The sequence below is a fragment of the Coregonus lavaretus genome (genome assembly GCF_964263955.1).
Source record: "Coregonus lavaretus genome assembly, chromosome: 33".
Lineage (NCBI taxonomy): Eukaryota > Metazoa > Chordata > Actinopteri > Salmoniformes > Salmonidae > Coregonus > Coregonus lavaretus.
In genome coordinates this window covers 20,475,131-20,547,219 of record NC_140020.1, presented here as the reverse complement: position 1 = coordinate 20,547,219, position 72,089 = coordinate 20,475,131, and the positions used below count along the sequence as shown (strand labels likewise).

The following is a 72,089-nucleotide window of genomic DNA, read 5'->3' as shown; positions in this document are numbered from 1 at the left end:
TTTTCCCTATAAACAATGGCTTGACTTACTTTTGATATTACCCTAATAAAGTTCAGAAAATGTTGTGAAGGTGTGGTGTGGCTATTATTAAGCTTTAGCTCCTGCAGGTCTATGATTTGAAGGCAGTGCGCCCGGCGCTCCAACTGACTCTGACAGTTGAACTTGAGGTGAGGCAGAATGTTTTATACCTACCAGAGTTACTCCTATAATCTAACAATATAATGCTTATCTTTACACAAAATGTTCTGATCGAAAATGTAGGAATTAGCCTCGTTCTGTACGCCTGTATCTGTATAGCAGACCCAGTAGCCATCTGACTTAATAAAGAAATGCATGTCAGTGTTATAGCATGCTGCCGGCATCTCTCTTTCTATCTCTCTGGAGCTAGGCCTAAGCTTCTCTTGCTTTGTGTATATTATATATATATGCGCATCAGGGCAATGCATGGATAGGCCCTGATGCATTTAGTGCTCAAATCTTTTCCAAAAGCTGAACCGCGAGGTGGACATATTTTTTTTAGGAAAGTAACCCCTCCTCATTTGGCCAGTATCCCTCGTTTATTTGATGGCGCTGGCTGCGCCTGGTCGGATCTGAATGCATGTCTGGTAAATTTCTCAAATGTCTGGGCAACTAAAATCTTCCCGGTCACATTGTCCGGCACAACATTTTCCTAATGGAAACTCTGAAATGAACATATTGTTTTTATGCAGATTGTACAATATTCACATGAAAATCTGTCGCTAATTGGATTGAAACCCCTTAAGACTCTGGCAAGTGCGCTTGTCCAGTGTCCCTTTGATTATGCCTGCACATCATGGTTCACCAGCAGCCCCAAACATCTAAAGAATAAGCTACAGACCAGCCAAACAAGCTTGTAAGAATTGTACTTAAACTCCCCCCTCATACTCATCTGGAGGTCAAGCATTTTTTCGTCTGTATCTGTATAATGTGTCTGACAAATAAAATCAATAAATTAATCAATCCATACTGTGCAGCAGCAATTTGATGAATGGAAAGAGACATCTGTTACAAAACACCAAAAAGTTGAATGACATTCAGAGATTGTCAAGACAAGCCTTAGATACTGTGTAAGCCTACAAAGGAGGGAGAATTTTCTGTTTGTATTTTCTGTTTGTCGTGATTTACACCCTTTATTTATTGTGGTGCTGAAAACGCAAACAATGATATTGTAGTCGGTATGCTTTGTTTATTGGTTGTGTGGTGCATTGGCACAGAAACCTGTTGGTGGAAAATTAGTGGCATATATTTTATATCATTATAAATATGCCATCAAAATGTTGAAAATTTGATTTCCACCTAGCTGATCATTGTCTGCAGCCGGCTCTGATCGTAGTGTAATGAAACAGGCAGGGAGAGTGAGCTCATCTGTGGTGGTCGGGGAACCCTCAACCTTCTGGCCCGTAGCCTTGAGTGGCATCGACTATCCCACAAAAGCATGTTGAAGTGGCAAAGTCGATATCCACGTTTATAAGCATGTTATAATACAGGTTCGCTATAGATTGTTAAATGTGCTTGTAATTATTTTTGAATTAATTTCATGAGGGGTGAGGGTGTGCAATTTATTTTACAATACAAGCGGATGGTCATGTGAAAATATTTGTAATGTTGGGGAGGGGGGATAAAAAAGTTTTTATGACACCTTGAATTGGACCTTGCGTTTTCTTTACATAAAGTGTATGTACAGTACCTGTCAAAAGTTTGGACACACTTACTCATTCCAGGGTTTTTCTTTATTTTTACTATTTTCTACATTGTAGAATAATAGTGAAGACATCAAAACTATGAAATAACACATATGGAATTATGTAGTAACCAAAAAAGAGTTAAACAAATCAAAATATATTTTATATTTGAGATTCTTCAAATAGCCACCCTTTGCCTTGATGACAGCTTTGCACACTCTTGGCATTCTCTCAACCAGCTTCATGAGGTAGTCACCTGGAATGCATTTCAATTAACAGGTGTGCCTTGTTAAAAGTTAATTTGTGGAATTTCTTTCCTTCTTAATGCGTTTGAGCTAATCAGTTGTGTTGTGACAACGTAGGGGTGGTATACAGAAGATAGCCCTATTTGGTAAATGATCAAGTCCATATTATGGCAAGAACAGCTCAAATAAGCAAAGAGAAACGACAGTCCATCATTACTATAAGACATGAAGGTCAGTCAATACGGAACATTTCAAGAATTTTGAACGTTTCTTCAAGTGCAGTGGCAAAAACCATCAAGCACTATGATGAAACTGTCTCTCATGAGGACCGCCACAGGAAAGAAGACCCAGAGTTACCTCTGCTGCAGAGGATAAGTTCATTAGAGTTACCAGCCTTAGAAATTGCAGCCCAAACAAGTGCTTCACAGAGTTCAAGTAACAGACACATCTCAACATCAACTATTCAGAGGAGACTGCGTGAATCAGGCCTTCATGGTCGAATTGCTGCAAAGTGTCACACCCGGGCTCTGGGACTCTATATGTTGCCAGGGTGTGGTCATTCTATGTGTTGTATTTCTATGTTTGGGAGTTCTAGTTTGTATTTCTATGTTGGCCAGAGTGGCTCCCAATCAGAGGCAACGAGTGTCAGCTGTGGCTGGTTGTCTCTGATTGGGAGCCATATTTAAACTGTCTGTTTTTCCTTTTATGTTTGTGGGATCTTGTTCTAGTTAGGTTTGTGTTGGACCGTTGACTGTCACGTTATCGTTTTTTCTTGTTTTCGTTCGTTCTTCACTAATAAAGAAGTATGTTCGCAACTAACGCTGCGCATTGGTCTACTCCATACGACGATCGTGACAGAAGATCCCACCATACCAGGACCAAGCAGCGTGTCCAGGAGCAGGCAGCCTGGACGTGGGTGCAGATCTTGGACGGGCAGGGGTCCTGGACCTGGGAGGAAATCCTGGCCGGGATGGATCGCCGGCCATGGAGTGAGACGGTAGAAGCGCGACGGAGAGAGGAGCAACGGCGTAATCAGTGTCGGCGTCGGACGGACGAGAGGCAACCCCAAAAAAAATTTAGGGGGGGGCACAGGGCATGGACGACGGGGCTGACGGAGGCAGAAAAGGGCGAATTCAGAAGGCCACCAGGTTACGGGGGCCACTGGTCAAAGTAGGGAAGGAAGGTGTAGAGGCACGGCGAGAGGTACTGGGGTGTGTTACCAGTCCGGTCCGGCCCGTTCCAGATCCCGGGGTAGAGCCAGTGATGTGTGTCCCCAGTACGGTCCGGCCTGTTCCGGCCCCTCGCACCAAGTGTACGGTGCGCGTCGCCAGCCCGGCCCGGCCTGTTCCTGCCCCTCGCACCAAGCCTACGGTGTGCGTCGCCAGCCCGGCCCGGCCTGTTCCTGCCCCTCGCACCAAGCCTACAGTGTGCGTCGCCAGCCCGGCCCGGCCTGTTCCTGCCCCTCGCACCAAGCCTACGGTGTGCGTCGCCAGCCCGGCCCGGCCTGTTCCTGCCCCTCGCACCAAGCCTACGGTGTGCGTCGCCAGCCCGGCCCGGCCTGTTCCTGCTACTCGCACCAAGCCTACGGTGCGCGTCGCCAGCCCGGCCCGGCCTGTTCCTGCTACTCGCACCAAGCCTACGGTGCACGTCGCCAGCCCGGCCCGGCCTGTTCCTGCCCCTCGCACCAAGCCTACGGTGCGCATCGCCAGCCCGGCACGGCCTGTTCCTGCCACTCGCACCAAGCCTACGGTGCGCGTCGCCAGCCCGGCCCGGCCTGTTCCTGCTACTCGCACCAAGCCAGGGGTGCGAGACGTCAGCCTGGTAAGGCCCGTTGCTGCTCCACGCACCAAGCCTACGGTGCGCGTCGTCAGCCTGGTCCAGCCCGTTCCTGCTACTCGCACCAAGCCAGGGGTGCGAGTCGTCAGCCTGGTCCAGCCCGTTCCTGCTACTCGCACCAAGCCAGGGGTGCGAGTCGTCAGCCTGGTAAAGCCCGTTGCTGCTCCACGCACCAAGCCAGGGGTGCGAGTCGTCAGCCCGGTAAAGCCCGTTCCGGCTCCACGCACCAAGCCAGGGGTGCGAGTCGTCAGCCCGGTAAGGCCCGTTCCGGCTCCACGCACAAAGCCAGGGGTGCGCATCGTCAGCCCGGTCCGGCCCGTTGCTGCTCCACGCACCAAGCCAGGGGTGCGAGTCGTCAGTCCGGTGAGGCCCATTCCGGCTCCACGCACCAAGCCAGGGGTGCGCATCGTCAGCCCGGTCCGGCCCGTTGCTGCTCCACGCACCAAGCCAGGGGTGCGAGTCGTCAGCCTGGTAAGGCCCGTTCCTGCTCTACGCACCAAGCCAGGGGTGCGTATCGTCAGCCCGGTCCGGTCCGTTCCTGCTCCACGCACCAAGCCAGGGGTGCGTATCGTCAGCCCGGTCCGGCCCGTTGCTGCTCCACGCACCAAGCCAGGGGTGCGCATCGTCAGCCCGGTCCGGTCCGTTTCTGCCTCACGCACCAAGCCAGGGGTGCGCGTAGTCAGTCCGGCACAACCCGTGCCTGGGTCACCGGTGCCTAATCAGGTACCGGTCAGCTGCTCCACAGCGGAGCTGAAGCTATCCGCTCCTACTATGTCCAGTTCAGCTCCAGCCAGCGGGGCCAGATCGGACCAGGGGCGCTATGGGGGGATGATTGGAGGGTGGTGGGCAAGCCCAGAGCCAGAACCGCCGCCGAGGAGGAATGCCCACCCAGCCCTCCCCTGTTTGGTTCTAGTTGAGGCGCGGTCGCAGTCCGCGCCTTTAGGGGGGGGTACTGTCACACCCGGGCTCTGGGACTCTATATGTTGAGCCAGGGTGTGGTCATTCTATGTGTTGTATTTCTATGTTTGGGAGTTCTAGTTTGTATTTCTATGTTGGCCAGAGTGGCTCCCAATCAGAGGCAACGAGTGTCAGCTGTGGCTGGTTGTCTCTGATTGTTCTTCATTATTCTTCACTAATAAAGAAGTATGTTCGCAACTAACGCTGCGCATTGGTCTACTCCATACGACGATCGTGACACAAAGACACCACTACTAAAGGACACCAATAATAAGAAGAGACTTGCTTGGGCCAAGAAACACGAGCAATGGACATTAGACCAGTGGAAATCTGTACTTTGGTCTGATGAGTCCAAATTTGAGATTTTTGGTTCCAACCGCCGTGTCTTTGTGAGACGCAGAGTAGGTGAACGGATGATCTCTGCATGCATGGTTCCCACAGTGAAGCGTGGAGGAGGAGGTGTGATGGTGTGGGGGTGCTTTGCTGGTGATATTGTCTGTGATTTATTTAGAATTCAAGGCACACTTAACCAGCATAGCATCTGGGATGTGCTTAGTGGGACTATCATTTGTTTTTCAACAGGACACCTCCAGGCTGTGTAAGGGCTATTTGACCAAGAAGGAGAGTGATAGAGTGCTGCATCAGATGACCTGGCCTCCACAATCACCCGACTTCAACCCAATTGAGATGGTTTGGGATGAGTTGGACCGCAGAGTGAGGGAAAAGCAGCCAACAAGTGCTCAGCATATGTGGGAACTCCTTCAAGACTGTTGGAAAAGCATTCCAGGTGAAGCTGGTTGAGAGAATGCCAAGAGTGTGCAAAGCTGTCATCAAGGCAAAGGGCGGCTACTTTGAAGAATCTCAAATATAAAATATATTTTTATTTGTTTAACACTTTTTTGGTTACTACATGATTCCATATGTGTTATTTCATAGTTTTGATGTCTTCACTATTATTCTACAATGTAGAAAATAGTAAAAATAAAGAAAAACCCTGGAATGAGTAGGTGTGTCCAAACTTTTGACTGGTACTGTATATATCATATTTCTAAGTGCCTAACGGATTTTGCTCTCTAAGGCAGTTACGAACTGTCACTGTTTGACCTCACACCTCTTGCATAAGACAACAACGCATGTTACATCTGTTATGTAGTCTACTCCTATATGATGAAGTATGGCCAACACCATGTGGCCAAGTCAGATTCCTTGTTTTAAGTATCCTGAACAAAAATGTAAACGCGACATGCAACAATTTCAACAATTTTACTGAGTTACATTTCATATAAGGAAATCAGTCAATTGAAATAAATTAATTAGGCCCTAATCTATGGATTTCACATGACTGGGCAGGGGCGCAGCCATAGGCCCACCCACTTAGGAGCCAGGCCCACCCTCTGGGGAGTTAGGCCCAGCCAATCAGAATGAGTTTTTCCCCACAAAAGGGCTTTATTACAGACACAAATACTCCTTAGTTTCATCAGCTGTCCAGGTGGCTGGTCTCAGAATATTCCACAGGTGATGAAGCCGGATGTGGAGGTCCTGGGCTGGCATGGTTACACGTGGTCTGTGGTTATGAGGCCGGTTGGACTTACTGCCAAATTCTCTTAAATGACGTTATGTTAGAGAAATTAACATTAAATTATCTGGCAACAGCTCTGGTGGACATTCCTGCAGTCAGCATGCCAATTGCACGCTCCCTCAAAACTTGAGACATCTGTGGCATTGTGTTGTGTGACAAAACTGCACATTTAGAGTGGCCTTTTGTCCCCAGCATAAGGTGCGCCTGTGTAATGATCATGCTCTTTAATCAGCTTCTTGATATGCCACACCTGTCAGGTGGATGAATTATCTTGGCAAAAGAACAGGGATATAAACAAATTTGTGTACAAAATATGAGAGAACATTTCAGGGATGTTTTATTTCAGCTCATGAAACCAACACTTTACATCTTGCGTTTATATTTTTGTTCAGTGTATATTCTCCTGACTTTCCTTTCACTTTCCCTGCATTTGACTTCCTCTCTGATCATATGGGACTTGCTGGGAACCCTTTGAACTCCACTGTTAAAAATACCCAAGAACTCACTCACTTACTGGAAATATGTAAACGAGATGGATTGAGAGAGAGGTAAAGAGGGGGCAGAGGGAGAGAGAGGGGGAGGGAGAGTGAGAAGGATGTAGCAAGCTAGAGACATAGAAGCATATTTCCCATTTGCTGAGGGACATGAAGCCTTGGTCCTCTTCCCAGTTCTTCTAAATGAGGAAGCGGGGAGGGTGGGGGGGTGATGTGGGGGGGACATCCCTAAAGTTCATCAGGGGTCGCATAGATGTGTGCTGCCTCTCTGTGGCACGCTTTCCACAGCTGGCCCAGGTGAAAGGTCAAAATGCTAAGCGTGGACTGGCCGATGATTCATAGAGTGACTCTCTGTAATGACTGAATGAATCTGCTGTGCTTGGCATCTAAGACTCTGTAAGGGGAGCAGAGATGGAACAGAAACTACCCAGCTAGCACCTAACGTTCTGAGAACCATATGTTTCTTAGAGCATGGTTGTCCTATGGTTATTTTGCATACAACCTTCCCACAACTTTCTGGGAATAGTGCAGGATAGTTGCTTAGCTTTGGAACATTCTCAGCACATTTAAGGTACTTGACAAAAATATATATTTTTTTTCTTGGTATTTCATTACTTTAACAGAATGTTTCCTAAAAGTTCAAACATGGTTACATTTATTTTGGTTATGTTCTAGGAACATTCTACAACTGGTTTGACATTGTGAATGTTCTCAAATAGTTCAGAGAATGTTAAGAAACAATGTTCTTCTGTGGGAATTTCAGTACTTCAGCATAACGTTTCCTACAGGTTTCATCATGGTTCTATTAAAGTCATGTTCTCACATGGCTCAGAGAACATCAAGAAAACTTTCTATAAAAACCACGAACATTTCAGAAAACGTTCTCACAATGTTATTTAAAAAACATATTCATTCCGTTTTCAGCACCAACAAAACTCTCTCTATCCTCAATCTTGTTAAGTGTGTTCAGGTGTGTTGGCCCCGCCCACTAATTGGCCTGATCTTAATGAGCGCTTGTTTCCTTTGAAATGGGGTCTGTTTGAATAGACTAAAATGAACAGCTTTGCATGCTTAAAAAAACATGGCACGCTAGCTCCATCCTGGTGGCGCAGTGGACTAATTCCATGGATAGAAAACAAAAGATTATAGGTTTGAAATCACTGATACCATGTCACATTATTCATGTGTTTGCATGAATAGTGCCTAAGGAAATGAATTTCCATGTGTCCTATCTTTGCTTGGAGTTCAAAAAAGTTAACCCGAATTAAGCTAGCAGTTTCCATCCACAGTTTTTATGCGAGTAAAGTCATATCGTATATATATTTTTTAAATCACGACAGCTGTGATGGAAACAGGAAGTTTCGGTACAATTTTATAAATGCCGACAGACCATTTGTTTGTTCTACATGGTGGGATATTTTTTTGTCTGTAAAATTAATTATGCGAGAAATTATTATATCGAAGTAAACTTAGAGTGGCGCGATGATATGGTGTTTGGTCCTCCCACTATGACTCGGGAAACCATGCAGTTTATTAGGCTACAGATAAAATAAATTATGATGAACTTCACCGGGTGATGAAAATGCACGGTGATCTTGATGCTCCTTTCCAATAAATATTGATGGTCTTATTCTGGTGACATAATGATCGATGCTTGACTGCCGTTTGATAAATAAACACAATAATCTCATCATGTACACTAGCCGACCCAGTCCTACCCACACACCCTACCCACACTGTATCTGTGAGCTGTTGGCTAGAGCGCACGTCCCAAGACCAGAGTAGGCACATTTGCTATTTAACACAACAGTTTTTGTGACAAAACTATCAGTAGAGTTGAAAATGTGATGGAGACACATTGAACTTTAGATTTTTTATTCGGTACATGTACACTTAAGCGAAAAAGTACATTTGGTGTGCACTACGTCATCACGCACTGAATTTTTATAAGCAACAAGTCTGTTTGGTGGAAACACTAATGTGAAAATGTGCATATTTTCTTTATGCGGAATGTAGAATATGCGCATAGAAATTGGATGGAAACCTAGCTAGTATTATTAAAAGTCTTATTGAAACATTCAGTGAAAGTTAAGGAAGTTATTAAAGTTATTAAAACACCTCCAAATAACCTATAATTCCCGTTCTCAGGGCGTTAATAAAGCCTCCCAGGAAATCTTTCAATGAACCAGATTAAAACGTTCTCAGAACCTCCCTGAAACCTACAAATAAATGTTCCCAAAACAGGCAAAATGTTCACTTCTGTTCTCAGAACGTTTTTAAAATGTTTTGCCGGTCAGGAAACGTGCGGCTTCGTTCCCACAACCAATGTGAATCCAAAAACGTAAGTTCCCACAACTTCCAAGGAAACAAATGTGCTAGCTGGGTACTGTACCAGATTGTCCAAAACTGGAACAGGACGTGTGAAGATTACCCTCTCTCAAAGTTCATTACATACAGTACTGACGTGAAGAGAGAGGCTATAGAAATTGACAGAGAACAGTAAAGGGGAAAAAATGTAAAGAAAAACCCTCAGTCATTCATGCTTGTAGGCGCATGTACACCTTGGCACAGACACGAGTTCAAATATGTACACACACACCCACACACCTCGTCTCTCCTGGTCTTGCTCTGTGAATGTTATCAGGGCTGTAGCTGAAGGTTAATAAAATAAAATAATTTTAATGTATATAAGATGACTGGAGGGAGTGGTAGATAGTTCACTCAAACCTTTCATTCTCAATTTCACAGACATACCAAGGGCTTACCATCACACACACAACCACTGATAATGAGTGACTGTTCACTTCTCAGCCCCAAGTGAAAAGAGAGAGAAAAAATAAGAGAGAAAATGTTTAATTTAGTTTTAGGTGAAACAGAAGATGGCAGTAAGCCATGAGACATTCCCGCTCTCTGTAATAGAAGCCTTATCAGTCTTGATATGATACATTCAATATAATATCTCGTATGAGAGAAAATATGCTTGACGTACAGTACGTGACCTAAAGTAAACATTGTAACCCAATACACAGTTACTAATGGTTATAATGACTTTCATCTAGCCTGCTGTATCTCCAACACGTTGGACAGAGTACAGAAAAAGCTGTGTTACAGAATATCAGTTATTTTCCTTCTGACGGGAAACATGCTCTCTTTAATCTCGATGGGAGTGCGCAAAGTCTGTAATAGAATCAACAGGTTATGACAGAGAAGAGCAGGTACACTATACAGTTGAAGTCGGAAGTTTACATACACCTTAGCCAAATACATTTAAACTCTGTTTTTCACAATTCCTGACATTTAATCCTAGTAAAAATTCCCTGTCTTAGGTCAGTTAGGATCACCACTTTATTTAAAGAATGTAAAATGTCAGAATAATAGTAGAGAGAATGATTTATTTCAGCTTTTATTTCTTTCATCACATTTCCAGTGGGTCAGAAGTTTACATACACTCAATTAGTATTTGGTAGCATTGCCTTTAAATTGTTTAACTTGGGTCAGACGTTTTGGGTAGCCTTCCACAAGCTTCCCACAATAAGTTGGGTGAATTCTGGCCCATTCCTCCTGACAGAGCTGGTGTAATTGAGTCAGGTTTGTAGGCCTCCATGCTCGCACACGCTTTTTCAGTTCTGCCCACACATTTTCTATAGGATTGAGGTCAGGGCTTTGTGATGGCCACTCCAATACCTTGACTTTGTTGTCCTTAAGCCATTTTTCGCACAACTTTGTAAGTATGCTTGGGGTCATTGTCCATTTGGAAGACCCATTTGCTACCAAGCTTTAACTTCCTGACTGATGTCTTGAGATGTTGCTTCAATATATCCACATAATTTTCCTTCCTCATGATGCCATTCATTTTGTGAAGTGCACCAGTCCCTCCTGCAGCAAAGCACCCACACAGCATGATGCTGCCACTCCCGTGCTTCACGGTTGGGATGGTGTTCTTCGGCTTGCAAGCAGTCCCCTTTTTCCTTCAAACATAACGATGGTCTTTATGGCCAAACAGTTCCATTTTTGTTTAATCAGACCAGAGGACATTTCTCAAAAAAGTACGATCTTTGTCCCCATGTGCAGTTGCAAACCGTAGTCTGGCTTTTTTATGGCGGTTTTGGAGCAGTGGCTTCTTCCTTGCTGAGCGGCCTTTCAGGTTATGTCGATATAGGACTCGTTTTACTGTGGATATAGATACTTTTGTACCTGTTTCCTCCAGCATCTTCACAAGGTCCTTTGCTGTTGTTCTGGGATTGATTTGCACTTTTCGCACCAAAGTATGTTCATCTCTAGGAGACAGAACGCGTCTCCTTCCTGAGCGGTATGACGGCTGCATGGTCCCATGGTGTTTATACCTGCGTGCTATTGTTTGTACAGATGAACGTAGTACCTTCAGGCGTTTGGAAATTGCTCCCAAGGATGAACCAGACTTGTGGAGGTCTACAATATTTTTTTCTGAGGTCTTGGCTGATTTCTTTTGATTTTCCTATGATGTCAAGCAAAGAGGCACTGAGTTTGAAGGTAGGCCTTGAAATACAGTGGGGAAAAAAAGTATTTAGTCAGCCACCAATTGTGCAAGTTCTCCCACTTAAAAAGATGAGAGAGGCCTGTAATTTTCATCATAGGTACACGTCAACTATGACAGACGAATTGAGGAAAAAAATCCAGAAAAATCACATTGTAGGATTTTTAATGAATTTATTTGCAAATTATGGTGGAAAATAAGTATTTGGTCACCTACAAACAAGCAAGATTTCTGGCTCTCACAGACTTGTATCTTCTTCTTTAAGAGGCTCCTCTGTCCTCCACTCGTTACCTGTATTAATGGCACCTGTTTGAACTTGTTATCAGTATAAAAGACACCTGTCCACAACCTCAAACAGTCACACTCCAAACTCCACTATGGCCAAGACCAAAGAGCTGTCAAAGGACACCAGAAACAAAATTGTAGACCTGCACCAGGCTGGGAAGACTGAATCTGCAATAGGTAAGCAGCTTGGTTTGAAGAAATCAACTGTGGGAGCAATTATTAGGAAATGGAAGACATACAAGACCACTGATAATCTCCCTCGATCTGGGGCTCCACGCAAGATCTCACCCCGTGGGGTCAAAATGATCACAAGAACGGTGAGCAAAAATCCCAGAACCACACGGGGGGACCTAGTGAATGACCTGCAGAGAGCTGGGACCAAATTAACAAAGCCTACCATCAGTAACACACTACGCCGCCAGGGACTCAAATCCTGCAGTGCCAGACGTGTCCCCCTGCTTAAGCCAATACATGTCCAGGCCCATCTGAAGTTTGCTAGAGTGCATTTGGATGATCCAGAAGAGGATTGGGAGAATGTCATATGGTCAGATGAAACCAAAATATTACTTTTTGGTGAAAACTCAACTCGTCGTGTTTGGAGGACAAAGAATGCTGAGTTGCATCCAAAGAACACCATACCTACTGTGAAGCATGGGGGTGGAAACATCATGCTTTGGGGCTGTTTTTCTGCAAAGGGACCAGGACGACTGATCCGTGTAAAGGAAAGAATGAATGGGGCCATGTATCGTGAGATTTTGAGTGAAAACCTCCTTCCATCAGCAAGGGCATTGAAGATGAAACGTGGCTGGGTCTTTCAGCATGACAATGATCCCAAACACACCGCCCAGGCAACGAAGGAGTGGCTTCGTAAGAAGCATTTCAAGGTCCTGGAGTGGCCTAGCCAGTCTCCAGATCTCAACCCCATAGAAAATCTTTGGAGGGAGTTGAAAGTCTGTGTTGCCCAGCGACAGCCCCAAAACATCACTGCTCTAGAGGAGATCTGCATGGAGGAATGGGCCAAAATACCAGCAACAGTGTGTGAAAACCTTGTGAAGACTTACAGAAAACGTTTGACCTGTGTCATTGCCAACAAAGGGTATATAACAAAGTATTGAGAAACTTTTGTTATTGACCAAATACTTATTTCCCACCATAATTTGCAAATAAATTCATTAAAAATCCTACAATGTGATTTTCTGGATTTTTTTTCTCATTTTGTCTGTCATAGTTGACGTGTACCTATGATGAAAATTACAGGCCTCTCTCATCTTTTTAAGTGGGAGAACTTGCACAATTGGTGGCTGACTAAATACTTTTTTTCCCCACTGTACATCCACAGGTACACCTCCAATTGACTCAAATGATGTCAATTAGCCTATCAGAAGCTTCTAAAGCCATGACATCTATTTTCTGGAATTTTCCAAGCTGTTTAAAGGCACAGTCAACTTAGTGTATGTAAACTTCTGACCCACTGGAATTGTGATACAGTGAATTATAAGTGAAATAATCTGTCTGTAAACAATTGTTGGAAAACGTACTTGTGTCATGCACAAAGCAGATGTCCTAACCGACTTGCCAAAACTATTTGTTAACAAGAAATTTGTGGAGTGGTTGAAAAACAAGTTTTAATGACTCCAACTTAAGCGTATGTAAACTTCCAACTTCAACTGTATCTACAAAAGTATGTGGACACCCCTTCAAATTAGTGGATTTGGCTATTTCAGCCACACCCGTTGCTGACAGGTGTATAAAATCGAGCACACAGCCATGCAATCTCCATAGACAAACATTGGCAGTAGAATGGCCTTACTGAAGAGCTCAGTGACTTTCAACTTCGCACCGTCATAGGATGCCACATTTCCAGCAAGTCAGTTCGTCAAATTTCTGCCCTGCTAGAGCTGCCCCGCTCAACTGTAAGTGCTGTTATTGTGAAGTGGAAACGTCTAGGAGCAACAACGGCTCAGCTGCGAAATGGCAGGCCACACAAGCTCACAGAACGGGACTGCCGAGTGCTGAAGCACATAGCGCGTAAAAATCGTCTGTCCTCGGTTGCAACACTCACTACCGAGTTCCAAACTGCCTCTGGAAGCAATGTCAGCACAAGAACAGTTCGTTGGGAGCTTCATGAAATGGGTTTCCATGGCCAAGCAGCCGCACACAAGCCTAAGACCACCATGCGCAATGCCAAGCATCGGCTGGAGTGGTGTAAAGCTCACCGCCATTGGACTTTGGAGCAGTGGAAACGCATTTTCTGGAGTGATGAATCATTCTTCACCATCTGGCAGTCCGACGGACAAATAAGGGTTTGGCGTATGTCAGGAGAACGCTACCTGCCCGAATGCATAGTGCCAACTGTTATGTTTGGTGGAGGAGGAATAATGGTCTGGGAATGTTTTTCATGGTTCGGGCTAGGCCCCTTAGTTCCATTGAAGGGAAATCTTAACGCTACAGCATACAATTATATTCTAGACAATTCTGTGCTTCCAACTTTGTAGCAACAGTTTAGGGAAGGCCGTTTCCTGTTTCAGCATGACAATGCCCCCGTGCACAAAGCGAGGTCCATACAGAAATGGTTTGTCGAGATAGGTGTGGAAGAATTTGACTGGCATGCACAGAGCCCTGACCTCAACCCAATCGAACACCTTTGGGATTCATTGGAATGCCGACTGCAAGCCAGGCCTAATTGCCCAAAATCCGTGCCCAACCTCACTAATGCCCAACCACATATCTTGAGGCTGCATTTATTGTAGCTGGGGATTTTAACAAAGCAAATTTGAGGACTAGCCTGCCAAAGTTCTATCAACATATCGACTGTAGTACTCACGCTGCTAAAACACTCGACCACTGTTATTCAAACTTCCGGGATGCTTACAAGGCCCTCCCCCGCCCTCCTTTTGGAAAATCTGACCACGACTCCATTTTGCTTCTCCCTTCCTATAGGCAGAAAGTCAAACAGGAAGTGCTAAGGACTATCCAACGCTGGTCTGACCAATCGGAATGCATGCTTCAGGATTGTTTTGATCATGCGGACTGGGATATGTTCCGGGTAGCTTGCGAAAATAATTTTGATGAATATACTGATACGGTAACTGAGTTTATCAGGAAGTGTATAGGACATGTCGTACCCACTGTGACTATTAAAACCTACCCTAACCAGAAACCGTAGATAGATGGCAGCGTTCTGAAAGCGCGAACCACCGTATTTAACCATGGCAAGTTGATTAGGAATATGGAGGAATACAAACAGTGTAGTTATTCACTACACAAGACAATCAAACAAGCAAAACGTCAGTATAGAGACAAAGTGGAGTCGCAATTCAACGGCTCAGACACAAGACGTATCTGGCAGGGTCTACAGACAATCACAGACTACAAAAGGAAAACCAGCCACGTCGCCGAGACCGACATCTTGCTTCCAGACAAGCTAAATACCTTCTTCGCCCGCTTTGAAGATAACACAGTGCCACCGACGCGGCCCGCTACCAAGGACTGTGGGCTCTCCTTCTCCGTGGCCGACGTGAGTAAAACGTTTAAACGTGTTAACCCTCGCAAGGCTGCCGGCCCAGACGGCATCCCTTGCTGCGTCCTCAGAGCATGCGCAGACCAGCTGGCTGGTGTGTTTACGGGCATATTCAATCTCTCCCTATCCCAGTCTGCTGTCCCCACATGCTTCAAGATGGCCACCATTGTTCCTGTACCTAAGAAAGCAAAGGTAACTGAACTAAACGACTATTGCCCAGTAGCACTCACCTCTGTCATCATGAAGTGCTTTAAGAGACTAGTCAAGGATCATTTTTACATTTACATTTAAGTCATTTAGCAGACGCTCTTATCCAGAGCGACTTACAAATTGGTGCATTCAATTTAGGATAGCCAGTGGGACAACCACATCTTGATCACAGTAAGTACACTTCTTCATACAAGCAGCTGTGAGCAAAGTCAGTGCAATCAGGGACAACTACATCTCGATCACAATAAGTGCATTTCTTTAAACAAGTCAGTGCTAGCAGGTGAAATAAGTCAGGTGTTAGTTTAGACAAAATACAGTGGTAGTAAAGGGGGGGTAGAATGATTACTATTATACTATTCCAGGTATTACTTAAATAGGTAGGGTTTCAAGTGTCTCCAGAAGGTGGTCAGTGACTCCAGTGTCCTGGCGTCGTGGGGGAGCTTGTTCCACCATTGGGGTGCCAGAGCAGCGAATAGCTTTGACTGGGCTGAGCGGGAACTGGTCTGTAGTTGTTGACATCGGAGGGATCGAGTGTAGGTTTTTTGAGGAGGGGTGCAACTCTCGCCTTCTTGAAGACGGAAGGGACATAGCCAGAGGTCAAGGATGAGTTGATGAGCGAGGTGAGGTAAGGGAGAAGGGTCTACGGAAATGGTCTGGAGAAGGGAGGAGGGGATAGAGTCAAGCGGGCAGGTTGTTGGGCGGCCTGCCGTCAAAAGTCGCAAGATTTCATCTGGAGAGAGAGGGGAGAAAGAAGTCAAAGCATAGGGAGGGCAGTGTGAGCAGGACCAGCGGTGTCATTTGACTTAATAAATGAGGATCGGATATCGTTAACCTTTTTTCAAAATGGTTGACGAAGTCATCCACAGAGAGGGAGGAGGGAGGGGCGGAGGAGGAGGATTCAGCAGGGAGGAGAAGGTGGCAAAGAGCTTCCTAGGGTTAGAGGCTTGAAATTTAGAGTGGTAGAAAGTGGCTTTAGTAGCAGAAACAGAGGAAGAAAAAGTAGAGAGGAAGGAGTGAAAAGATGACAGGTCCGCAGGGAGTCTAGTTTTCCTCCATTTCCGCTCGGCTGCCCGGAGCCCTGTTCTGTGAGCTTGCAATGAGTCGTCAAGCCACGGAGCAGGAGGGGAGGACCGAGCCGGCCGGGAGGATAGGGGACATAGAGGGTCAAAAGATGCAGAAAGGGAGGAGAGGAGGGTAGAGGAGCCAGAATCAGGAGATTGGAGGGAGAAGGATTTAGCAGAGGGAAGAGATGATAGGATGGAAGAGGAGAGAGTAGCGGGAGAGAGAGAGTGAAGGTTGCGACGGCGCATTACCATCTGAGTAGGGGCAGAGTGAGTAGTGTTGGAGGAGAGCGAGAGAGAAAAGGATACAAAGTAGTGGTCGGAGACTTGGAGGGGAGTTGCAGTGAGATTAGTAGAAGAACAGCATCTAGTAAAGGTGAGGTCAAGCGTATTGCCTTCCTTGTGAGTAGGGGGGACAGTGAGAGGGTGAGGTCAAAAGAGGAAAGGAGTGGAAAGAAGGAGGCAGAGAGAAATTAGTTGAAGGCAGACGTCGGCAGGTTAAAGTCACCCAGAACTGTGAGGGGTGAGCCATCCTCAGGAAAGGAACTTATCAAGGCATCAAGCTCATTGATTAACTCTCCAAGGGAACCTGGAGGGCAATAAATGACAAGGATGTTAAGCTTGAATGGGCTAGTGACTGTGACAGCATGGAATTCAAATGAGGAGATAGACAGATGGGTCAGGGGGAAAAGAGAGAATGTCCACTTGGGAGAGATGAGGATTCCTGTGCCACCGCCGGAGTAGCAGTGTTTTCTGTGGTAATCCATGTTTCCGTCAGCGCCAAGAAGTCGAGAGACTGGAGGGTAGCATAGGCTGAGATGAACTCTGCCTTGTTGGCCACAGAACGGCAGTTCCAGAGGCTGCCGGAGACCTGGAACTCCACGTGGGTAGTGCGCGCAGGGACCACCAGATTAGAGTGGTAGCAGCCACGCAGTGTGAAGCGTTTGTATGGCCTGTGCAGAGAGGAGAGAACAGGGATAGACAGACACATAGTTGACAGGCTACATAAAAGGCTACAATGCAAAAGAGATCGGGATGAAATTAACTAAACATCTGGGGAAGCGAGAGAGCGGGGCCTCCTTCGACTAACTCCCGCAGAACAACTTGGCAGAACTGTCTTTGTTTCAGGGACAGTCTTCGTTCTGGGGACAGCTGCTGCAGACAGCTGCTGCTGAACAAAGAGGTTGTGCTAATAACACTAAGCTAATTGCCTAGCACAATTGTAGCCACTCCCCCTCCTATTGAGTTGTAATCTGCAGAGAACAAAAGAAGCAGACTGGGTAGCTTACTAACTATGACAGACAGACAGAACCAACATAGTTTACAAGTTAAAACAATTCTACTTACAGAATCAAGCAGGATCCTTCCAAGACTATTAGTTGACACACACACAGCACAAAGACCAAACTGCAGGAGGAGAAGGGAGGGAACATCTGGACTGGTGGGATTCAGTCCTGCAGAATCAGCAACATACATAGAGTAAAGCATCCACACATTCATATCACCTCTATCTTACCTGCCACCCTAGACCCACTTCAATTTGCTTACCGCCCCAATAGATCCACAGACGATGCAATCGCCATCACTCTGCACACTGCCTTGTCCCATCTGGACAAGAGGAATACCTATGTAAGAATGCTGTTCATTGACTATAGCTCAGCATTCAACACCATAGTACCCTGCAAGCTCATCATTAAGCTTGAGGCCCTGGGTCTGAACCCAACCCTGTGCAACTGTGTCCTGGACTTCCTGACGGGCCGCCCCCAGGTGGTGAAGGTAGGAAACAACACCTCCACTTTGCTGATCCTCAACACTGGGGCCTCACAAGGGTGCGTGCTCAGCCACCTCCTGTACTCCCTGTTCACCCATGACTACATGGCCAAGCATGCCTCCAACTCAATCATCAAGTTTGCAGACGACACAACAGTAGTCGGCTTGATTACCAACAATGACGAGACAGCCTACAGGGAGGAGGTGAGGGCTCTGGGAGTGTCGTGCCAGGAAAATAACCTCTCAATCAACGTCAACAAAACAAAGGAGATGATCGTGGACTTCAGGAAACAGCAGAGGATGCACCCCCCCTAGCCACATTGACGGGACCGCAGTGGAGAAGGTGAAATGCTTCAAGTTCGTTGGTGTAAACATCACTAACAAACTGAAATGGACCACCCACACAGACAGTGTGGTGAAGAAGGCGCACATAGTCTCTTCAATCTCAGGAGGCTAAAGAAATTTGGCTTGGCACCTAAAACCCTCACAAACTTTTACAGATGCACAATTGAGAGCATCCTGTCGGGCTGTATCACCGCCTGGTACGGCAACTGCACCGCCCGCAACCGCAAGGCTCTCCAGAGGGTGGTGCGGTCTGCCCAACGCATTACCGTGGGCAAACTACCCGCCCTCCAGGACACCTACAGCACCCGATGTCACAGGAAGGCCAAAAAGATCATCAAGGACATCAACCACCCGAGCAACTGCCTGTTCACCCCGCTATCATCCAGAAGGCGAGGTCAGTACAGGTGCATCAAAGCTGGGACTGAGAGACTGAAAAACAGCTTCTATCTCAAGGCCATCAGACTGTTAACCTCTACGGGATCGGTTGCGCTAACGTGCGCTAATGTGATTAGGATGACTGTTGTAAGTAACAGCAAACTTTCCAGGACATAGACATGTCTTATATGGGCAGAAAGCTTACATTCTTGTTAAGTTATTACAGTGAAAAAAATAACATGCTATTGTTTGAGGAGAGCGCACAACAACAAAACAGGTATCACGGCAACTGGTTTGATACATTCACCTCTGAAGGTAAATAATATACTTACATTCAGTAATCTTGCTCTGATTTGTCATCCTAAGCGTCCCAGAGATAAAATGTAGGATAATTTAGTTTGATAAAATAAATTGTTATATTCAAATGTAGGAACTGGGTTCTACAGTTTGAACCCCTGCTGTCTCTGTCTCCACACCCACCCCGCCTGGCCATCTAGATGTGTGAAAGTTAGTGTATAAGCTAATGATCCATCATGTATGACATTCCTGGGAGTGTGTAAACTTACATTTTGTATTACCATATCGTTTTTGTATGTTCTCTATAGTTATGTATTTGAAAATGTATAAATTGACCAATTCGGCACATTTGGGCAGACTATATACACTGCTCAAAAAAATAAAGGGAACACTAAAATAACACATCCTAGATCTGAATGAATGAAATAATCTTATTAAATACTTTTTTCTTTACATAGTTGAATGTGCTGACAACAAAATCACACAAATATTATCAATGGAAATCAAATGTATCAACCCATGGAGGTCTGGATTTGGAGTCACCCTCAAAATTAAAGTGGAAAACCACACTACAGGCTGATCCAACTTTGATGTAATGTCTTTAAAACAAGTCAAAATGAGGCTCAGTAGTGTGTGTGGCCTCCACGTGCCTGTATGACCTCCCTACAACGCCTGGGCATGCTCCTGATGAGGTGGCGGATGGTCTCCTAAGGGATCTCCTCCCAGACCTGGACTAAAGCATCCGCCAACGGGAACGGGCGGTCCATAGCATCAATGCCTTCCTCTTGCAGGAACTGCTGACACACTCCAGCCACATGAGGTCTAGCATTGTCTTGCATTAGGAGGAACCCAGGGCCAACCGCACCAGCATATGGTCTCACAAGGGGTCTGAGGATTTCATCTCGGTACCTAATGGCAGTCAGGCTACCTCTGGCGAGCACATGGAGGGCTGTGCGGCCCCCCAAAGAAATGCCACCCCACACCATGACTGACCCACCGCCAAACCGGTCATGCTGGAGGATGTTGCAGGCAGCAGAACGTTCTCCACGGCGTCTCCAGACTCTGTTACATCTGTCACATGTGCTCAGTGTGAACCTGCTTTCATCTGTGAAGAGCACAGGGTGCCAGTGGCAAATTTGCCAATCTTGGTGTTCTCTGGCAAATGCCAAATGTCCTGCACGGTGTTGGGCTGTAAGCACAACCCCCACCTGTGGACGTCGGGCCCTCATACCACCCTCATGGAGTCTGTTTCTGACCGTTTGAGCAGACACATGCACATTTGTGGCCTGCTGGAGGTCATTTTGCAGGGCTCTGGCAGTGCTCCTCCTTGCACAAAGGCTGAGGTAGCAGTCCTGCTGCTAGGTTGTTGCCCTCCTACGGCCTCCTCCACATCTCCTGATGTACTGGCCTGTCTCCTGGTAGCGCCTCCATGCTCTGGACACTACGCTGACAGACACAGCAGACCTTCTTGCCACAGCTCGCATTGATGTGCCATCCTGGATGAGCTGCACTACCTGAGCCACTTGTGTGGGTTGTAGACTCCGTCTCATGCTACCACTAGAGTGAAAGCACCGCCAGCATTCAAAAGTGACCACAACATCAGCCAGGAAGCATAGGAACTGAGAAGTGGTCTGTGGTCACCACCTGCAAAACCAGTCCTTTATTGGGGGTGTCTTGCTAATTGCCTATAATTTCCACCTGTTGTCTATTCCATTTGCACAACAGCATGTGAAATGTATTGTCAATCAGTGTTGCTTCCTAAGTGGACAGTTTGATTTCACAGAAGTGTGATTGACTTGGCGTTAAATTTTGTTTAAGTGTTCCCTTTATTTTTTTGAGCAGTGTATAAAATAGTCCAGTATTGCAATGCTTCACTGGATCAATCTGAAACTTTGCACACACAATTGAGCCTAAACTGCAATATTATATTGTGGCCTTTCTCTTGCATTTCAAAGATGATGGAACAAAAAACATAATAGAAAACGCATGTTTTTTGGTTTGTATTATCTTTTACCAGATCTAATGTGTTATATTCTCCTACATTAATTTCACATTTCCACAAACTTCAAAGTGTTTCCTTTCAAATGGTACCAAGAATATGCATATCCTTGCTTCAGGTCCTGAGCTACAGGCAATTAGATTTGGGTATGTCATTTTAGGCTAAAATTGAAAAAAAATTGTATTGGGTATATGTTGTGAAATTGTTAGATATTACTTACTGTTGGAGCTAGAAGCACAAGCATTTCACTACACCCACAATAACATATTCTAAACACCTGTATGTAAAATTTGATTTGATTTGATTTGTTCTTGTGGCTGAATGGAAGCAAATCCCTGCAACAATGTTCCAACATCTAGTAGAAAGCCTTCCCAGAAGAGTGGAGGCTGTTATAGCAGCAAAGGGGGGGACCAACTCCATATTAACGCCCATGATTTTGGAATGAGATGTTCGATGAGCAGTTGTCCACATACTTTTGTTCATGTAGTGTGTGTTGTGAGAGGTTATATAGGAAGCATCAACTGTGTGTGGTCGTGGTGATGATGTGCATTGTGGGATGGGCATTATGAGGTTGAAGACATATAAATATATGTTCCTATAGCCGTACTACGCCACCTTTTATTATAAGCAAGGTGAGGTCCTCGGGACTAAGATAAACATAAGACAGGTTCTTTGCATCAAGGAGTGGAGGAAGGGAATCCGACAACAATATCAGGATGCAACAATTAACTTTCATTTTCAGTCACAAGAAAGGCACAATCTCCACAGGCTTACATCATTTCCATACATTATCTTCAGCTCCAGGAGCTCTGTACAACTGTCCTACAAGACAGACTTTAACAGATAGCAATATCAGATTTCTCACAAACAAATTATCACTAGGTTTATACGTTCCATTCACATACTCAAACAGACAATAATGTGTTGCAACATTCACAGAGGGCGTGCCCAGAGAGGAGGAGAGCAGATCTAGGTGGAAAATGGGCGCCAATGCCTAAAAACACTACATTTACAATAATTCCTATTTCTCATACTTACTTTGTTAAAAAACCACCATCACCACTCCCGTCCTCCCAAGGCACACCGACCAGCACATAGTTACGGGGATGCCTCAATGACACAAACAGGAAGGCTTTTATACAAAACGCCAAGAGCTTAATTAACAATCACATACACCTGGCACAGGCAGACCAACAAGAGTGCGTTCAAAATAGGTTGACGGTTCTACCCCGTTACAATACCACAGACAGATCCTTCAACCCTAAAAGTGTGTATGTGTGTGTGTGCGCGCTTGTGTGTGGGATGGGATGCAATAGCAATAGGTGTATGAGAGTGTGTCTGTTTGTGTTTGTGGGGAGGTTGTTTTTTGTGCTAACTGTAGGAGTGGAAATCTCATTAAATCGACCGTGTGTGTGTGTGTGTTTGTGTGTGTGTGTGTGTGTATGTTTGAGTGTGTGTCTGACACTGATTCTCATAGTGTAAGCAGATAATAAGGTACACACACGTCACGTACACCCTTACACACACCCTTACACACACACAAACACACACAGACACGCACAGAGTCAGCAGAAACAGGAGCTTGGTGACACAGCTGATGAACCTGTGTGTTATTCTTCAATTAAACTATGGATGAGTTCCGAGCCAAGGAACTCTCCTCAGCCCTGCTCAACTTACATGATGGCCAGATCTTCTCTCTCTCTCCCTCTCTCAACTACACTATATATACAAAAGTATGTGGACACCTCTTCAAATTAGTGGATTCGGCTATTTCAGCCCCACCCGTTGCTGACAGGTGTATGAAATCGAGTACACAACCATGCAATCTCCATATACGAACATTGGCAGTTGAATGGCCTTACTAAAGAGCTCAGTGACTTTCAACCTGGCACCGTCATAGGATGCCACCTTTCCAACAAGTCAGTTCGTCAAATGTCTGCCCTGCTAGAACTTCCCCTTTCAACTATAAGTGCTGTTATTGTGAAGTGGAAACGTCTAGGAGCAACAACGGCTCAGCAGCGAAGTGGTAGGCCACACAAGCTCACAGAACGGACCGCCGAGTGCTGAAAAATTGGCTGTCCTCAGTTGCAACACTCACTACCGAGTTCCGAACTGCCACTGGAAGCAACGTCAGCACAATAACTGTTTGTCGGAAGCTTCTTGAAATGGGTTTCCATGGCCGAGCAGCCGCACACAAGCCTAAAATCACCATGCGCAACGCCAATTGTCAGCTGGAGTGGTGTAAAGCTCGCCGCCATTGGACTCTGGAGCAGTGGAAACATGTTCTCTGGAGTGATGAATCACGCTTCACCATCTGGCAGTCCGACGGACAAATCTATGTTGGCGGATGCCAGGAGAACGCTACCTGCCTGAATGCATAGTGCCAAAGTGCAAAGTTTGGTGGAGGAGGAATAATGGTCTGGGGCTGTTTTTCATTGTTCGCTACAGCATACACTGACATTCTAGACAATTCTGTGCTTCCAACTTTGTGGCAACAGTTTGGGAAAGCCCTTTCCTGTTTCAGCATGTCAATGCCCCCGTGCACAAAGTGAGGTCTATACAGAAATGGTTTGTAGAGATCGATGTGGAAGAACTTGACTGGCCTGCACAGAGCCCTGACCTCAACCCCATCGAACACCTTTGGGATGAATTGGAACACCGACTGCGAGCCAGGCCTAATTGCCCAACATCAGTGCCTGCAGCAATGTCCCTGCAGCAATGTTCCAACATCTAGCGGAAAGCCTTCCCAGAAGAGTGGAGGCTGTTATAGCTGCAAAGGGGGTACCAACTCCATATTAATGCCCATGATTTTGGAATGAGATGTCCAACGAGCAGGTGTCCACATACTTTTGGTCATGTAGTGTATGTGTTGTGGGAGGTTATATAGGAGGCATCAACTGTGTGTGGTCATGGTGATGATGTGCATCTCTGCATCTCTCTCTCTCTCTCTCTCCTTCTTCTTGTTATTCACTTTCTAAACTCCCTCTCGCTGTACCCTGCCATCCTCCATAGCAGGAGGGTCTAACATGTCACCAGCTGGCTGATGAGTTATATCACTGCATTCTTATCTTACTATAGACTTCCTCTGTCAGTGCAGCGGACACACAGTGGAGTAGCTTTCTACAGTGGCTTACTGTACTATGAGTGGCAACCCGTCATTCAGGGCAGGTGGGACATCTCAATTGTCAGTAGATACCACATTTGCCTAAGAAGTCAGCCATATAATCTATGGTTTTTTTAAAGGCAGTAAATGAGGCTGAATGAACTGCTCCGCTGATAGCCAGGTGTAGCAGTGTTAAGGTGTTGGGACTGCTGTTGGGACAGCTTTATGTAGGCCCTAACAGTTTGTTAGTTTGCTGTAACGTAACAAAATGTGGAAAAAGTAAAGGGGTCTGAATACTTTCCGAATTCGCTATGTGCTGCATACGTGCTCTCAGTTCAGGCTTGTAGTACTCCACATCACAAGCAGAGGGCAGAACTGCATTCCTGTGAAATTGAGGATACGGTGTAAACCATGTGAAATCATTGATATTAAAGAAAGGGGATAGAGATTCATGCCTTTTCAGTAGCCTATTTAGCCTCAGAAAGTGACAGATGCTCATAATGATGATCATAATCCCACGGGGGGCCAGTATGAAAATTTATGCACTCACTAACTGTAAATCGCTCTGGATAAGAGCGTCTGCTAAATGACTAAATAATGTTTTGATCCAGTTCTTTATATTGATAGTTGGAATTGGAACATGGATAGATGTAGCCTATGTGCGGAGAAACCACCACCACAGTGGGAAAGGATGGGTCCCCTCTTCCCCTCCTCATTGAACAGCCGTGGTGTCGCGCACGTTCGGTGCTGAGAGATTTAGAAACGCCGGTCAGTCCATCTGTCCGTCTGTCAGGTGGTCTGTTAGCACCTGCGAGCTAGCATAGAGGGAAAACTGAGAATCCTTTTAGCTCCCTCTCACACTGGTGAAGTGTGGAAGCCACGGGGCGCACGTTCCAACTTTCCATGACAACAACGCACAGTGACGCTGACCGCCGCCAGTTGGCAGGGCTGACCACGGCTCACATGCCCAGCGCGCACCGGACCTGTAACGCACGCACACACACCTGTAAGTGGATACACGCTCACTCCCACATCCTGATTCTGTAAATGGTTGCCGCTATCCTGGCAACTCTGTGGTTAGACCGGGGAATTCATAGATTGCAGGGGCTTCCAGGTGGTTTTCTGTTTGTTTGTTTTATGCGCAAATAAGCATAACTATGCTTCGGCCATTTCTATATTTCAAAATGTAGGAAGATAAACTGAATCACTTAATATAGGCTATAAAGCACATTGTATTCTCAGTGGAGGCTGCTGAGGGAAGGACGGCTCATAATAATGGCTGGAATGGAGAGAATGGAATGGCATCAAACACATGGAAGACACATGTTTGATGTATTTGATACCATTCCACCAATACCACTACATTACCAAGAGCCCATCCTTCCCAATTAAGGTAGCACCAACCTCCTATGCATTGGATGTTTATTGGATAATGTATGGCATGAGAGATTTTAACACAATGCATTCCTTTATTTATGATGGGTATCAAATCAAATCAAATCAGATTGTATTTGTCACATGCACCAAATACAACAGGTGTAGACCTTACAGTGAAATGCTTACTTACAAGCCCTTAACCAACAATGCAGTTTTAAGAAAAATAAGTGTTAAGTAAAAAATAGATAAGTAAAAATAACAAAATAACAAAAATATATATATATATAATTAAAGAGCAGCAGTAAAATAACTGTATCGTGGCATTCCATCCTCACTGGGGATCGTTCTATGCGTAATTTGACTTTTGTCACGCCTCCTCCCGTTGCTCCCCTCCGGCGCTCTGATTCGCCGGTCTACTGAGACACCGGTCTGAGCGTTCCACCTCGGCAACACCGGAATGGAAACCCAACGCACATCCATTCGTCTTGACGACATGTTGAGAGACCGATGGTGTTCCCAACACCTCCCGGAGCCTCGACGCTCACCCCATCTGAGCTATGGAAGCCGCCCTGCCTCCGAGTCCTCACCCATGGAGGTGGGCAGCATCCCCTACACCACCACGGACCACAGATCTCCTGGAGGCTCCCTATCTAGGCGGCATGATTTTCATCTCTGCTCCGTGAGTGTTCCATCATCACCTGTCACCAAACCATTGTTTTTAGTTCCCCTAACGTTGAATGGTTCTTCCTTCACTTCGCTTTCTACGGCAATGATAGATTCCGGATCAGCGGGGAACCTTATAGATAGGGAGCTGGTCTCTGAATGGGGGTTGCCCACCGTGCCACTGCCTTCTCCACTACACGTCACCTCGCTAGACAATAAACCACTTGGATCAGGCACCATTACGCACGTCACTCTCCCCATCACCATCACCATTCCCACACTACCAGCGCACCACGAGGAGCTGTCCTTCCACATCGTCACGTCACCCCTTTTCGCATTTACTCCCTCTCCATAGCGGAGACTGAGGCCATGGAGAAGTATGTGGCGGAGACCCTGAAACAGGGGTTCATCAGACGCTCTACCTCTCCTGCTTCCGCCAGCATCTTCTTTGTGGCCAAAAAAGACGGAGGACTGAGGCCGTGCATTGACTACCAGGGGCTGTACGCAGTCACCACCAAGTACCGGTACCCCCTCCCTCTGGTTCCGTCGGCCATCAAGCAGCTGCGAGGGGCCCAGTACTTTACCAAGTTGGACCTGAGGAGTGCCTACAACCTGATCCGAATCCGGGAAGGAGACGAGTGGAAGACTGCATTCAGCACTACCTCAGGCCACTATGAATACTGCGTCATGCCCTACGGCCTCGCCAACACACCTTCCGTGTTCCAGTCCTTTGTCAATGATGTGTTCCGAGACATGCTGAGTAGACAGGTGGTGGTGTACATCGACGATATCCTGATCTACTCAGCTACGTTCGAGGAGCACGTCAGAGCGGTCCTACTCCGCCTCCTGGAACACAGCCTGTTGGTGAAGGGGGAGAAATGCGAATTCCACCAACAGGCCATCTCCTTCCTGGGATACAGGATCAGTCGTCAGGACATGGAAAGAGTGAAGACGGACGCCGTCAGGTCATGTCCAGTCCCTACCACGATCAAGGGCCTACAGAGCTTCCTGGGCTTAGCAAATTTCTACTGGCATTTCATCAGGTCCTTCAGCACCATAGCCGCCCTGCTCACCTCTCTCCTTAAGGGTGGGCCTCAGAAGCTGGCCTGGAACCCTGAGGCTGACGCTGCCTTCAAGAGGCTGAAGGAGAGGTTCACCACAGCACCTCTCCTAAAACACCCAGAACCAGCTCGTCCTTTCATCCTGGAGGTGGACGCATCTGAGGAGTGCGTGGGTGGGGTCCTCGCCCAGCGGCAAGGTAAGCCACAGAAAATGTATCCCTGTGCCTTTTTCTCAAAAAAGCTTACCCCCGCAGAGAGGAACTATGGAGTTGGAGACAAGGAGCTGTTGGCGGTGGTCCTCGCTCTGGAGGAATGGAGACACTGGCTGGAGGGCGCAGTCCATCCATTCCAGATTCTCACTGATCACCGGAATTTGGAGCACATACGTGCAGCGAAACAGATGAACTCTCGTCAAGCCAGGTGGGCCCAATTTCTTACTCGCTTTCAGTTTATTCTGTCCTACCGCCCGGGATCCTAGAATGTGAAAGCCGACGCACTCTCCAGGATGCAACATACCAGAGAAAGGAAGGATCTGGGGGGTCCTATCCTGCCTCCGTCTCTCATCGTGGCACCTGTCGTTTTGGATGTGGACGAAGACATCCACCTGGCGGCTCAGGAGGACCCAACGCCTGCCAACGCCCATCCGGGGCGTGTGTATGTACCCACCAGGGTCCGTGACCGCCTGCTGATCTGGGCGCACACCACCGTTACGGCAGCACACTCCAGTATGACACCCTACATTCTCTCTGACAAAAATACTGGTGGTCCACTTTGGCTACTGATGTCTCCCGCTAACTCCTGTTCTGTATGTGCCCAAACGAAGACACCTTGGAAAGCCCCGGCAGGCAAACTAGTTCCTCTACCAGTGCCTCAGCGACCTTGGTCACACCTGTCCATAGACTTTGTCACCGACCTTCCACGTTCTGATGGCTTCACCACAGTCCTGGTGGTCGTAGATCAGTTCTCCAAATCATGCCGTTTTTTGCCATTAACTGGTCTCCCTTCTGCTCTCCAGGTCACTGAGGTCCTGTTCCAACAGGTCTTCATGCATTATGGACTTCCGGAGGACATCGTCTCGGACCGTGGACAACTACAAATACCTAGGTGTCTGGTTAGACTGTAAACTCTCATTCCAGACTCACATTATGCATCTCCAATCAAAAGTTAAATCTAGAATCTGCTTCCTATTTCGCAACAAAGCCTCCTTCACTCATGCTGCCAAACATGCCCTCGTAAAACTGACTATCCTACCGATCCTTGACTTTGGCGATGTCATTTACAAAATAGCCTCCAACACTCTACTCAGCAAATTGGATGTAGTCTATCACAGTGCCATCCATTTTGTCACCAAAGCCCCATATACTACCCACCACTGTGACCTGTATGCTCTTGTTGGCTGGTCCTCACTACATATTTGTTGCCAAACCCACTGGCTCCAGGCCATCTATAAATCACTGCTAGGCAAATCTCTGCCTTATCTTAGCTCATTGGTCACCATAGCAACACCCACCCGTAGTATGCGCGCCAGCAGGTATATCTCACTGGTCATCCCCAAAGCCAACACCTCCTTTGGCCACCATTCCTTCCAGTTCTCTGCTACCAATGACTGGAACGAACTGCAAAATTCTCTGAAGCTGGAGACTCTTATCTCCCTCACTAACTTTAAGCATCAGTTGTCAGAGCACCTTACCGATCACTGTACCTGTACACAGCCCTTCTGAAATTAGCCCACTAAACTACCTCATCCCCATATTGTTATTTATTTTGCTGATTTGCACCCCAGTATCTCTATTTGCACATCATCTCTTGCACATCTATCATTCCAGTGTTAATACTAATTGTAATTATTTTGCACTATGGCCTATTTATTGCCTTACCTCCATAACTTGCTACATTTGCACACACTGTATATATATATTCTGTTGTATTTTTGTCTTTATGTTTTGTTTTACCCCATATGTAACTCTGTGTTGTTGTTTTTATCGCACTGCTTTGCTTTATCTTGGCCAGGTCGCAGTTGTAAATGAGAACTTGTTCTCAACTGGCTTACCTGGTTAAATAAAGGTGAAAAAAAAATAAAAAATATATATATATATATATATGTACACAGAGGACTAATATCAACAACCTGCATATCAATCTCTCCTGGCTCAAAGTAGAGGAGAGATTGACTGCATCACTACTAGTCTTTGTGAGAGGTATTGACGTGTTAAAATCACAGAACTGTCTGTTCAATTGGTTAACACACAGCTCAGAGACTCATACATACCCCACAAGACATGCCACCAGAGGTCTCTTCACAGTCCCCAAGTCCAGAACAGAGGCTAGGAAACGCACAGTACTATATAGAGCCACTATGACTACATGGAACTGTCTTCCACGTCAGGTAACTCAAGCTAGCAGTAAAATCTGATTTAAAAAACAGATAAAACCACACCTCACGGCACAACGTGGACTGTGAAGAAACATACTCACACACACTCTAACACCGGACTGTAAAACACAGACTTAGTAATGTAATGTAGTATTGTAATATTGTAATGTAATAATGAGGCAATGTAATTTTGTATAATGCTCAATGTTTTGTTTGATATAATGTTTTATCTCTGTTTGGACCCCAGGAAGAGTAGCTGCTGCCTTGGCAACAGCTAATGGGGATCCTAAAAAAATACTAAATCCTAAGGTTTGATTGATGAACCTCACTCCACAAGCAGTCGGTATCAGCGCTCTACGATCAGACCTGTCACACTTCTGTCAAAATTGGGTGACCAGTCCCACCCCCTCACTTTTGCCAATGAATGACTCCCAGTGCTTCCAATCCCCCTCCTGGGGCCTCATTTATCAAAGGTGTGTGCACACAAAAATGACTCTAAACCTTGCATGCAACAGTTTTTCCCGCAAAGGTTGGTATTTATCAATATAGATATTATTTTCTTTTTTTGTGTCCTTTTTACCCCTTTTTCTCCCCAATTTCGTGATATTCAATTGGTAGTTACAGTCTTGGCCCATCGCTGCAACTCCCGTATGGACTCGGGAGAGGCGAAGGTGGAGAGCCATGCGTCCTCCGAAACACGACCCTGCCAAGCCGCACTGCTTCTTGACACACTGCTCACTTAACCCGGATGCCAGCTGCACCAATGTGTCTGAGTAAACACCGTACAACTGGCATCTGAAGTCAGCGTGCATGCGACCGGCCTGCCACAAGGAGTCGCTAGAGAGCGATGGGACAAGGACATCCCGGCCGGCCAAACCCTCCCCTAACCCAGACAGCGCTGGGCCAATTGTGTGCTGCCTCATGGGTCTCCCGGTTGCGGCTAACTGCGACGCAGCCCGGGATTGAACCCAGGTCTGTAGTGACGCCTCAAGCACTGCAAAGCAGTGCCTTAGACCGCTGCGCCACCCGGGAGGCATCAATATTGAACTTGACGGGAAAGTGTGCATATGTCCACGCAAATCTCAGACCATGCGTACACACAACATCTAATGGTTGATCAACAAAATATTGAACACTTAATCTTTTGCATAGAAATATGGGCTGTGGGCAGAATTTACTTTTAAATTGTTCAATAGACAATCAATCTTGCGGAACTCGCTATAGGCAGCATGCATTTTATTTGGTTGAAAAAGTCACAGCAAAAGACTAAAACATTCTGCCGACACTTCTATAGAAATGTGATCAAATTTGCTATACCGATTTCTTTCAGAAACGGACATGGCCCAGTTCCAACATTTCCAAATCATACAGCAAATTAGTGATTTTTTTTTGGGGGGGGGGGTAGATCAGCTTTAATATTGCAGATAGATTGTAACTTCCATCAATGTAATTGTCTGCATCACTTCCAATCCCCCATATGTTTATTTTTTTCTCGCAAATACTATATACATTTTATGGACACAGTCAATTTTACAATAATTCTATTTTGTTTGTTTTTACTCCTGAACTTCCTTTTTTTTGTTACCATAAAAGGTGAATGGAGGGCGTTTCCAGGCGGGGTTGTAGTGCTTGTTCACGAGTGCACAAATATAATAATAATATGGCTCTGATTTATCAATGAAAACGTGTATATTTTGGGTGGCCCACCTAATCCTAGAATCTCCACACGCCAGAATTTAGTAAGAAATGTACATACGGTTGATAAATGAGGGTTGTCACTAGTTACCACAGCCACAACGTCAGAATGGGCTTTATCGTAAATATTAATGAAAACAAAGCTTTTTGCTCTTAATTTAAGGCTAGTGTTAGACATACGGTTAGCAATGTGGTTAAGGTTAGGGTTAAGGTTAGGGTTATGTTTAAAATCAGATTTTAAGAAGAAAATTGTTGAAATAGGCGGGGTTTAGCCATAATATGACTTTGTAGCTGTGGTAACTAGTAAACGTCCATAAAATAGGCCCCTCGTTTCCACTAGCTAATCAGATTCCACAGCCACAAAGTCAGATTTCACAAACACAAAGTCAAAATTGGCTACAAAAATTAGCTTTTCGTTTTCATTCAAGGTCAGGGTTAGGCGTTATACGGTTAGCAGTGTGGTTAATGTTAGGGTTAAGGTTAGGACTAGGTTTAAAATCACATTTTAAGATTATAATATTTTTTTTTTTAATGGGCGGGGTCTTTGTCTTTCTGGGTATAGAAGCTAGTGACGACCATCCCTCCTTGCCGCACGACAATTCGACAGTGTTGGCTCACAAGAGACCGAAACAGGAGGAGATGTTTTAGACCTCCGAAAATATTTTGCGGTGATGTGTTAACAATTTCAAGAGGATATAAGAGAGCTGGGATCACGCAAACCGGGAACGAGCAGGAAGCGAAAATAAACGGCAGTTTATGTCACGGTTGGAAGTTTTGACGGATTTCAAAACAGAGTGGATTCTGTGAATGTGATTGTAAACACTGTTCTGGGGTTGACACGAATTTAGGCTAATTGCGTAGGACTGAAAGTTTCTGTAGGCTAATAGCAATTTTCCTTTTTCCAATGGACACGCATTTGGAGACTGCTTGCACACCAAGTATGGAATTACCCCTGTAATGTGGATTGCAATTTCGTTTGAAGAAAATAAAGGTCTACTCCAGAACAATGTGAAAAGATACCCGTCCTGGATTCTAATGTTTCTGGATATCTTGAAAATTATTGGCAACAGTTGAAAGAAAGTCGTTATGCTCAACGGATTTTTGCTCAGGTGTCTTGCCTGCTCCGACCGTGGGACCAAAATGGATTTGACGCCACTACAGACCCCGGTCCCCCTTTTACAGAAGTTCTAACAGTTCTTACACTTTGTTATTACTGTTTTAAACTTTACAAATGCTTTGGAAGAAATCGCCAGACGACCCGCTTGGATTTTAAATCGACAATTGCATTTGGAATTTCAATCATGAACTTTGTTGACAGTTTGATAACATTATTTCTCCTGACACTTCTGTATTTGTCAGCTGTCAAGGTAAGTTATGTTATAACAGACCCCGGGTCTAAATGGACGTCAAGAAATTGATTATATTTGTGAAATGTGGTCAACTGTAGGTCGTCCTTGTCACTCCCATTACTAGGTCATTACTCATGTTTTAACAACCTCAAAATGTTTCGTGGCTTCGGCGATATGTAAATCGCAATTACGCAAAACTGACACTACACCGACTTCACGCAGGCAGGCCTATTTAGCCTACTGTCTGACGTGGTGGCTGATGCGTTGTCATTCACAGAGCTGGAATATGTAGGGCCTAATGGTTTTGAACGAATGTGAGGAAGTTTAGTCTCGTCTGGTGATTGCGGGCCTGCTCAGAACCACCTTGGCAAATTATTACGCTTTAAAGGCGCAGCAGCGGCATTTTGAATTCAAAGAGATATGGCAACAGGTTCGCTGCCTGCACACTCGATCCTGGCTTCATTTTAGTCCGCATTATTAGAATAGCCTAGCACTACCCACCCACCCACATTTGAAATTCTACATTCTGACAAATGGCGCATTGGCTTCATATTTTAAAAAGGCTTTAAAACGACTTTAGACTTTACAATGTAGACGTGGAAGTCTGTTGGTTTGCAAACCATTAATCAAGATGTTGAAGCCTCCTCATAACCTTTGAGCGAAAGTTTAGGGAAAAACAAAAACACCAACCAATAGTTATAGTAGACACTGGCCTGAATAGGTTAAACTCCTGAATGATATTGAATTGGCATATAGGCCGACTTTCTCAGTAGCTGGGGCGGTCCATAGGTTTCCAATGGCTCATATAAGTTATAGGCCTAGTATGGAAAATGTATGCACCCACTAACTGTAAGTCGCTCTGGATAAGAGCGTCTGCTAAATGACTAAAATGTATCTATTAGACCTTTTTATATTATGAACACTAAAATACAGTTTTACAACTAATAGCCCACAAAGGCCTATAGCTTTTAACCCTGCAGAGGTCCCGTGCCCAAGCAGCCCACCTCTCTTGAGTCTCTCCGGTGCCCCTACAACGGTCAACCCGTTAACTCCCTAGAGAGGAGTCAAGCGTTTTTTTTAAACGTGCTCTTATAATCAACCCTGTGCAGTCAAAGCAACTGGTCGTAATTAGTAATATCATCACATTGTCCATGGGCAAGTGTTCGCATCTTGACATCCACCCCATTAATAACAGCATTTAAGTGTTGCGGCCACTCGTAAACTCCAATCGCCGGACATTCACACCACCCAAGGGGCGGGGATTGCCGCTGCCTGAAAAGAAACCGGGTCTATTTTACTTTTGGCAGGGGTGAAATGTTCACCGGTTGTTACATTGTGTGCTTGCGTTGCTCCGACTAAAAACTCCATAGTCCTCACAGAAAGCCACTAGGTAATCCATCTCCAGGCCTCATGCAATCCTGGGCAGCTATTGCGCGAGTATGTGTTTGCTTGCGTAAAGTGGAAAGATGCCAGTCTCTATGGGGCGACTGACAGCAATCACCGTGGAGAAATGTAGCAAACTGGGCTAGATGCAGGTCATTGTACCAACAGTTACCAAATGTAGTCTCTGTTGAGTTGTGCAGTTTAAACTCATATAGAGAATGAAATTGTAACATTTGCAAACATAGGCCTAAAACATCTTCACAGTGAAAGATAATGTAGCCTTGGCTATGAAACAAAACAAACAAAGACACCGCGTGGTCTTTGACAGCGACCAACGTCATATCGTATGTCTGCGCCACGTAGCCTCTTTGGTTGCAAATTAGTAAATGTGAACTGTATGAAATTCATGAACGTAAACCTACAATTTAATCTTCAATTTGTGTGCCCCTTTTCCTTTCTCCCGCGCAGAGTGCCCACATACCTAAGGAAGGAGGGAGGAGTGCGCATGACGGCGGTAGGTGTTCGATAGGGCACCGTGGGAATAAGCTTTCATTGGGCTCCATCGTAGGCAAACTGCCAATGAAACGGGGTTTGTGTGGTGCTCATTGAGAGCACAGGGAGACCCACGCCGCCTGGCGGAAGGAAGCCTAACTGCACCGTGTCCTCATGTTGGCTGAAGTAGGCTCCAACATTGAAATAATAGTAATACATTTAAAACGGAGTGTTGTCCATTTTCATTAATAATCTCCACGAATTCCATTTGAAATATTGTTTGAGGTTAAGATGTTGAAATTATTTTTTTAGAATGGAATTTAGTCTCTGGCCCTCTTGGCTTCTTTACACAAGCCTATGTTGCACAATATTAGGAAAGGGGCTGCTCTCTCAATCAAAAGCTGAACTTTATATGTGATTGTTTCATACTATGCTTGATTTGGCTGGAATAGGACACTGCAGGGGGTGTGCTATTATTTCCAATCAACCCCTTTCTCTCCAAGAGGAATCAGAGTTCTCTGTATGTGGTGTCTCAATGTCTTTCCCAACATGTGCACCACTAGGCTACAATGTGTTTAGTGCTTCAAAGCAGAAGGTACCTAGCTTTGTGGGGCTGAGAGAGGGAGAAAAAGAGGAAGTCTGTACAAAAGCATACCACAGCCACAGTGAGAGCGGAAGGGAGGGGGACACCTTGATGGGTGAGATAATACAATAATATAATATAGATGTAATGTAGCAGATGATTATATCCATAGCAACTTACAGTAGTGCGTGCATACATATGGTTGACCCAGTGTGGTTCACCCAGTGGGCGATGGCGATGCCGGTTGTTGAAGGAAAGTGTATGTATTAGACATATATTTTGTAATAAGTGTGTGTGTGTGTGCATGTGCGTGGAGTATGTACAGTGCCTTCAGAAAGTGTTCACACACCTGGACCTTTCCCACATTTTGTTGTGTTACAAAGTGGGATTAAAATGGATGTAATTGTCATTTTTTTGTCAACGATCTACACAAAATACTCAGTCAAAGTGGAAGAAAAATGTGTAAAATAATTTTGAAAAATAAAATAAAACAAATATATCTTGATTTAGATAAGTATTCAGCCCCCTGAGTCAATACATGTTAGAATAATACAAGCATACCCATAACATGATGCAGCCACCACTATGCTTGAAGATATGGAGAGTGGAACTCGGTAATGTTTGGGGCAAATTCAAGACAACACATAACACTTTGTATTCAGGACAAAAAGTTAATTGCTTTGTCATATTTTTTGCAGTATTACTTTAGTGCCTTGTTGCAAACAGGATGCATGTTTTGGAATATTTTTTTATTCTGTACAGGCTTCCTTCTTTTCACTATGTCAATTAGGTTAGTATTGTGGAGTAACTACAATGTTGTTAATAATAATATGCCATTTAGCAGACGCTTTTATCCAAAGCGACTTAGTCATTTGTGCATACATTTTTACGTATGGGTGGTCCCGGGGATCGAACCCACTACCCTGGCATTACAAGCGCCATGCTCTACCAATTGAGCCATCCTCTATTTTCTCTTGTCACAGCCATTAAACTCTGTAACTGTTTTAAAGTCACCATTGGCCACATGGTGAAATCCCTGAGTGGTTTCCTTCCTCTCCGGCTACTGAGTTAGGAAGGACGCCTGTATCTTTGTAGTGACTGGGTGTATTGATAAACCATCCAAAGTGTAATTCATAACTTTACCATGCTCAAAGGGGTGTTCAATGTCTGCTTTTTTATTTTATTTTCACCCATCTACCAAAAGGTGCCCTTCTTTGCGAGTCATTGGAAAACATCACTGGTCTTTGTGGTTGAATCTGTGTTTGAAATTCACTGCTCAACTGAGGGACCTTACAGATAATTGTATGTGTGGGGTACAGAGATGAGGTAGTCATAAAAAATTAATGTTAAACACTATTGCACACAGTAGCTAGGTTTCCATCCAATCATGCACATTTTATAGATTCCACATAATGAAAATATGCTCATTTTCCCACCAGTGGCATGTTTCCACCAAATGGACTTGTTGCGGATAAAATATGAGTGTGTGATGAGGTAGTGCACACAATGTACTTTTTCGCTTATGTTTTCATGTAAAGTTCCATGTGTTTCAATCGCATTTTCAACTCTACCGATAGTTTTGTTACAAAAACTGTTGTGTTAAATAGCAAATGTGCCTAATCTGGTCTTGGCACATGCGCTTTAGCCAACAGCTCGCAGATACAGTGTGGATAGGCTGTGCGGGTTGGCTAGTTTACATGATGAGATTATTATGGATAAATATTTTTTATTTGTCAAACGGCAGTCGAGCATCAATCATCATGTCACCAGAATAAGACCCTCGCTCTAATAATGACTCCATAATCCATGCTTTCTGAGAATGCTATAAAGTCCAAAAGTTATGGGCGGAGCTAGAAAGTTGGCTGTCAGAAGTATTACAATGTAAACTTACTTTAAAGGTCCCACCATGTAGGACGAACAAATTATCTGTCGGCATTTATAAAATTACACCAAAACGTCCTGTTTCCATCGCAGCTGTCATTATTTTATTTTTTTATACAATATGACTTTACTTGCATAAAAACAGGATGGAAACGTGGTTAGTGAGTCCATGCAACTTATGTGACTTGTTAAGCACATTTTTACTCCTGAACTTATTTAGGCTTGCCATAAAGGTTTGAATACTTATTGACTCAAGACATTTCAGCTTTTCATTCTTAATTAATTTGCAAAGATTTCAAAAAATATAATTCCACTTTGACATTATGGGGGTATTGTGTGTAGGCCAGTGACACAAAATCTCAATTGAATCCATTTTAAATGCAGGCTGTAACACAACAAAATGTGGAAAAATCAAGGGGTGTGAATACTTTCTGAAAGCACTGTGCAGTATGTGTGTGTATAGGTTCTTGGTATATTAAATGTGTGTATGTTTCTCCTCAGTGATCTCCTTCATGGAGGTGTACAATAAGAGCCTGTGTCGGCCCAGGGAGCTGCTGGTAGAGATCCTACAGGAGTACCCAGAGGAGGTAGAACACATCTTCATCCCGTCCTGTGTGGTCCTGACACGCTGCGCAGGCTGCTGCAATGACGAGATGCTACAGTGTACTCCAACCTCCACGCATAACGTCACCATGGAGGTGAGAGACTGAGCGTTTTACATTTTAACCCTTACACATCTCATCACACTTTTAACTCCTACAACCCTACTTCTACATATAACGGAGTCTTCACCAAGGAGGTGAGGGACTGACCCCTGACCTTTGACTGTTTAACCCCTAACCTCTTACATTTTGACTGGCCACCTCCCCAAAATGGCCCTTTATAACGGAGGTGAAACTACACTTAACCCCATACTTCTTTCTCTCTCTGCAAATTCCTCTGTCCCCCACATCCCCTCACAACACAGTAACGTCACTATGGAAGTGAGAGCCCTTAAACTTTAACCTTTAACCCCATAGCCTCTAACCTCCCCTTATCCTCACATACTATAACATCACTATACAGCTGACAGTCCAACACCTCGACTCCCCCCACCCCAATCTGTTTAAGGAATCCCCCCAGCCTCTTTTTGACAATCCATATACCCTTATACTACACGTGCGTCTCAAGTTATGTGGGTCTGTATATGTAGATATATGAGAGTGTAAACGGTATATGTTCTAGTATATTTGGGTATATGTCCGAGAGCAAGTGAGAAAGGAGAGTCTATGTGAGTATGTTTGACCATTCTATATTTGACTCTGACTCTGTCTTCTCCTGTTTCCACAGATAAAAAGAATAAAACCCCACAGGCAACAAAATGATATCTTTATGAGTTTTACAGAACACAATGCATGTGAATGCAGGTAAGAAGTGTTTTCGTATTATTTTGTACACATGCTGCACGTATACACACACACACACACACACACACACACACTATCTATTCCAGTGTTCTTCTCAGTTCGGGGCATATGGAGGTCTTTTCTACAAGGAATTTAGGGGAATTGAGATAAATAAGAGTACGTTCTGACTTCCAGGTGCCCTCTACCATCACACTGGTCTGGTCTAGTCCATCCAGATCACATAGTGCATGCAGAGTCACTTTAAACCCTTGGGTCCCCAGACTGCAACAGCCTCTAGCCCTTGACATGCTGCAGGTCACAGAAAAGTCACACTGCATGAACCACGTATCAGCGTTTTCATTTAACACCATAGCTGTTCATTTATAAAAAAATTTAAAAAATGTTATGAAGATTTCTATCTTACTCGTAGAGGCTACGTTCAGTGTGTAGCATTTCCACCTTTTCATAACCTGCATATAAGCTGCTCACAAACTGCTCATAAACCATTAAAGGGATAGTGCAAGATATTTGGCAATCAAGCCGTTTTCAGTCAGTAGAATTCATGGATAACATTTTTATATCGATGCAGTTTGAAGGAAGTTGAAGGTAGTTTCACAAGCCATTGCTAACTAGATTTAGCGTAATAACTGGAGGTCTACAGGAATTATCACAATTTTGAAGCTAAATGTATAATTATATAAAATATATACAACACATTTCCACCAACAGGTTTCTGTGCCAATGCACCATACAACCAATAAGCAAAGCATAACTGTATACCGATTACCAACTTCGGGCTCTTCAACATCATGGTTTGCGTTTTCAACACCACAATCAAATAGTGTGTCAATCTCGACAAACAGAAAATACAGTGCATTCAGAAAGTATTCAGACTCCTTGACTTTTTCCACATTTTGTTACGTTACATCCTTATTCTAAAATGGATTAAATTGTTTTTTCCCCTCATCAATTTACACACAATACCCCATAATGACAAAGCAAAAACAGGTTTATAGATTATTATTTTTTTAGCAAAAAACCAAAACAACAACGTTTACATAAGTATTCAGACCCTTTACTCAGTACTTTGTTGAAGCACCTTTGGCAGCGATTACAGCCTCGAGTCTTCTTGGGTATGACGCTACAAACTTGGCACACCTGTATTTGGGGAGTTTCTCCCATTCTTCTCTACAGATCCTCTCAAGCTCTGTCAGGTTGGATGGGGAGCGTTGCTGCACAGCTATTTTCAGGTCTCTCCAGAGATGTTAGATCGGGTTCAAGTCCAGGCTCTGGCTGGGCCACTCAAGGACATTCAGAGACTTGTCCCGAAGCCACTCCTGCGTTGTCTTGGCTGTGTGCTTAGGGTCGTTTTCCTGTTGGAAGGTGAACCGTCGCCCCAGTCTGAGGCTCTGGAGCAGGTTTTCATCAAGGATTGTTCTGTACTTTGCTCCGTTCACCTTTCCCTCAATCCTGAATCGTCTCCCAGTCCCTGCCGCTGAAAAACGTCCCCACAGCATGATGTTGCCACCACCATGCTTCACTGTAGGGAGGTTTCCTCCAGATGTGACGCTTGGCAATCAATTTTAGAATAAGGCTGTAACCCAAGTGGCGCAGTGGTCTAAGGCGCCGCATCGCAGTGCTAGCTGTGTCACTAGAGATCCTGGTTCGATTCCAGGCTCCGTCGCGGCCGGCCGCGACCGGGAGACCCATGGGGCGGCGCACAATTGGCCCAGTGCCGTCCAGGGTAGGGGAGGGTTTGGCCGGCAGGGATGTTCTTGTCCTATCGCGCACTCGTGACTCCTGTGGCGGGCCGGGCGCAGTGCACACTGACTCGGTCGCCAGGTGTACGGTGTTTCCTCCGTCACATTGCTACGGCTGGCTTCCGGGATAAGCGGGCACTGTGTCAAGAAGCAGTGTGGCTAGGTTGGGTTGTGTTTCGGAGAACGCACGACTCTCGACCTTCGCCTCTCCCGTGTCCGTACGGGAGTTGCAGTGATGGGACAAGACGGTAACTACCAATTGGATACCACGAAATTGGGGAGAAAAAGGGGGTAAAAAAATAATTAAAATAATACGGCTGTAACGTAACAATGTGGAAAAAGTCAAGGGGTCTGAATACTTTCCGAATGCACTGTACATTCCTCCCTACCTTGTACCTAAGATCAATAGGGGATGTTTTTGAGCACGGTGTCTCTTGTCGTCACTGTTCTTTCATGCTCAATCATGCACCTCTCTGCTGCTTATCAGCTGTTCCTCTTTGTTCTAATACACATTTTCAAACGGTCCCTTGGCAAATTCCTTCAAACTGCATGCAGAGACATAAAAATGTTATCCATGAGTTCATCTGAACATTGCCAAAATCTCGCGTTGAGTTTGTTAACCATCAGTAAACCGTTGTATGTTTTCGCGACTCCAGCTAGCTTATAAGTAGACTGTATCGTGTTTTCTTTGTTTTTTTACAGTTTTCTCCGAACCTATAAGTACTATGAAATGAGAAGTTTCCAAATTCTTGAGCTCCTGTACCCACTGGATTAGCTGTGAGCCAGAGGATTTGTTGCTCCATAATCAGTTATCGCCAAATGATCTATCAAGTTGAGCAACAAAATAGACATGACAATCTGCTATTGTTATCAGATATTGTGTGTGTGTGTGTGTGTGTGTGTGTGTGTATATATATGTGTGCGCCCGTGTGTGTGTGTGTGTGTGTGTGTGTGTGTGTGTTTCAAGGAGATAAGTCAGGGAGAAAGACAGCCTTGTCAGAGGTAACGAAAGTATTGTCATGACTACTTAGGGATCAGGGATGGAAAACACTAGAGTAGCAGAGTGCTATAGGGCCATCCAAGCTAATACCTGCCTATGTCTATCTGTCCACTGTTGATGATTTTTGAATCCGTTTACGAACAGTGTGGGCTGTGAGATAACATCATGTTTGTTTCTGTCTTTCAGGCCAAAGAATGAAGTGAAAGAGCAGAGAGAAAAGTGAGTACAGACTCTTCCTGTGTTGTCTGGAACACAAGGGAGGAGGCATGATTTGAGGAGACGTTTTTTCTGTCTGTCTTTTTCGCATTGTCTTTCTCCCGCTATCTTTCTCCATCTTCTCTCTCTCTCTTTATCGCTCTTTCTACTGTGCTCACACGTTTTCAGCATTTCTCTCTCTCAACCTGTGTGTTACACACAGTATACAACAATGTATCAAAGGATCACTCACACCACCATGTTGACACAGATCCAGTGATCTTCATGTAGTTTAGGAGTTCACAAAGAATCACTCCCCTTTTATCCATTCTAATTCCATGACCTTTTGAGCTATCAGGTGAGACACACGGGACAACCCCCAGAATGCTTCAACTCAGGTGAATGAGTGACACCTGATGAGGTCAATGCCCTCTGCACCAGTCATTTAATGTAATTTTCTATACACCTGTTCCTCTGTTATGATCCTCCCTTTACTCTCTGTACATGTCTTTAAGTATGTCTCAGGGTTCATGTCTCTACCTTTGTTTTACAGGCTCCTGTGATGTGTAGATAACGTTGTGTTTTTAGAGACCCCCTTTTAACCTTTTTTTTAATTATTTATTTTTACTGTTTATGGGTCTGGCTTTAGTGGTTCTGTTGTACAACAATTTGCCAAAGGATGTACTAAGGGTCGTTCAACTGCCTTCTCCCCCTCTACATGGGATTGTCTAGTTTTCCTATTGCCTAATCCTATGGGATTACGAGGGTCTTTGGTAGTATTTAGGTTTTATATGTCGGGTATCCTGCAGTATAGATGAGGGGCCTCTTTGGTAGTTAGTCACAGTGGTAATGTTAATGATGCTACAGAAAGGCCTTTGAACATCAATGGGCTGGATCAGTCATCCTATGGAAGCTAACTCCAGTCTAGGTTCACCCAATCGTTGTGCGGAAATGCTCCTTTCTTGTCACATTTTGATATACAGTACCAGTCAAAAGTTTGGACACACCTACTCGTTGTTGTACTGGATGCGTCTCAATCCACCACGTCCGCCAATGTCGCACTTCCGCATCTGTGGTGAAAGGTGGCAGTCAAAAGTTTAAACACATCTACTCATTCAAGGGTTATTCTTTATTTTTACTATTTTTTACATTGTAGAATAATGGTGAAGACATCAAAACTATGAAATAACACATGGAATCATGTAGTAACCAAAAAAGTGTTAAACAAATAATAAATACATTTTATATTTGAGATTCTTCAAATAGCCACCCTTTGCTTTGATGACGGCTTTGCACACTCTTGGCACTCAACCAGCTTCATGAGGAATGCTTTTTCAACAGTCTTGAAGGAGTTCCCACATATGCTGAGCACTTGTTGGCTGCTTTTCCTTCACTCTACCGTCCAACTCATCCCAAACAATCGGGTGATTGTGGAGGCCAGGTCATCTGATGCAGCACTCCATCACTCTCCTTGGTAAAATAGCCCTTACTCAGCCTGGAGGTGTGTTGGGTCGTTGTCCTGTTGAAAAACAAATGATAGTCCCACTAAGCCCAAACCAGATGGGATGGTGTATCGCTGCAGAATGCTGTGGTAGCCATGCTGATTAAGTGTGCCTTGAATTCTAAATAAATCACAGACAGTGTCACCAGCAAAGCACCCCCACACCATAACACCACCTCCTCAATGCTTTACGGTGGGAACTACACATGCGGAGATCATCCGTTCACCCACACTGCATCTCACAAAGACACTGCGGTTTGAACCAAAAATCTCAAATTTGGACTCCAGACCAAAAGACATATTGCCACCGGTGTAATGTCCATCGCTCATGTTTCTTGGACCCAGCAGGTCTCTTCTTCTTATTGGTGTCCTTTAGTAGTGGTTTCTTTGCAGCAATTCGACCATGAAGACCTGATTCACACAGTCCCCTCTGAACTGTTGATGTTGAGATTTACAATTACATTTTCGTCATTTAGCAGAAGCTCTTATCCAGAGCGACTTACAGTTAGTGAGTGCATACATTTTTCATACTGGCCCCCCGTGGGAATCGAACCCACAACCCTGGCGTTGCAAGCTCCATGCTCTACCAACTGAGCTACAGGAGGCCTGAGATGTGTCTGTTACTTGAACTCTGTGAAGCATTTATTTGGGCTGCAATTTCTGAGGCTGGTAACTCTAATGAATTTATGCTCTGCAGCAGAGGTAACTCTGGGTCTTCCATTCCTGTGGCGGTCCTCATGAGAGCTAGTTTCATCATAGCGCTTGATGATGTTTGCGACTGCACTTGAAGAAACTTTCATGTCTTAAAGTAATGATGGACTGTCGTTTCTCTTTGCTTATTTGAGCTGTTCTTGTCATACTATGGACTTGGTCTTTTACCAAATAGGGCTATCTTCTGTATACCCCCCTACCTTGTCACAACACAACTGATTGTCTCAAACGCATTAAGAAGGAAAGAAATTCCACAAATTAACTTTTAACAAGGCACACCTGAAATGCATTCCAGGTGACTACCTCATGAAGCTGGTTGAGAGAATGCCAAGAGTGTGCAAAGCTGTCATAAAGGCAAAGAGTGGCTATTTGAAGAATCTCAAATATAAAATATATTTTGATTTGTTGAATACTTTTTTGGTTACTACAGGATTCCATATGTGTTATTTAATAGTTTTGATGTCTTCACTATTATTCTACAATGTAGAGAAAATAGTAAAAAATAAAGAAACCCTGGAATGAGTAGGTGTGTCCAAACTTTTGACTGGTAGTGTATATACCCTGCAGCTGTGAAATCTACTGGAAGTGCATACACTACCTGAAGCACATTGTACTGTTATCTCAAACAAGTTAAATCAGCGAGCTCGGCTGGCCCTCATGGTCCAGTATTTATTTGAAAATGTTAAGAGTAGCCGAGGGAGTGTTTGGGCCAAAAAGAAATGCTTCCACAGCCAAACTTAAATATGAAACTTGTGAAACCCTTTCTTTCTGGTGTAAGAATGTCTCGAAGCCAGTGTTCTTTTGTTCGTTTATTTTCTCAAAGTTAACAATGTCTCAACCTCTCAATTTATTAAGAACTCTGTTCAGTTTATTTGTCCCCTGTCCCCCCTCCTCCTCAGATGTCTCTGCGTTATTGTGCTTCTTTCTCTTTTTCCAGAAAACCCCGGAAAGGCAAGGGCAAAGGCCAAAAGCGAAAGAAAAAACGTGACAAAAAGAATCGCGAAGCGTATGTCCGCTCGGCCTTCTCCTCTCCCCACCTGCACCTGACTGTGGCGATTCTGATCATTAAGCTTGTTTGGGAGGAGTTCATTTGCCCCTTTTAATTAATTTGCTCTCTCCCTATTCACCGCTCCGCCCAATACCACCACCACTCAATCCCACCACACACATCAATTGGCATGAGGCTTTTCTGAAACTCCACCGGAGTAGATAGAAGTCGTCCCTAAATAATAAATAACATCTGATCCTAGATCTATGGTTAGGGGTGACTTCTACCTCAAATCACCACACCTCACGCGATTCACCCATAACCCTGCCTCCTTACCTCACTACCACCCCCACCCCCCTGGTGATAAGGCTGGGGGAGAAGGAATGGAGTGATAGGGTAATGGTAACAGAACTGAACCTACCAGCATGGCTTTTTGCAGGCGATCTCACTAATCCAGTATCTGTTGTGGGAATCATCCAAGGCCTATGTCAGTGTTGAGTCTGTCTTACTTTTCTGTGTCTCGCACTTGTCCTTTTTCCCCTTTTATTTTTTAGTGTTTCTTTTGATCCCTCCAAACAGGTTTTTTCTGTTCTGTCCGCCATCACTGGGCTTTGTTTGCAATTTGAGGATACGAGAGATGGCTATCACATTGTTGTTTCTTTCTTGGTTATGTAAACCAACAAATTGTTTAGCCCGTTCTGTTTGTGTGTTCTCTTTGTTGCCTCCATGGATCTGAACAACACAAAGAACACATTATGTTTTGTTTGGTGCTGTTTTCAACGGAAAGAGGTGTTCATGTTTCTGAAATGGTCTTAATGTCAAAGAATAGAGTTGTTCTGTTCGTTGTGCTGTGCCTTTAGTTCTCAATGGAATGTCTGTCTGTCGTCCCCCATACTCTGTGAAAATGGTTTAACCCCTCTGTGTGGAAACGGAATGGTACAGTCTCTATTGTTGTTCTGTCATTTAAACCAGATCTACAGTGTCATGCAAAAGTATTCATCCCCCTTGGCGTTTTTCCTATTTTATTGCATTACAACCTGTAATTTTAAATGGATTTTGATTTTGATTTCATGTAATGGACATACACAAAATAGTCCAAATTGGTGAAATACTTGTTTCAAATAATTCTAAAAAAATAAATAACGGAAAAGTGGTGCGTGCATATGTATTCACCCCCTTAGCTATGAAGCCCCTACATAAGACCTGGTGCAACCAATTACCTTCAGACGTCACATAATTAGTTAAATAAAGTCCACATGTGTGCAATCTAAGTGTTAAATTAGTTAGATTGCACACAGGTGGACTTTATTTAAGCATCACATAATCTCAGTATGTATACACCTGTTCTGAAAAGCCCCAGAGTCTGCAACACCACTAAGCAAGGGGCACCACTAAGCAAGCGGCACCATGAAGACGAAGGAGCTCTCCAAACAGGTCAGGGACAAAGTTGTGGAGAAGTACAGATCAGGGTTGGGTTATAAAAAAATATCAGAAACTATGAACATCCCACGGAGCACCATTAAATCCATTATAAAAAAATGGAAAGGATATGGCACCACAACAAACCTGCCAAAAGAGGGCCGCCACCCAAAACTCACGGACCAGGCAAGGAGGGCATTAATCAGAGGCAACAAAGAGCCCAAAGATAACCCTGAAGGAGCTGCAATGCTCCACAGCGGAGATTGGAGTATCTGTCCATAGGACCACTTTAAGCCATACACTCCACAGAGCTGGGCTTTACGGAAGAGTGGCCAGAAAAAAGCCATTGCTTAAAGAACAAAAATAAGCAAACACGTTTGGTGTTCGCCAAAGCCATGTAGGAGACTCCCCAAACATATGGAAGAAAGTACTCTGGTCAGATGAGACTAAAATTGAGCTTTTTGGCCATCAAGGAAACCGCTATGCCTGGCACAAACCCAACACCTCTCATCACCCCGAGAACAGCATCCCCACAGTGAAGCATGGTGGTGGCAGCATCATGCTGTGGGGATGTTTTTCATCGGCAGGGACTGGGAAACTGGTCAGAATTGAATGAATGATGGATGGCGCTAAATACAGGGAAATTCTTGAGGGAAACCTGTTTCAGTCTTCCAGAGATTTGAGACTGGGACGGAGGTTCACCTTCCAGCAGGACAATGACCCTAAGCATACTGCTAAAGTAACACTCGAGTGGTTTAAGGGGAAACATTTTAAATGTCTTGGAATGGCCTAGTCAAAGCCCAGACCTCAATCCAATTGAGAATCTGTGGTATGACTTAAAGATTGCTGTACACCAGCGGAACCCATCCAACTTGAAGGAGCTGGAGCAGTTTTGCCTTGAATAATGGGCAAAAATCCCAGTGGCTAGATGTGCCAAGCTTATAGAGACATACCCCAAGAGATTTGCAGGTGTAATTGCTGCAAAAGGGGGCTCTACAAAGTATTGAATAGTTATGCACACTCAAGTTTTCTGTTTTTTTGTCTTATTTATTTTGCATCTTCAAAGTGGTAGGCATGTTGTGTAAATCAAATGATACAAACCCCCCAAAAATCTATTTTAATTCCAGGTTGTAAGGCAACAAAATAGGAAAAATGCCGAGGGGGGGGGGTGAATACTTTCGCAAGCCACTGTATCTTCTGGTATCTACTGGTTGTCTATCTGATCTGTGTCTATAAGGGAAAACATTTACTTTTTAATATTTTAATTAAATAAAAACTCATCCTGTATCTTTACGCACAAAGCAGACCTCTGAGTTTTATTTGATTATGTAAAAATAGAGTTTAGGGATGAGTTGATTTTGACAATGTTTTGTGTTGTAAGCCTCACGTCCCTTGCCAAAGCTAGCTGGTGCATGTCTAACCGAAACAATGCATACTGTACGTGGGCAAGCCAATCATCCTAAAAATCACTCCCCCCTACGAGACAGTAGGAGGTGGTCTCCCTGCCAGCATGGGCTGAGTCGGGAGCCAGGAGACGGGGGAGAGAGAGGGCGAAGGGTTTGGGGGTAATTTTGCTGTTTGCAAAGTGTCTGTTTTTGTACAACCCTCTGGTCACATGCTACAATTCATCCTCTTTTACCCACCCACACATACTGCACATTGACACATACAGCACATTCACACATAGGTCAGGGACATTAGGAGTGTGAAGTTGCAGCATGTGTTAAGAGAGTTGACCTTAAGGAAACGACCTTGGAAGTGTTTTTCTGTTAACACCATTATAATAAATATCCTCCCTCTCTTTTTCTCTTCCTCCTCTTTCCCCTTCTTCATCCTTCCCCTTCTCATTTCCTCTCCTCTCTCTCTCTGTCTTTTATATTATACTATAGTCAGTGTGAGCCATGTTGTGATGGCTGTTCAGAGAGGAGAAAGCGGTTGTTCATCCAGGACCCTCTAACCTGCCAGTGTTCCTGCAGAAACTCTGACGCCGACTGCAGGGCACGTCACCTGGAGCTCAACGAGCGGACCTGCAGGTGTGTGGGGGACTCTTGGACTCATAACTCCGTATGGTAACCAAGATTGTGTTTGGTGGCATTTCTTGACCACAGTAAGGCATACCATTAGCCAAGAACCTGACCAAGACATTGGCGCTAAGACCACGAATGTGTCATACGATTCTGTTTAATGCCTGTCTTCTCTGTGATCCCCAGATGTGACAAGCCCAGGAGATGAGAGTCCAAGCTTCAGATGAAACGTGAAGGAATATTCCCAAGATATTTCACAGCACTTTCAACTCTGAGCTTATCTTCTCAGTGGAAAGCATTCCCCTGGTCTGACTGAGAAACAGCAGATAGAAAAGAGAGGGAGAGAGAAAGAAAGAAAGAATAAAATAATAGAAAATAATCCCAATGTATCTGTATATACTAAGAAAGAAAAAGTACAGGATTTGTATTGCTGCTAAAAGAACTAACTAAAACCCATCACTATAAAAAAGCAAACAGTCATGTGGTTTGCATTTCGCTGGCGTTTGACTGGACTGCGGTTTTGTTGTTGATTCATTTATGCAAATACTTCACTGGATATATATGAGTGTACTGTGGTTATGTGTCGAATCATAAGGAACAAAACTTAGCTATGTGGTACATATCTCCACAGAAAATAAAAGAAGATGAAGGAAGAACATTCTTCCTCTGAAACATACTTCCTGACCCATAGACTCCCTTTGCAGGAACCCAATGGCAGGACAGCCAATGGGAGATGGGGATCCGTCCCTTTATGACATCACTTCCTTTACCTTAAAGGAAGTTCTAGAACTGATGCGTGGAACGTGTGGAAAGCTAGAACTGCGTCTTTTGCTGCCCTAGCTAGCAGTGGAACTGGATTTGGAGTGCCATAATACTTCTAAAGGGATACTGGTGATTGATTTTGGTATATATGGAAACCACTAGAAACAACTGATACTGTAGCTTGATTCCATTGAGAAACTGTGCCTCACAAACTGTGCTAATCACTTTAGAGTGAGAAATCCTGAATTAGCTTCTTAAATTATTATTTTTTCTTTTTTTTGAAGGGGAGGGGGATGGTATGCTGTCTGCGGTTGAACTCAATACAGAATGCAATAGTATCGATGGCAAGCTGTCTGTATATACTATACATACTTAATATCCCTTATGTCATAGTCCACTATAGATAATTTATAATGTTAGAGTATTTTCAGTATTCAGTCCTCTACCCGTATTTAATTTGATCTATTTATATATCAAGTGTTATGTTCCTTTGGGTTTCCCCCCCTCCCTGCTATGTGATGTCATTGTGGTCTCCACTCTGCCTAGCTACATAGAGACACTGCTCTTGGCTTTCATAAGAAAAAGAAAAACCTTTTATGTAAACATTCCTGAAATGGATAATTTGTATGGATGCCATCTATTCTGGACTTATCAACCCTTTTTATAGAGGGTGGAGGTGCTGCGAGTGATATATTTTTTTAAACCTGCTCTATGGTCTTGGCGCGTGAGGCGCGTGCGTGCGTGCACGTGTGTGTGCGTTGTTGTGTTAGAGAGAAACAGGAGGCTTGTGCTTGTCTTGAGCTCCACCATGCAAATAACAATAAACCATTGCTAAAAGATAGCTTGGCCTACCAAGTCAACTGTTTGTATTACAGCTAGCAATCTGCAATATCAAGAATATATGATTTCATGATAATAGTACTTATTGTTCCTTTTCCAATATTAACATGTTTTTTTTCTGTGACAGTGTAAAGTAGTAAAGCATATTTATTTACAAATTATATTGCTTTTTTATATATAAAATTGAGGAAAAGGTTGCTGTGTTTTGAAGCAGTGAGTTTTGAAGAGGTTGTATGAGTTATTGTTTGTGTAGTGTTTGAAACATGGCTGTCGTATGTTGGAGAAGCTATCTTCGATATCTGTTATGACTACGAAACTCGAAAAGGGATGCACTCACACAGCTCATAAGAGCATGTGCCGTGGAATATAAAACGTGACTCAAAAGAAGAAATTCCTGAACACCTTTGACAAAGATCTATAGACCAAAATAGTGTATGAATAAAAAGGTGAGACTTTGGAGGAATTTCTTATTTTGAACGCCCATGAAACAGCATTAGAAAGGTATGAGGGACACATGGGGAAATACTTCAGATGACCTCTTACCTAGGAACTTTGGAAGTGTGTTTTTTCCTGCCATAGGCCACATTCAAATTCTTTAAATTGTCTTCCTTCCGCTCTCACAAAGTGACCTGACAGGTGCTGGTCACTGATCACAATGAGTGAGTTAGCAATGCGAGCTAGCATGTTCACCACTAACAACGGTGGACTAGTAGTTACTGTAAAAATACTCCTTCTATGAAATAATCTCAGAATATTATCCCTGCTTTGCTATGTAGTAAAGGTTTGGCGACAACAGCCTCTAGCCCAGTGGTTCCCAACCAGGGAACCATAAATGTGTTTTAACCTGTCCCCAAATTAATATACAGTGGGGGAAAAAAGTATTTAGTCAGCCACCAATTGTGCAAGTTCTCCCACCTAAAAAGATGAGAGAGGCCTGTAATTTTCATCATAGGTACACGTCAACTATGACAGACAAAATGAGAAAAATAAATCCAGAAAATCACATTGTAGGATTTTTAATGAATTTATTTGCAAATTACGGTGGAAAATAAGTATTTGGTCAATAACAAAAGTTTCTCAATACTTTGTTATTTACCCTTTGTTGGCAATGACACAGGTCAAACGTTTTCTGTAAGTCTTCACAAGGTTTTCACACACTGTTGCTGGTATTTTGGCCCATTCCTCCATGCAGATCTCCTCTAGAGCAGTGATGTTTTGGGGCTGTCGCTGGGCAACACAGACTTTCAACTCCCTCCAAAGATTTTCTATGGGGTTGAGATCTGGAGACTGGCTAGGCCACTCCAGGACCTTGAAATGCTTCTTACGAAGCCACTCCTTCGTTGCCCGGGCGGTGTGTTTGGGATCATTGTCATGCTGAAAGACCCAGCCACGTTTCATCTTCAATGCCCTTGCTGATGGAAGGAGGTTTTCACTCAAAATCTCACAATACATGGCCCCATTCATTCTTTCCTTTACACGGATCAGTCGTCCTGGTCCCTTTGCAGAAAAACAGCCCCAAAGCATGATGTTTCCACCACCATGCTTCACAGTAGGTATGGTGTTCTTTGGATGCAACTCAGCATTCTTTGTCCTCCAAACACGACGAGTTGAGTTTTTACCAAAAAGTTATATTTTGGTTTCATCTGACCATATGACATTCTCCCAATCCTCTTCTGGATCATCCAAATGCACTCTAGCAAACTTCCGACGGGCCTGGACATGTACTGGCTTAAGCAGGGGGACACGTCTGGCACTGCAGGATTTGAGTCCCTGGCAGCGTAGTGTGTTACTGATGGTAGGCTTTGTTACTTTGGTCCCAGCTCTCTGCAGGTCATTCACTAGGTCCCCCCGTGTGGTTCTGGGATTTTTGCTCACTGTTCTTGTGATCATTTTGACCCCACGGGGTGAGATCTTGCGTGGAGCCCCAGATCTAGGGAGATTATCAGTGGTCTTGTATGTCTTCCATTTCCTAATAATTGCTCCCACAGTTGATTTCTTCAAACCAAGCTGCTTACCTATTGCAGATTCAGTCTTCCCAGCCTGGTGCAGGTCTACAATTTTGTTTCTGGTGTCCTTTGACAGCTCTTTGGTCTTGGCCATAGTGGAGTTTGGAGTGTGCCTGTTTGAGGTTGTGGACAGGTGTCTTTTATACTGATAACAAGTTCAAACAGGTGCCATTAATACAGGTAACGAGTGGAGGACAGAGGAGCCTCTTAAAGAAGAAGTTACAGGTCTGTGAGAGCCAGAAATCTTGCTTGTTTGTAGGTGACCAAATACTTATTTTCCACCATAATTTGCAAATAAATTCATTAAAAACCCTACAATGTGATTTTCTGGATTTTTGTTTCTCAATTTGTCTTTCATAGTTGACGTGTACCTATGATGAAAATTACAGGCCTCTCTCATCTTTTTAAGTGGGAGAACTTGCACAATTGGTGGCTGACTAAATATTTTTTCCCCCACTGTAGTTGGTTCACAGTTGGTTTTGGTATTTTAACCTGCGTGTCATGACTCGGTCTGGTGGGGAAGGGCAAAATCAACATGTGCAAGATGGCAGACACGCGTGGAGCCGGTTTGGTCAGCATGTAACGGGAAACACGCTATGCATAAATTTCAATATACGTGAGCAAGCTTTTCAGAAATCGCGAGTGCAGAAATTTTGTCTGAAATTTACGCAACGGTTATAAATGAGGCCCCTGGGGAGCAGAGCAGAAAATCCAATCCTAATCCCCCTGTAAATGTGGATTACAGGGAGATTGTTGGGTCTTTGGCCATGTTTGTTTTGAAACAGATGTAGCCATTTCCCAACGGATTACCCGTTAACGCAGAGCGCTAATGCAGTTGTGTGAAAAGACTTCTTTACCCCAACTATTTATTCTACTCATAAAATATACCATAAACACATTTAATCCCAGGGGCCCTCACACAGCTAAACACCCTTAAGAATGCCGTACATGATTTAATCTGTGATTTACTCTGGTATCCAGGGGAGGTAAGCGACCGAGCCATCCATTTCTCTCCCCCGCTAGCTATGTAAACATAGCCTAACACATGCTAGCTAGCAGACCTGCTGGACTTTACTCTGTTAGTTTAGTAACAGCGAGTCTGTGACAGATTTGATTGTTTTTATAAAGGGACAGTTTAATGTGTGATCCAACACTGTTTTCATTCTGGTTCCTCTCTCTCTCTCTCGCTTAATGGAGGGAAAATATACGCGAAGTACAGAATGACTAAGCGTTTTTGTTGTTCTTTGTGAGGTATTGTGTTTTAGTCAAGAACTCCAGCTATAGTTATTTTACTACTGTATATACAGGTCTGGTTGCTTGCATTTAGTAACTTCAGAAAGACAGACTTTTCCCACAGACTAACTTTTCCAATGTTTATCGATTTATCATGGTGGGGAACTCTCCTTGTACCCTGTTTATCTCTTTGTCTCTCCATTAATTTCTCTGTTGTAATCTAGAGCAATATTTTACAGCAAACCCCACAGGGAGCAGAATTACATATTATTTCTTAAAAGTCTAAGCTGTTGGGGGGGGGGGGGTTCTAAACTGACATATGGAATTGTTTTAAGATGGTCATACTATGGATCATTTAGATATTTGATTTGGAATTTTATACAGTACCAGTCAAAAGTTTGGACAGACCTACTCATTCTAGGGTTTTTCTTTATTTTTTATTATTTTCTACATTGTAGAATAATAGTGAAGACATCAAAACTATGAAATAACACATATGGAATCATGTAGTATGCAAAAAAGTGTTAAACAAATCTAAATATATTTTATATTTGAGATTCTTCAAATAGCCACCATTTGCCTTGATGACAGCTTTGCACACTCTTGGCATTCTCTCAACCAGCTTCACCTGGAATGCTTTTCCAACAGTCTTGAAGGAGTTCCCACATGCTGAGCACTTGTTGGCTGCTTTTCCTTCACTCTGCCGTCCAACTCATCCCAAACCATCTCAATTGGGTTGAGGTCGTGGGATTGTGGAGGCCAGGTCATCTGATGCAGCACTCCATCACTCTCCTTGGTAAAATAGCCCTTACACAGCCTGGAGGTGTGTTGGGTCATTGTCCTGTTGAAAAACAAATGATAGTCCCACTAAGCCCAAACCAGATGGGATGGTTTATCGCTGCAGAATGCTGTGGTAGCCATGCTGGTTAAGTGTGCCTTGAATTCTAAATAAAATACGTACAGTGTCACCAGCAAAGCACCCCCACACCATAACACCTCCTCCTCCATGCTTTACGGTGGGAACTACACATGCGGAGATCATCCGTTCACCCACACGCGTCTCCAATTTGGACTCCAGACCAATGGACAAATTTCCACCCGTCTAATGTCCATTGCTCGTGTTTCTTGGCCAAGCAGGTCTCTTCTTATTATTGGTGTCCTTTAGTAGTGGTTTCTTTGCAACAATTTGACCATGAAGGCCTGATTCACACAGTCCCTTCTGAACAGTTGATGTTGAGATGTGTCTGTAACTTGAACTCCGTGAAGCATTTATTTGGGCTGCAATTTCTGAGGCTGTTAACTCTAATGAACTTAACCTCAGCAGCAGAGGTAACTCTGGGCCTTCCATTCCTGTGGCGGTCCTCATGAGAGCCAGTTTCATGATAGCGCTTGATGAGTTTTGCGACTGCACTTGAAGAAACGTTTAAAGTTCTTTAAATTGTCCATATTGACTAACCTTCATGTCTTAAAGTAATGATGGACTGTCGTTTCTCTTTGCTTATTTGAGCTGTTCTTGCCATAATATGGACATGGTCTTTTACCAAATAGGCTATCTTCTGTATACCCCCCCTACCTTGTCACAACACAACTGATTGGCTCAAACGCATTAAGAAGGAAAGAAATTCCACAAATTAAGAAGGCACACCTGTTAATTGAAATGCATTCCAAGTGACTACCTCATGAAACTGGTTGAGAGAATGCCAAGAGTGTGCAAAGCTGTCATCAAGGCAAAGGATTGCTATTTGAAGAATCTCAAATATAAAATATATTTTTATTTGTTTAACACTTTTTTGGTTACTACATGATTCCATATGTGTTATTTCATAGTTTTGATGTCTTCACTATTATTCTACAATGTAAAAATAAAGAATAACCCTTGAATGAGTAGGTGTATTCAAACGTTTGACTGCCACCTTTCACCGCAGATGCGGAAGTGCGACATCGGCGGATGTGGTGGATTGAGACGTATCCAGTACAACAACAAAAAATTGATGGATTTTGATAGGATTTATTTTCATGTTACTTAGATTGACGCTCCGGTGCGATCTGTCTGTCTTCTTTTTTCTGTCTTTCTTTCTGCTGAGTTTCTCTAAAATCTCCAATGTGGCCCACTTCCCCTGGATTACCCTCCTTTAGAATGGTCTCGCAAGCGTTTCATTACGTGATTAATCAGAGAACACAGATTTATCTGATGGCAGCTCTCTCGGGGAAGGAAGAGGACTGGAGGCACATTCCTTCAGTTGGACACTAATGGAACTCAACACTTCATGCTGAGATGTGCTACTTTGTTCTATGAGGTCATTGTACAATAGGTTGTTGGCTTTTAGTATGAAACAAATGCAAATGAACCCTAAAGGAAGGAGGAGTGCACAACTCCAGTTGCAGAGGGCTGCAGTTCTGCTGGATTTTGTTTTCACTTGTGTCTCATTCATCATTAGAGACACTGATTATTTTAGATTACGGAAATACACCTGGACCATGCAGAGTATGGAGGATGTGGTGGGGATGGATGGCTAGATAGATGAGGAGAAAGTAGGAGAGGTTTATTCTGTAAATGAGCTCCTGCAGTGCTCATTTAGTCGACACCCAGTGCATTAGTCCAGAAGACGTATATCTAGTCAGGTAAATCACCTCTCCTGCTGATGTCATTGGAAAGTAACATTACTCAGGCCACTCCCTTCATCTGACCCAGGTGTGTGTGTGTAAACTAATATGTGCTCCCACTCACGTACACTATCTCCATTACACTTCTAAGTCATCTGACCTATATTCCCTGGCATTCCTTGACTCTGAAAGAGAACCTTACTGAGTCATGACGGAGAGAGAGAGAGGGCGAGTGGGACAGAGGGACAGTTGGAGAGGAGGGTGCTGAAAGAGATGAAAGGGTGTTGAAGGATGAAATAAATAAGGGGTCCTGTTTGGCCATGGCTGTAGCAGCTTAGATCCCCTCTCATGTTTGGCAACCTGGCTGCACCCACTCACATGGGCAGAGTTAGCACAGCTTACTCTCAATACCACTGCGTGTGTGTGTGTGTGCATGCGTGCGTGCGTGCGTGCGTGTGTGTGCGTGTGTGTGTGTGTCAGACTTCACTTCTTATTTAGTCGAACTGCTCAGGAATGAGCTATTACCATATGACTGAGTGGGTCACCACAATAAAGGAGCATTTTAATTTTAACATTGTAAAATAAAAAAGAAAGAAGCTCTTTCTCGCTCTCATTGTCTCATACCAACTACCAGCACTAAAAACTTTGGGCCTGCTATTGGTAGTGTATACAGTAGACCTAGCTACAAGCAGAGAGGAGGAAAGAGGAAGAGGGGAGAAGAGAGGGAGGGGAGAAATGAGAGGGGAGAAGGGTGAGGAGGAGGGAAAGGAGAAGGAAGAGGAGAGGGGAGATGAGGGTGGTGGGACTATGTTGTGTTTTTGGGTATGAAGCAAACAGGTCTAGCCTTGTTATGGATCCCCGTAAAGTCAAGCTTTACAGCGGAAATCTAACTGCAAATCAGCCACAAATTGTTCTGAAAACTAGCAGGGAAGTTGGGTTGGCCATAATCTTGGTTAACCCCATACAGATAGATAGATAGATAGATAGATAGATAGATAGATAGATAGATAGATAGATAGATAGATAGATAGATAGATAGATAGATAGATAGATAGATAGAAGATAGATAGCCTTTATCTATCTATCTATCTATCTATCTCCATTTTGAAGTAGTCAAATTTCTTCTTCACGATTGGCTGATCTCTCCTGATGACCCGGTTGGACATGACGCCAACAGGGTCACCAGGAGGGATCAGCCAATGAGGTTGGAAAACCCACCCAGTTGACTACATTTAATATGGTGGAAGCCCTTACTGGCGCTACCCATGATAATACTGCCTTTTGGCCACTAGAGGCCTCTATCATTCTCTATGGTTAACCCAGAACTAAAGTCTCACCTAATTGGTCAGCTGCTCGATTAAGTCCTGGGTTCATACGTGTTAAGAGATTAACAGAAGAGTTCAAGAATGCTAGAATGAGGTGCAGAACCGTAATGAGAAGCTCCACCCTCTCTCTTTGCAAGTTACGAGCCGAATGTTCCCTTCCCTTTCCGAAATTTGAAAGATGCTAACACCTGCGAAATTGTGATTTGTCCAAATAACCAGTGACGAAAAACCCAAACATCGGAACTACTGCTGCTCTTATCCTACGCATCCCATTCAGTTCTGACAGAGCATGACTGGCAAACTGATTTGCACATAAGGCAGAAACAGAAAATACTATTGAGGATCATTTTGGGTAATGTTGGCAAATGTTGAACTTCCTTAATGGAGGATAAAAGTTTGCTTTCATAAACCTGACCCTCATAATCATAAAGTCCAAAAGTGAATTGCCATCAACTGTGTGTGTTTTTTTGGGAGGGGTTACTATCCTTGTGGGGACCAGAAGTCCAAGGATAGTAAAACAAGGAAAATTCGGACAAGTGGGGACATTTCGTCTGTCCCCACAAGGAAAATGGCAATTTTTGGCTTAGGGGTCAGGTTTAGGGTTAGGGTTCCAATTAAGGTTAGGTTTAGGGTTAGGGTTAGGGTTTAAGGTTTAAGGTTAGGGTTAAGGTTAAGGTTAAGGTTAAGGTTAAGGGTTAGGTTTAGGTTTAGGGTTAGGAAAAATTTGATTTTGAATGGGAATCTCATTATTGTCCAACATCTTTGGTCATTGAGGTTTATGAAAAGTATCAACCATAAACACACTGATGTTGTGTCATGATCATTGATTGCATTGTGTTGTATCGCGTTATGTCGCTATGGCGGGACTGATGATGACACATACTGAACTGACAGTACTTGGACAAAAGATGAACCAGTGAGCAATCAAACCAGGGCAAAGTTGATGCCTCCCTCCCTTCCATGCCTCTGTCAAAACATAAAAACAAGACTCTCTCTCTCTGTGTCTCGCTTTCCCTAACTTCTTGAAATTGGTGCAATATTGATCTGTGACTCAGTCCTCTGATCTCACTTTACAGTACTCCAATCCAATTTAGAGATTATTTCAAAATGACCACAGCAAACTTTGACCAGAACATTTGGCAGAGCAGCACATTGGACAGCGTCATCCGTGACTTTTCCCTCAGAGATCTTGACATACATCTGATATAGTTGTATGTGGGTGAAGTGTTGTCCTGTCAGTGCCCCCCTCACATGGTACTGACAGGACAACACTTCACCCACATACATCTATACCAGAGGGTGTTGTGGTCATAGCTGTGTTTACGTCTATCTGAAATGACTTTCAATATTAGTTGCATTGGTCTAATTGGATGGGCTAGCAACTATGCTAATCAGCCAAGGGCAATTACTGGTGGCGAGATGAAGATATACCAAAGGATACCAGTAGGCTAATTAGCTATGTGTCATTTTATTGTTGTATTACCTCCCTGTGTTGGTCTAGAGGCTACCCTAATTGACTGTGGGTACGTGGTAGTTGTGGTATTGTATTGGCTCAAGGCAGTGGGGTAGTCAGTGGCTAGGCTAATTATCCATGGCTAATTGCTGGTAGTAGAGCCAACACAGAGACACGGTGTCCAGGAGCAGCAGACATTTCTGAGGGATTAGGTGACCGGGGGGCCGGGGGGCCGGGGGGCCGCTGTAGGTTGAGATTAAGACATTCCCAACATGTTCTCTTTAAAACAGGCCTATTCCTGACCACTTAAATCATTTACATGTGATAACCCCTGCTTCACTGAGCATAGCCAGAGGTGTGGGGTCAAGTTATGTGGGCGTGTGTGTGTGTGTGTGTGTATGCGCGCACGCACATGTTGTTAATGATTGCTGTTTATACAAGGACCTGTACATAGCTAGACATGACCGCCTTGTCAACCTGATAGCTACTGAGGTGAGACAGGCAGTCTCACCATCAGTGCACATTCACAAGCATTCTCTTGTCAGAGGAGGCTGGTTTTATGTTGATGATGATATGTTTTCTTGTATACCAAATATGCCAGATATTGTTGTTGTGGGGGTAGGCCGAAGGGAGATGCTCATTTGGAACCAGGTTGGCATTTATTGAGATGACTCGTGTACTGGAGGCAGCTCTACAGAGAGGTCACTAGCAGGCACAGCCACAAAGTCATAAAATCAGATTTTAAACCTAACCTTAACCACACTGCTAACCCTAATGCCTTACCCTAACCTTAAATTAAGACCGATAAGATGTTATTTTTCCATAAATTTTTACGATATAGCCAATTTTGACTTTGCCGCTGCATTTAAGAAGTGGGTTGCTCTTTTGACCACTACATGGAGAAGACCTTTGCTGCCAAGTTGCTTGAAATTCCAGCCCCTCGTTTCACGCCTGAACAGCCTTGGTTATCAGTGCAAACTTGTGGTGCTGATATTTGGGACAAAGGCAAAGCAGCTAGCCAGGGAATGCTCTGTGTCAGCTGTCAGAGGCAGCCTAGCTGTATGAAGAAGGTGCTTTCTGTATTCAGATATCCGTATCCTTTGAAATGTTTAAATCCTTCTTGACTGTAATGTAATTTGTAGATTCAAATAAAGTATTAATGTGTGTGTGTGTGTGTGTGTGTGTGTCAGAGTAAAAGTATGGTATTGATGCTGAAGGAGAAACGTGGGGAAACAGAATGTTCTGGTGATTATCCTCAATGCGTGCAAAGTAAATATTTGTGAGATAAAGACATTGGAGGGAGTTTATGTGTTCCTACAGTATGAGGATCAGTATAGGACAGAGATGATGCATTAGCGTCCCTCAGCCCTTCAATGTTCTCACATACCTACAGAGGGTACGTTGTCTAAGTGTACAGTAATAATCCCCCTAAGCCTAACAAACATAAATAATACACCTGCATCACAGAAGTTTCTGGACATAAACAAACCACAGAAGAACCTGAAACAGAACATAAAAACAGATTAACTACCCCAGGCCCTATAGTGCGTCATTGGGTTCTATGATTCTATGTTTTCCTTCTAATTCGACTGGTAATAACTTTGACCTTGTCGCATTATGTTACATGTTGATCATATATTGCCTATACATTAGGATTATATACTGTAACACTAAGAGGATAAACCATAATCTGGTTACTGTGCCATATTTAGGGGTTTAATGTTCATGGATGGATAGCTATAGCCAAATCCATTTAGGAAATCTAGCCCCCCATCAGTCAGACATGGGCTGTGTGTTAAGCTGCGTCAGAGGGCCCACTGCTGCGTCAGAGGGCCCACTGCTGCGTCAGAGGGCCCACTGCTGCGTCAGAGAGCCCACTGCTGTGTCAGAGAGCCCGCTGCATCAGGACACTCGCCGCGCCAGGTGGCTCGCTGCGTCACAAAGCTCATGCTCAATGGTGGAATAAGTACTCAATTGTCATACTTTAGTAAAAGTTAAAGTAAATGCTATACATCAAATTACTGTAGGTCTAAGCCCTTGGGTTTGCGATATCTACTAAGCTAACATATGGAATTGATTTAAGATGGTCATAACATGGATTATTTAGCTATTTGATTTGGAATTTTAGGACCCCTGTAGGTATACAAAAAAAAGATGTAAAAATTATTTGATAAAATATTGAATTTGGTCTTCACTGCTATAGCCCATAGGAATGCATTGAATTACACATTCATTAATGGCAAAACAGACAGTCAACAAATAAATAATAAGGAATAAGGTTTTGAAGTGTCTGTCCTATATCAAGGAGAAAACTCAGAAAATAATAATAATAAATTAGACCCATATTTAGTCACTGTCACGATCGTCTGAAGAAGCGGACCAATACGCAGCGCGTGGAGTGAACATGATGACTTTATTTAATAAAGCAACCACGAAAAACAACAAATGACGATAGTGAAGTCCTCTGTAACACTGACAGAAACATGGAACAAAAACCCACAAACCAAGGAGAAACCACACAGTTTAAATATGGCTCCCAATCAGAGATAACGAGCCGACAGCTGACACTCGTTACCTCCGATTGGGAGTCATATGACTAATCCTAGAAATAAACGTGACAGAAATGCAACCATAGAAAATCACCCAAAACCCAACATAGAAATACACCCAAACAATGAAAATGAACAACCCTGGCTCAAATAATCAAAGTCCATGGAGCCAGAGTATCACAGTACCCCCCCCTAAAGGTGCGCACTCCGGGCGCACCAGCATACAATCTAGGGGAGGGTCTGGGTGGGCGTCTGTCCATGGTGGCGGCTCTGGCCCAGGTCGTGGTCCCCACCCCACCTTAGTCACTATCCGCTTCCGTAGGCCCCTCCACCTGACCACCCCCCAATTAAACCCCACTGGATTAAGGGGCGGCACCGGACTAAGGGGCAGCACCGGACTAAGGGGCAGCACCGGACTAAGGGGCAGCACCGGACTGAATGGCGGATCCTGGCTGGCTGGCTCTGGCGGATCCTGGCTGGACGGCTCTGGCGGATCCTGGCTGGACGGCTCTGGCGGATCCTGGCTGGCGGAAGGCTCTGGCTGATCCTGTCTGGCGGAAGGCTCTGGCTGATCCTGTCTGGCGGAAGGCTCTGGCTGATCCTGTCTGGCGGAAGGCTCTGGCTGCTCCTGTCTGGCGGAAGGCTCTGGCTGATCCTGTCTGGCGGAAGGCTCTGGCTGCTCCTGTCTGGCGGAGAGCTCTAGCGGCTCCGGTCTGGCGGATGGCTCTGAAGGCTCATGGCAGACGGGCGGCTTTGCAGGCTCAGTACAGACGGGCAGTTCCTGCGGCGCTTGGCAGACGGACAGTTCAGACGGCGTTGGGCAGACGGGCAGTTCAGACGGCGTTGGGCAGACGGACAGTTCAGACGGCGTTGGGCAGACGGGCAGTTCAGACGGCGTTGGGCAGACGGGCAGTTCAGACCCCGTTGGGCAGACGGCAGACTCTGGCCGTCTGAGGCGCATCGTAGGCCTGGTGCGTGGTGCCGGAACAGGAGGTACCGGGCTGAGGACACGCATCTCAGGGCTAGTGCGGGGAGAAGCAACAGGGCATGCTGGACCCTGGGGACGCACCGTAGGCCTGATGCGTGGTGCCAGAACTGGAGGTACCGGGCTGAGGACACGCATCTCAGGGCTAGTGCGGGGAGAAGCAACAGGGCATGCTGGACCCTGGGAACGCACGTAAGGGCTAATGCGGAGAGCCGGAACAGGGCATGCTGGACCCTGGGGACTCACATTAAGCCTAGTGCGGAGAGCAGCAACAGGACGCACAGGACTCGGGAGACACACAGGAGGCTTGGGGCGTGGTGTAGGCACTGGTGGGAAAGGGCTGGCGACGCGCACCGTATCCCTGGTGCGAGTGGCCGGAACAGGCCGGGCTGGGCTGGCGAAGCGCACCGTATCCCTGGTGCGAGTGGCCGGAACAGGCCGGGCCGGGCTGGCGAAGCGCACCGTATCCTTGGTGCGAGGGGTCGTAACAGGCCGGACCGTACTGGAGGCACACACCACTGGCTCTACCCCGGGAACTGGAACGGGCCGGACCGGACTGGATACACACCTCAGTCTCTCACGCCGTGCCTCTACATCTCCTTTCCCTACTTTGGCCAGTGACCCCCGTAACCTGGTTGCCTCTTGAATTCGCCCCTTCTCTGCCTCCGTTAGCCCCGTCGTCCAAGCCATGTGCCCCCCCCAAAAAACTTTTTGGGGTTGCCTCTCGTCCTTCCAACGATGATGGCCCTGCTGACGCCGTTGCTCCTCTCTCGCCAGGGCCTTGATCTTCCCCCAAGGTCCCTTGCCCCCGAGCATGTCCTCCCAGGACCACGATTTGCCCACCTGGGCCATCGCCAGCCTCTCGATTTCCTTACCAGGCGCTTCCTCCCATGTCCAGCTGTCTTGCTCCTGGACACGCTGCTTGGTCCTTCTATGGTGGGTTTTTCTGTCACGATCGTCTGAAGAAGCGGACCAATACGCAGCGCGTGGAGTGAACATGATGACTTTATTTAATAAAGCAACCACGAAAAACAACAAATGACGATAGTGAAGTCCTCTGTAACACTGACAGAAACATGGAACAAAAACCCACAAACCAAGGAGAAACCACACAGTTTAAATATGGCTCCCAATCAGAGATAACGAGCCGACAGCTGACACTCGTTACCTCCGATTGGGAGTCATATGACTAATCCTAGAAATAAACGTGACAGAAATGCAACCATAGAAAATCACCCAAAACCCAACATAGAAATACACCCAAACAATGAAAATGAACAACCCTGGCTCAAATAATCAAAGTCCATGGAGCCAGAGTATCACAGTCACTTTGGGTATGCCACCTTTTACACCCTATTCACGTTGTGCCCTTTTTACAGCACATACTGGGTTACCTTCTGTGGACTCCCCTGAAGCTTGTGTGTGTCATAGACAGTAGCTGTGCGTGGGTAAAACCACTGAGGAAGCCAAGCCAGAAAACAAATGCCATATTACAACATATGTGTTGAGATAATTATGTTGTTTGCTCTATAACCTGTTAGTTCATATGCCTTGCCACCGTGATACAGTATATAGGCCTAAGGCCAAGACAATAAGAAGACACAGTGGCAGAATAAATTCAACCACACATTTGTTTCATCACAAAATCGGAGAGCAACATCTGTCCAGTGAAGTCCACAAAGCATATTGCATGTAACAAACAGACCTACAGCATGGTCAAGCAAGTTAATGTTTCCGACATTTTCGTACTAAACAACTATTGATTTAGAGCCACGGAGAGTTACTGTAAGTCGCAAAGAAAACAGGAGCTGCCACCACTATTCCAGCACCATTTGTGCGTGTGTGTGTGTGCACGTGCATGCGTGCGTGTGTGTGTGTGTGTGCGTGTGTGCGTACGTGCAAGCAATAGTTTGCAACTGCAGCCTGCAATTCAGGGCGTTGCTGCACGTTGGTATTCCTTAAACTACAGGAACGCCCCCCTCGAGCATCCCATTGGTTCCTGCATGAACACCACCCCCATTTCATTGTACTAGCTACCATGGTACAAAAATTAACCATGGTGGTACAATGAAAAAATACCATGGTGTTGTACTAGCAACATTTAGTGAAACATGAAAGCATGGTAGTTGTTTACAATGTATTAAGGTGGTCTGTGCACCACGTTTTTCAGGTAAAGTGACCAAAAAACATAGTAATTTATGGTACTAATGGCCAAGCGTAGGCCTAGTACCCTCTTAAACCCCTTTAGCTCATAGTGAAAAACCACAACACACATGGTCTATTAGTGTAGTGTACCCTCTTAAACCTTGGGACCTGGATAGGGCCAATTTGTGCCACAGTTTAGACTACCAATAGATCAGCATTCTAACCCCCCCTTGTGATAGTGTGGCGCAATGACAGAATGACGCAATTTACCACAATCTGCCACCATCTACCACAAACGGTCGCGGCATAAACTCAAAACTTTTAATTGAGGAACCACTGTATGGTGAGAAGAATGAAGGGAGTCTGAAACCTTGAAGATTTAAAATAGTTAGTTTATCTGGTGCTTCTCTCTTCAATACAGTTTTTAGTTGTCTCTCTCTCATTCAACTGACTTGGCTACTCTTATACAATTCTAAATAGCCAACATACTACAAAACAAGGTGTATAAAGGTATTAATTATCATCTTATTCTCAACATATCCCTAAAAACAGCAAGTTACAATGTTTCACTTTGTTTACACTCTGTAAGAATATTCGTTGGTCCTGTCGCCATGACTATGACAGGCTAGCTTCACTGGAGCTATCTTTAGCCGACGTTAGCTTCTATGCTAACGGACTTTTATGAATTAATTTAACTATCAAAACATCATAAAAAAATAACAACAATTATATCATTGGCTTTCTCATTCAACTGACTCACTGACTAGGCAGGCTAGCAACCACTATAGTGAGCGGCTCCCTCTGCGGGCCAAAACAAGCACAACACACCCTTTGACTATAAATACTGTAAATTATTACAAAATGCCAAAGATTAGGCTACCATATATCTCACATTCTCCCACATTTCATGTTGGCAACACAGGGAACCCAAACATGAGCAAACAACTTTACTCTTAATACCAAAAGTATTACCCCTTTTTCACAGCAACTATTTCCCTTTTTCTTTGATGTTACAGACAAACTAGGACCATCAAGTAGCCTGCCTCTGACTTTATCAGAAACTTGCCCATACTGGTATATAAATTCATCAATATAATACCAACCAACCTCTTTTGACCTTGGGGGGTTAATTTATTTAATGCATTATACTGCCATTGTACTATGGTAATGCACAATTAATAAAGATGGTACCATATGTTAACTTTTGGTACCATTTATCATAATTGTGCATTACCATGGTAGAATGTATAATGCAGTTTAAAACCATGGTATTTCCATGATCCACATCTATACCATGATATAAATGAGGCAATACCATGGTAATATTTAGGTACAATGGCGGTACCATGCTAGTACCATCATACTTCAAGGCTAAAACCATGGTACATTTCCACGATATACGTCAAAGTACCATAGTAGTATCATGGTACATTTTTATATGGGTCCTAACTTAAAAACAAAAAAATTTACCAATAGAAGTATAAAGAGGGGTTCCTGCAGATGCAGGAATGCCCACATGTAGGAACCCTTTTCTGTGCAAATAGAAAAAACATGTTGACTCACCCTACTTGTAGAGAAACTCTAAATCAAATCAAATCAAATCAAACGTATTTATAAATCCCTTTTTACATCAGCAGATGTCACAAAGTGCTTATTCAAAAACCCATACTAAAACCCCAAACAGCAAGCAGTGAAGATGTAGAAGCACGTGGCTAGGATAAACTCCCTAGAAAGGCAGGAACCTAGGAAGAAACCTATAGAGGGGTGGGCAGTCCTCTTCTGGCTGTGCCGGGTGGAGATTATAAGAGCACATGGCGGCTAAGGCCAGATCGTTCCTCAAGATGTTCAACTCCAATGCCATCCTCCTCTCTTTCATGTTGCCGAATCAGTCTATGACTCTGTCATACAGTACACACTTTTCGTTTTTGTTGCCTACTAGGCTACCTGGCTAAGATGCTTGCTTGCTAGCCTAATTTCCTTTCATGGGCAACGATGTGCCAGGCTAGCTAATTAACATTAGCCTACTACATCTAGCTACATATTGTATTTCCATCCTCTCAGGCCATGGGCACAATGTATTCATTTATGGTTGGATCAGAATCGCTGTTATAATCATTGGCCAGTATGGAGAATTAAGTAAAACCACAAGTCCAAATCCCTATCTCCATCCATGGTTAATTTAGGAAAGGGACGATTCTAGCTAGCTAGCTAGCTAACCACCGGAGGACAACGACATAACGAGATGCAACAATTGAAGTTTTTTCTGTAGATTACATTTAGCTTTTGATGTGATGTGATTGGTGTGAAACCAAATCCAAACTGGGCATTCACAGTTGAGCACACTCAGTTTAGCTCAACGCTGATTGGCTATTATTATTATGCTTGCTGGCTTCCTTTGCATTCAATGCTACGGACGGCAACAATGTCATACTCTTTTTGACCAGACAGCATTTTTTTCTTGGTCCATTTTTTGGGGAAGCATGAATACACGCCACTGGTCATAGAGCAAATGGTTCGGTCTGGACAGTCGGTTTTGTGAGAAGACATCTTCGAACTTAGGACGTAGGACGTGGGTGTCAGCTTGTGGATGTCGTAGAGCAAAGCAAATGCAACTGTCTTGTTTTCTTTTGATGATGGGGTTATGTGAGTTGCTCAAATGTTCCGGATTTTACAGACGATTTTAATGGGATTTTCTTGAGACGGTAAGTCTCTAGCATAAACACACGGGGAGCTAGTCAATATTCAGAATGACGTTCCGTTTGATGCGCAGGCGCGTCAATCAACTTTTTTTAAGCAAACGAGACAGCATGATTTTTCATTTTATTTTATGCACAGCAGGGGCACACTCCAACACTCAGACATAATTTACAAACGCAGTATTTGTGTTTAGTGAGTCCGCCAGATCAGAGGCAGTAGGGATGACAACGTGTTATATTGATAGGTGCGTGAACTGGACCATATTGCTCTCCTGCCTGAGCAATCAAAATGTAACAAGCACTTTTGGGTGTCAGGGAAAATGTATGGGAGTAAAAAGTACATATTTTCTATAGGAATGTAAAATTACTCGCTGTAGCTCTTAAATTATTTATGGCTACTCAAAGTAATATTTTTTTTATCAATTTTTTTTTCACAATACAGTTTTCCCATCAAGAGAAGAAATGTTCTGTAGCCTTTTATGTATTTGTTTGTAATATACTGTATTTTTGCCATGTGTTATGTATTCTAAGTATTTTATCGTGCTGTTTTGTATGTAACGTTCAGATTTAGATTTTCAGTTTGTGTAAATTGTGAGCAAGAATGAATAAAGTCAAAGTCGCTCGTTCATTATAGAAAATATCAATGTGACTTATAGGATATGATGACAATGGTTTTCGTAATTGCTCAACTAATCATTGTAGCCTAATGGCAGGCAGGAATTGAGCTTTAAGTAGGCCTACAGGTATTCTACAATTAAATAATTAAAATAATTAAAATAACTAAAAATGAAGTAGCAAGTTAAGCTTTGCCACATACCTAATATGTTCACCTTTAGGTTATTGGTTAGGCTACAGTGAAATGCTTGAGCTATTAGATAATAGTAGCCTATAGGCCTAATAGATATGAATATTGAAGCAGCTCAGATGTAGCCTAATGGCTTAATACTAGGTAAGTCTATCGATTGCACATACAGTACATGAAAGTGATGTCAATATTTAGCCTAATAATCTAGCTAATATACACTGAGTATTGTTTTGCCCTCAGAACAACCTCAATTCATCGGGGCATGTTTCAGTTGTTTTAAGGCTTAAAAATACTTATTTAACCTGTCCCCCCCCCCCTTCAGCTACACGGGAGGGCAAACAGTGATCTAACGACACACTTAGCTGTTCTATGAGTGGTCTGAGGCAGGCGTTAGATTACAAGCGATTTCAAGTGCAACGTTAATAAAGATGGTTTTGGGAAACAGCTTGGAAATGTAAATCTAACGATTAACTTAGCCTTTAGATGCTTTTGGGATACCGGGCACAGGTGTCATAGACTAGACATAACATAGTAAGTGAATATCCGGGACACTCAAATTAGTATCATATGTTACGTTTGGTATGGTTGCATAAGACAGAAGGTTACTTAAGGCAAAAATAAAAGGAGGGTGGTTGGTCGGCCGTATAACGCGAACATCTAGCAACCCAAAGGTTGCGTGTTCGAATCTCATCTCAGCTAAACAGCAACTTTGCTACTTTGCAACTACTTAGCATGTTAGCTAACCCTTCTCTTAACCCAACTTTATCCTAACCTTAACCCTAAATGTAACCCTAACTCTAACCTAACCCCTTAGCCTAGTTAATGTTAGCCACCTAGCTAACGTTAGCATTAGCCACCTAGCTAATGTTAGCCACAACAAATTGGAATTCGTAACATATCATACGTATTGCAAATTCATAACATATTGTACAAATTGCAATTCATAACATATCATACCAATTGTAATTCGTAACATACCATATGAATTCTAAATCGTAATATATTATATGAAATTGATTATTATTATTATTATAAATGGATGATGGACATCCACAAATTACCATAACAAACATAACATATCATACTAATTTGAGTGTCCCCGATTTTCGTTTACTATGTGACATCTACCCCTGAGTCCATGTTGTAACAACTTTTCATATCCTAATGAGAGAGAGAGAGAGAGAGAGAGAGAGAAGGGGGGGGGAATCAAGTTTATTCTTAACAATCACTACACCTCTCTCTCTCCCTCACTCTCTCTTTCCCTGAAATAGGAGACCTCTCTACCCTCTTAAAGGGGATACATGCATTCATTGACACTAGATCACCGCCCCCTCCTTTTCTACTCTGTTCTCTTCCACGCTCCCCTCTCCTTCCCTCTCTTCCACTCTCACCCTCTCCTTCCCGCTCTCCTCTCTTCCACTCTGTCCTTCCCTCTCTTCTCTCTTCTACTCTACTCTCTTCTCTTCCACTCTTCCCCTCTCCTTCCCTTTCTCCTCTCTTCTATTCTCCTTCCTCACTTCCCTTCCCACCCTTTCCCATTTTACCCCCCCCTCCCCCCTCCCCCCTCCCTCTGCTGTAAGGTGTCTTATTTTAGCAACGTGTGTCTCTGTAAGCTAAGAGCTGTTGGCTGCCACAGGACCCTCCCAACCCTCATGGCCCGAGACATGGTATGTGTAACACGTTCCATCTCTACCACAGTGGGTCACAACAACACAATGTGTTATTGAAACTACCAACATCTTGCTACACATACGTCCCCAACTGGTCTGTCTGTGCAGAAACCTGAAGATTAGCAGGAGAGCAGGGTAGATGGTTATTTTCAGGTAATTGTTCATATCCGGCTCGAAGGACCATGATAAAGAGTACTACCTAATTGTGGGGAAGCCGTGCTGTGCAGAAGTGAAGACATCGGCAGGTTGCTATACTGAAGCAGGTGTCGTTTTGGTTCTACAACCCAAATGAACCAAAATCAAGGACTGCTGTGTCTGTTTCTCTGGGTGACTTATGCCTGCAGCTGCTTTCTGTGTTCCCCATGAAATGGACAGAGAATGATTTTGTCTCTGCAAACTCTCCTACCCTCCCTTAAAGAATGCTGAGAATGCTGTTCATTGACTACAGCTCAGCGTTCAACACAAGAGTGCCCTCCAAGCTTATCACTAAGCTAAGGACCCTGGGACTGAACACCTCCCTCTGCAACTGGATCCTGGACTTCCTGACGGGACGCCCCCAAGTGGTGAGGGTAGGCAACAACACATCCACCACGCTGACCCTCAACACAGAGGCCCCTCAGAGGTGCGTGCTTAGTCCCCTCCTGTACTCCCTGTTCCCACACGACTGCGTGGCCATGTATGAATCCAACCCCATCATTAAGTTTGCCGACGACACGACGCTGGTAGGCCTGATCACCGACAACGATGAGACAGCCTATAGGGAGGAGGTCAGAGACCTGGCAGTGAAGTGCCAGGACAACAACCTCTCCCATTTGTCAGCAAGACAATGAGCTGATCGGGGACTACAGGAAACGGAGGGCCCAGCACACCCCATTCACATCGACGCGGATGAAGTGGTGCGGGTCGAGAGCTCGAAGTTCCTCGGTGTCCACATCACTAAGGATCTATCATGGTCCAAACACACCAACACAGTCATGAAGGGGGCACAACAACGCCTCTTCCCCCTCAGGAGGCTGAAAAAGTTCTACAGCTGCACCATTGAGAGCATCTTGACTGGTTGCATCACCGCTTGGTATGGCAACTGCTTGGCATCACCAGTACATCACAGGGGCTGAGCTCCCTGCCATCCAGGATCTCTATACCAAGCAGTGTCAGAGGAAGGCTGTACAAATTGTCAAAGACTCCAGCCACACAAGTCATAGACTGTTCTCTCTGCTACCGCACAGCATGAGCACAGCATGCGGTACCGATGCACCAAGTCTGGAACCAACAGGACCCTGAACAGCTTCAAATCAAATCAAATTGTATTTGCCACATGCGCCGAATCCAACAGCTATAGACCTTACAGTGAAATGCTTACTTACAAGTCCTTAACCAACAATGCAGTTTTAAGAAAAATAAGTGTTAAGTAAAAAATTGATAAGTAAAAAATAAAAAATGAAAATAATTAAAGAGCAGCAGTAAAATAAAATAACAGTAGGGAGGCTATATACAGGGGGTACCGGTACAGAGTCAATGTGCGGGGGCACAGGTTAGTCGAGGTAATTGAGGTAATATGTACATGTGGGTAGAGTTAAAGTGACTATGCATGGATAACCCCCAATCCATAAGACTAAATAGTTAGTTAAATAGTTTACCAAATAGATACCCAGACTATCTGCATTTACCCTTTTTGCACTTTTCTTACTCATTACATATGCTGCTGCTTCTGTTTACCATCTGTCACTTTATTCCTAGTTATACTGTATGTAGCTACATATCTACCTCAATTACCTCGTACCCCTGCACATCGACTCGGTACTGGTACCCCTTGTATATAACTAAGTTATCGTTAATCATTGTGTATCTATTATTACTTTTATTATTAAGTGTTTTACTTTTCTATTATTTCTCTATTTTCTTTCTCTCTGCATTGTTGGGAAGGAACCCTAAGTAAGTATTTCACTGTTAGTCCACACCTGTTGTTTACGAAGCATGTGACAAATAACATTTGATTTTATTTGATTTAAAAAACCTTTCCCCCAAAACCTCACATAGCCATATCCTACACACCCATACTACGGCTCAGGTATCAGTAGATCTGACTTTAATGGAAGAGAGAGCCAACCAATTCCTGGCAGCAACATTAGCCTGAACTTTCTCAACAATGCTAGCAATGTACGGCGTCTGTGTACAATGTCTGAACTTCTGCTGTGTGTGTGTGTGTGTGTTTGTGTGTGTTGTGTGTGTGTGTGTGTGTGTGTGTGTGTGTGCGTGTATGCATGAGTGTGTGTGTATATTCATGCACTGGGCCACGCTATGAATTTTCAGATGTATTGCCAAGAGCATGGGGCAAGATAAAAAAAGACACACACACCCCAACATCGGACAATTTATAGCCCTGGCGCCCGTGTGTCACTGAATATCATAGAGTTCTCGGAGGAACACCATGCAGTGGACACCAGCAGAAGTAAGAGTGAGCATAAAAGGCCAAGGTGAGAATAAAGGACAGGGGAGAGACATGGAAGGTATCCCCTGCTCACACTTATACACCGACGCACACATAAGCTTTGAGGTGGAATTTGAAACAATGCAGTACGTAATAACAGGGAAGCCCCTTTGCACATACCAACAATCAGGAAACATTTGCCAGGGAAAAGTCATGAATCAGCACAAAACATTGACCTTTTTCCTGTCCTCTGTCTATATCTCATATGATCTATCGTTCTATCTGACCGTAGTCCTCTCTTTCTCTCTTTTGTCTCTCCTCCTCCCTCTCTGTCTCTTTTCCATCTCCCTTTCTCCTCCCTCCCTTTTTCCATCACTCTTGCATTATCCTTCGATGTACTCTGTGTTTATCTCTCCCTCTGTGTGTCTTTTGGCCTCTCTCACTCCTTTAACCAT

General features: G+C 44.3%; 1 protein-coding gene across 5 annotated transcripts; it reads left to right on the top strand.

Annotated features, from left to right (window-relative positions):
- Positions 1–31,875: 31,875 nt before the first annotated feature.
- On the top strand, positions 31,876–50,192 carry LOC311108767 (vascular endothelial growth factor A-A-like). 5 transcript variants are annotated; one of them, XM_084151507.1, is made up of 8 exons: positions 32,035–32,829; positions 34,663–34,708; positions 37,652–37,848; positions 38,480–38,556; positions 41,482–41,514; positions 44,640–44,708; positions 47,999–48,178; positions 48,320–50,192. In XM_084151507.1, coding segments are annotated over exons 1-8 (669 nt in total). In that variant the 5' UTR covers positions 32,035–32,763; the 3' UTR covers positions 48,321–50,192. The 5 variants fall into 5 exon arrangements, with proteins under 5 accessions (XP_084007636.1, XP_084007633.1, XP_084007637.1 ...); XM_084151508.1 differs by having other exon boundaries at positions 32,036–32,829; positions 47,999–48,142; XM_084151510.1 differs by lacking the exon at positions 44,640–44,708 and having other exon boundaries at positions 31,876–32,829; positions 47,999–48,142.
- Positions 50,193–72,089: the final 21,897 nt, after the last annotated feature.

Coding starts and splice junctions, on each gene's coding strand:
- LOC311108767 (XM_084151507.1), top strand. CDS start 32,764: ATGAACTTTGTTGACAGTTTGATAACATTATTTCTCCTGACACTTCTG. Junction 37,849..38,479: donor CGCATAACGTCACCATGGAG/GTGAGAGACTGA, acceptor CTGTTTCCACAG/ATAAAAAGAATAAAACCCCA. Junction 38,557..41,481: donor CACAATGCATGTGAATGCAG/GTAAGAAGTGTT, acceptor TCTGTCTTTCAG/GCCAAAGAATGAAGTGAAAG.